The sequence below is a fragment of the Elephas maximus genome, chromosome 5, assembly GCF_024166365.1.
Source record: "Elephas maximus indicus isolate mEleMax1 chromosome 5, mEleMax1 primary haplotype, whole genome shotgun sequence".
Lineage (NCBI taxonomy): Eukaryota > Metazoa > Chordata > Mammalia > Proboscidea > Elephantidae > Elephas > Elephas maximus.
In genome coordinates, this window is record NC_064823.1 from 150672264 (window position 1) to 150744352 (window position 72089).

Here is a 72089-nt window from a genome sequence, read left to right on the forward strand (position 1 = left end):
TTTCCCTTTCTTTCTGTTCTCACTAAAACCCTGAGGATATCCCTAGCACACTGTTATGAATTGAATTGTGTCCCCCCAAGATATGTGTTGTAAATCCTACTATACCTGTGGTTATAATCCCATTCAGGAATAGGCTTTCCTTTGTTATGCTGATGAGACAGTATCCGTGTAGGATGTGTCCTGAGTCAATCTCTTTGAGGTATAGGGTAGATTAGGCACAGAGAAGAAGCAGAGATGGGGGAAGACATATGCCAAGCCACATGAAGATAGCCAAGGACCCAAGGAACAGAACAAGAACACTTCCCCAGAGCTGACACAGAGAGAAAGACTTCCCCTTGAGCCAGCACCCTGAATTTGAACTTCTAGCATCTTAAACTGTGAGAAAATGCATTTCTATTTGTTAACATCATTCACTTTGGTATTTCTGTTATAACAGCACTAGATAACTAAGACACACACCATGAAGCAAAAATTAAGACTCAAGGACATTACTAACCTAAATGGGAAGCAAAAAAAAAAAAAAAAAAAAAGCATACTTCCAGAGTCAATTTATTCACTTCCAGAATCTTGATATGAGTGGGGCTGGAATATGGGGGAGAGATGATAGAGGGGTGGCAGGGGCAGAAAGGGTGGAAGGACCAGAGTTCTTGAAGTGGGATAAGTAAGAAACTGCATGAAGGGCTTAGATACCTTGGAGTAGATGAGGGCATGAAAAGCAAGCCTAAAGCCAAGATGGAACCCCAGACATCCAGCTGAGAATTCCACTTATGTATATATAATAATAAATAATATGCCCCCCAAAAGTAGGTAATCAATATTAATTTTCTTCAACTTTATTAGTAGTAAAATAATATACAAATATTAACTGCTGTCATTTACATCCTACATCACACAACACAGCCGAGCAAACAAAAGGAAGAATCTTGTTTGCTTTGACAGAGTTTGTCCTATAGCACATAAAACCGGATCATGTTCTTTTAACCCTACAAAGCAATTTTGAATTTTGATTTTGGTCTGAAGAACCCAAAGAGATTTGTAAATACCCTTACCAAAATCCAAAAAGAAATGAAGGCAACAAATTCCTTCCACTGGAAATTACCTATTTTCATAGTCCAGCAAGGGGATCATCTCTCCTGCCTATGATGATTTTCTCATTAGACACTTTTTAGTGCTCCCCAAACTGGAGCCATCTAGATATTCTCTCTGGGCTCCCAAAAGAGGCATCTGGCTCTTATGCTTTTCCAGATATCTGAAGATCAAGGGGAGAGAGTGCTCAAGGGAGCAATAAAGATTATGGAAGTCCTTGGAAGGAAGGAGAAATGACCTTGAGACTGAAATGTTATGCTGTACTGTGTGTTCTGTGGGATGACCCATCCTTGTGAATATTTTGTGCCAAATGTCAACATAATCCCAATTAGCAAGTATTGAGCTCTACAAGGAGTTTTAAAGCTGCATTATCAGTTGATTATTCACTGGGTGGAGCAAATGGTTAACGTGGTCAGCTGCTAACCATAGGTTGAATTTCACTCAGAGGTGCCTTGGAGGAAAGCCCTGATCAACTTCCAAAAAATCATCCAATGAAAACCCTGTGTAGCACAGTCCTACTCTGACACACATGAGGTTGTTATGAGTTGGTGTCAACTCGATGGTAACTGGTGCTGATACCAGCTGATTACTTACTGTCTCAATCAGTGAGTCCCTTCATGACTTCCTGCCCCAGCGACTCACAGTGAAATTATGTCATCAGTAGGTCATCCCTCAATTTGCTTGCAGGGATTCTGTTCATCCTTTCGTATCTGTGCCCATGCCTGCAAGGGTATAGACAGGGTAGGGATCACAGGGAAAAGCCAACTGGGAAGTCTTCCCATTAGCAGCTTTATTTCCTATCAGGATGCCACGGTACTTGAAATTTTATCATCATCAAGTCATTCTTTTTATTTTAGAAATGTTTCTCTTTGGACTTTTTCTCCTGGAGTTAGAGCATGTAACATCCTCTAAATCTTGATATGCATAAGTTGTACTCACTTAATACCCCCTGTGTTGGCAAGAACACTGAGAGAGCTCAGCCAGTCCTAGGCACCTTGCTCTAGGAGTGAGATCGCTAGGCAAGAGACTTGAGGCTTTACGAACATGTCCTATGATGAAACGCTGTGATTGACTCTGAGAGGAGAAGACTGGGAACCAGATAGCTGACCTCAGATATCTGCAGGACCATCATGTGGAAAAGGAATTAGACTGATTCTGTGTATCAGAAACAAGACCAACGAAGGTAAAGAAAGCAATTTAATATTATTGACACTCTTGTGAGCTTAGCGGTACAATGGTTAAGTGCTGGGTTGCTAACCCAAATGTCAGCAGTTCTGCAGGATAAAAGACCTGTTCGCCTGCTCCCCTAAAGACACCAAAACCTGTTGCTGTCAAGTTGATTTTTACTCATAGAGACCCTATAGGACAGAATAGAACTGCCCCACAGGGTTTCCAAAGCTGTAATCTTTACGGAAACAGACTGCCACATCTTCCTCCCATGGAGAGGCTGGCAGGTTCAAGCTGCTGACCCTTCAGTTAGCAGTTGAGCACTTAGCTACTGAACGACCAGGGCTCCCCTCTAAAGGTTACAGCCTAGGGAATCCAATAGGAAGTTCTGCTCTGTCGTATAGTGTCGCTGAGTCTGAATGGACTTGACAACACACACCACCGCCATGAACCTAGTGCTTTACCTACATTAGTTCTTTTAATTCCCTAAATAGACTCAAAATTATAACTCTTACATCCTGCATCTGACTTGTGATCTTCTGATGACCTCCAGTTCTTGGGCTGTGAACAGCAGCCTGCCTTTTGACATGCCCATTTTGGGTTCATCAGCCCCTGCAACCATGTGAGTCAGGAAGAGCCTCCAGTCTGATATCTGACCCATGGATTTGGGGCTTGCCATCCTCCACAACTGCATGAACCATTTCCTTGAAGTAAATCTCTCTCTCTTTCAGTACATATATTTGTATAAGCGTCACTGATCTTACTCCTCTAGAGAACCCAGCATAAGACACCTCCCTAATCCCAAAACTCCTTTACTACTCAACACAACTATTACCAGTCTGCAAAAACTCAGATCAAATTCCCTTTCCACCAGAAAGCTCACCTTGATTCCCCTGGGTAAGATACAGTCTCTCTCTTATGTGAAATCTCTTCCTCTTTTGTCCCTCATGTAGTAAGCACCTTGTGTGCTTATTATAACATTTCTCACATTGCCTAGCATTTGACTTACTTATGGATGTGGTCATTCTCCCCAAAAGACAGAAAGCCCCTTAAGGACAGAGACCTTATCTTTCCTGTCTTTAGAACCCTCCCAGAACTTAAATCTGTGCCTGGCAAAAAGTAAGCATTATCACTATCAATCACCAGTTGTTGTTGACTCAATTCAAACTCATGGTGACCCTGTGTGTGTCAGAGTAGAACAGTGCTCCATAGTGTTTTCAATGGCTGACTTTTTAGAGTAGATTACCAGGTCTTTTTTGAGGCACAAGCTTGTATTTGGTCTTTATTAAGTGTATGAGCTTGAAGAAAGGTATTTTGAAAACAGATTGGACTTCCTTGTGTCCTCCTACTAGGTGACTGGGTCCGATTCCCATATCTGGACACCCCAGGAATTTCACCTTCTTTGAATATTCAAAGTGATTGGAACGTAAATATTATGCAATAAAAGCAGCAATAGAACAACAGCCCCACTACCTTAAAATTCTCCTGGAAAGAACTGTTGCATTGAAGATTGTCCTGGTTATTACCTAAGTCACATCTCTCTATAATTGTCCCTTCCAGTCTAAGTAATTCCCTATGGCTTTCATTTCTTTTGTTGGGAAACTGAAATTACCATCGGTCCTAAAGTATTCTATGAGAAAACTATGCCAGACAAAGTTGGCCCAACATCACAAAAACCACAATGATGAGCTCAAGGCTGGGTGGTCTATCCAGGGAAAGTCAATGCTAAGTCCATTGGGTTAGGCCTCTGACCACTCACCCGAAGTGGGTTTGGGGAGGCTGAGGCTGGCCTGATGAGAGGTCACTCTAGGGAAATGGGTCATTTAGCAGCAATTCTAGGTAATATTCAATCAGTCAGCAGTAGATACTAGGGCACCCAAGAGCAAGCAATGAGAGATAGACCCTGGTCCCAGAAAATTCTCACCAGAGAGTTCCCCAACAAGTGAGAGAATGACCCAAGCCCAAGCACCCAGGTGGGTGAAGTGTAGGACTTATGCTCTAGAAAGAAGCTGGGGGTACATCGCACTGAAGAGAGGGGAATCGCTGGGTCCCTTCAAGTCAGTTGTAATTAGTAGAAACTCCATTTGACAGAGTAGAGTTGCTCTATAGGATTTTCTGGGCTATAATCTTTATGGAAGCAGATCACCAGGTCTTTTCTCCTGAACAGCTGCTGGGCGAGTTGAAATCACCAATCTTTCGGTTCACAGCCTGGTGCTTAATCATTGTGTCACCAGAACTCCAGTGAAGAGAGGGGTAAGGCAGAGTAATGGAATCAGAGCTAGCTATTTTAGGCTGCATTCTGTAGAGAAGCAAAACCAGTAAAGCATGTAAATATATATAAAATATATACAGAGAGAGAGATTTATACCAAGGAAATGGCTCATGCAGTTGTACAGGCTGGAACCTACCAAATCCATTGGTCAGGATAGAGGCGGCTCCTGATTCATGTAGCTTCATGAGCTGGTGAAACCAAGATTGCCAGGCAAGAAGACCGCAGGTAAGCTGTTAGCTCAAGTCCTGAGAACCGGAGGTCAGATAACAGGAGCAAGCTGCAGGATCCAGAGCAAGTAAAAGCCCATGAGCCTTTCCAGAATGCCCACTTATGTTTGATGCAGGCCACATGCCCAAGGAAACTCCCTTTCAACTGATTGGTTACTCACAGCAGATCCCGTCATGGAGGTGATCACTTTATATCAAATCTCATCATCAAAGGGATCGTAACATCATACAACTGGCAAACCACTGAGAATCATGGCCCAGCCAAGTTAATGCACAATCTTAACCATCATACTAGCTCTAGAAGCCAACCAATCTGGATTTTGTTTATGCTAAAACAAACATGTTCCTTTGAACAAGTAACTCTTTCTGTCTTTCCTTCTTTTTCTTTCTATCCTTCTTTCTTCCTTTCTGCCTCTTTCTTTCCATTTTTCCTTCTTTTCCTCCCTCTCTCCTTCCTTCCTCCCTTCTTTTTCTCTTTCTCTCTTCCTCCCTTCCTTTTGATTCTATTTCCTCTTCTGTAAAGTGAAATTGCAAAAATCTAGTTACAAAGTTTCTGTGAAGAACAAAAGAATATCTATTTTTTGGCCCCTGGAAGGCATTTATTACATAGTAGCTACTCTAATGTGTGAGCAGAGGCTGGGTCCTCTGTCCTTGGCCCACACAATGGCTTAGAACTGAGCTTGGGCCTAATGTCAGTGTCCAGTGGCTGACCCAAAGGCCCAGGGTCCTATGATGGGCAATGAAGGAAAGTTAGGGAACATATCAGAGGTGAGCAATCGTGGCCTCCAGTCTGGGTGGTGACTATTCACTCACACTGCGTGGGGATCCTGAAACTAATACATCTTGCCTGCATTAGTAGGAATTGGTCCAGGAATAGGGGTATGGTTAATCCTATGGGTGAGTGTTTACAAATGATTCCAGTAAGGAACTCATGGCCATACAGCCCTGGACAATGAGGCAGAAGCTGGAAGAAATGCCTATAGTGTTCTGAGCTAAAGATCTCACTCTACAGTTCAGTTGTCTCTTGTCCTAATCAGTTAGATTTATTCTGTTATTATGGTTATGTAGTACTACTGTCTTAGCCATCTACTGCTGCTATAACAGAAATATCACAAGTGGATGGTTTTAACAAACAGAAATTTATTCTTTCACAGTCTAGTAGGTTAGAAGTCCAAATTTGGGTCAGCTTCTGGGAAAGTTTTCTCTCTCTGTTGGCTCTGGAGAAAGGTCCTTGTCATAAATCTTCCCATGGTCGATGAGCTACTTAGCACAGGGACCCTGGGTCCAAAGGACTCACTATGCTTCCAGTGCTTCCTTCTTGGTGTTGTGAGGCCCCCTGTCTCTCTGCTCACTTCTCTCTTTTATATCTCAAGAGAGATTGGCTTGAGATACAATCCAATCTTGTAGATCTCATCAACATAGCTGTCGTCAATTCATTTCATTAACATCATAGTGATAGGATTTACAGCACAGGAAAATAACGTCAATTGACAGAATGGTGGACAATCAGACGATAGTGGGAATCATGGCCTAGCCAAATTGATACATATTTTAGGGGGAAGAAATTCAATCCAGGACAAATACTAATAACTAGCCTTTCTCCCTCCTTACTATTTCTTCCCTCCCTTCCTCCTTTCATGTCTTTTTCTTCTCCATTCCTCTCTTTTCTCTTCTTTACTTCATGCCTTTCTGACTTCTTCTGTCCTTCACTACCTTATTCTCTCCCTTGCTTCCTTCTTAGATCTTTCCCTCTATTAATTGCTAGGAGTCTTATGTATGCAGGGTAGATGGTAGGCTCTGGGCTACAGAAATGAATAGGAACTCTATCAACATAAATGAACAGTAAGAGGGGACAGACAACAGAAAAAAACAACAAAAATCATAGCAAATGTCACATTCACAGGTACCAGGGGTTAGGACTTCAACATATCTTTTGTGGGGCACAATTCCATCCATAACAGTCTGCCTTCTACCCCGCCATTCATATCCTTCCTGTGTACAAAATACATTCACTTAATGTCAGCATACTCCAAAGCCTTAACCATTTTTTTTTTTTTTACTTTTTTCTTTTAATTTGTCTTCAATGAGCAACCTCTTCCACCCATCCCCACGTGGAAAGTGGGTCCCGGGTGGAGGAAGCACAGCACCCACTTGGAAGTTGGAGGCAGAGACGTGGGAGGCCTTCACCCCCAGCCCACACGAGGTTAGAACTGGCCCACCCAGTCCTACGAGGTGAGAGTAGGGCCCTTGGACCCCTGTCCTGGGGCAGTTAGAGGTGTGGGGGCACCCCCAGCCCCCGGGAGCAGTTAGAGATTAGAGGCTGATCCTTGGCCTTGTGAGCAGTTAGAGGTTGAAGCTGTTAGAGACTGACTGCTGGAGCCTGGCCCCTGGGGGATATAGGAGCTGTGCTGGGGTTGAGGGGCTGGGCGCCCAATTTGGGGAGGGGGTGGTTTAGAGCCTGAAGAGCTATTCTGAGTTCTCTCACAAAAGCTGCAAGTTAGAGAGGGGCAGGACTGGCTGGGGCTCAGCTGTCCCCAGAGGAGTTCTGCCAGGGAGATGTGGTGTCACTGGGGTTTCTTCCCCTCCATGGTTTTGGCCTCCTCCTTGGCGGGTGGCAGAGACTTCCTGGGGGAAGTAAAAATGCCAGGGTTGGGGTCCCCTGACACTGACTGGGTGTCTATGGCAGCATACTCCTTTGGACGAGATCCTTCAGTTCCTTCTTCCAACCGAGGAGGTCAGCAATGGCCAGGAAGCTCTGGTCACAATCACCAAGCCAGGCCGCATCCCTGTAGGCCTTCCTGGAGTGGAAGTCCATGCCTCCTCCAAGACCCATCATCATGCCCAGCAAGGGGTCTGTTTGGCCTGTCTTCTCCTCATTGATGAGTAGGCACAGGGTGGAGAGGGGTGTCTTGCTGATGAGGGATGCGAAGAGCTGCACCTGCAGGGATATGCCCATGATGATGAGGAGGTCCACCTTCAGGAAGTCTGACTGCACACAGGAGAAGAAATGTGCCGGGAGGCTCTCATTGAAGAACATGATGTCAGGCTACCACGCTCTGACATTTCTCACACTTGGGGGTCACCTCGGAGAAGATCTTCTTTCATCCAGCTTAGAGTGTACTCCGTTCAGCAGAGGGGGCTGAGGCAGTGCTACGTGTAGAAAGTGCCATGGGCCTCCACCAGGTTCTCAGGCTCCAGCCTCAACACGTGCTCCAAGGTGTCTATGTTCTGCGTGTAGCAGTGCAGGAGCAGCCCCTTCTCCTTCAGCAGGCAGACTTCTTCTAAATCATCTAAATCAAGTATGAGTGAGACTCTGGATATGGTTCATCCCGGGGCAAAATTCCTCTCCAACTATGGATTTGTGAGTTCTAGAATACTAATTCTTCAGCCTTCAAAATACAATAGTGGGGCAGGCATAGAATAGACATTCCCATTCCAAATGGGAGAAACTGGAGGGTAAAAAGGTTCATGAGTCCCAAGCAAGTCTGAAGCCCAGCAGAGAAAATTCCTTTAGATTTCAAGCCCTCATAATAATCCTGTTTGGATGGATACTCTGTCTTCTAGGCCCAACAGAGTGGCAGCTCCATCCTTTGGAAGCCGGGCAGAAACCCAACTCCTAGGCCCATTCTGCTGGAACTGAGAAGAAAGCACCCTCCTCTGAAATCAAGGAGGCGGTGGCCCCAACCTTAACCCACTCCTTCCTTTTCTTGTAGGACAACAGGTGTTTGCAGCCAAGCAGTTCTATGGGGTCTGTTTCCTGCCTATAGAATCCCAGTAGCCTGACAGCCTTACTTCATTTTCTTGTCTCTGTCCCCTTCAGTCTAAGCTGGCAGCATTTCTGCTGAGATGGTTGATTTGATCCATAAGCCTAATCACTTCAGAAAATGGTTGTCCAGGCATATACATCCTTCATGTCCTCTCTAAAGCATGATTTTTCAAATTTTGCAATATGAATAGACTAAGGATTTTTTTCCAAATGTTCAAATTCTTTTTGCACAGTTCATTCCTAGTCAGGAACTGCACTGTCCAATACCATAGCCACTAGCCACTTGTGGATATTGAGCCATTTAGCTGTGGCTAATCCAAATTAAGACATGCTGTAAGTTTTGAGGAAACCCTGGTGGTGTAGTGGTTCAGTGCTACAGCTGCTAACTCAAGGGCTGGCAGTTCAAATCCACCAGGCGCTCCTTGGGAACTCTACGGGGCAGTTCTACTCTGTCCTATAGGGTCGCTATAAGTCAGAATCAACTCGACGGCACTGGGTTTGGTTTGGTTTGGGTAAGTTTTGAAGACTTAGAACAAATAGAAAAATGTAAAATGTTGCTATTTTTATACCTATTACAAATTGATACTATAGTATTTTGGATATATTGGGTGAAATAAAATATATTATTAAAATTCAATTTACTTGTTTCTTTTTACTTTTTTAATATGTTTACTAGAAAATTTTAAATCACCTATGTGGTTCACATTTGTGGTCGCATTATATTTCTGTTGGACAGCTCTGATCCGGACCATAAAAAAAGAGATGAATGGAGAGAGTAGGCATGACAGAGTTATGGCCTATATATGTTGTTAGGTGCTGTTGAGTCAGTTTTGGCTCCTAGCCACCCTATGTACAACAGAACGAAACATTGTCCAGTGCTGCTCCATCCTCATGATCGTTGTTATGTGTGAGCCCATTGTTGGAGACACTGTGTCAATCCGTCTCGTTGAGGATCTTCCTCTTTTTCAATGACCCTCTACTTTACCAAACAAAATGTGCTTCTCCAGAGACTGATTCCTCTTAATAACATGTCCAAAGTATGTGATAGGAAGTCTCACTATCCTTGCTTCTAAGGAGCATTCCGGTTGTACTTCTTCCAGGATGGATTTGTTCGTTCTTTTGGAAGTCCATGGTATATTCAATATTCTTCACCAACAACATAGTTCAAAAAACAAAAACCGGTTGCTGTCAATTCAATTCCAACTCATAGTGACCCTATAATTCAAAAAAGGCATCCATAAAATTTATAATTCAAACTAAGACATTTTGGGTGAGAGTGGGAACTGTTGATAACGATGCCAGAAGAAGTGGCATGAATTAGGGCTGTCCTGAGCAATTGAAGATGTGAGGTCACCCTTCCAATAAACATATGAGTGTGAGAGTCCCAGGGAAAGGTCAAGTGAGGACTGCAAAAGAAGAGTTTGTTTTAGGGTATTTCTTATATTATAAACTTAAGTTTTATTCTGCCTGCTTTGTGTTCTTTCTATTCTTGAACCAAACTCTCAATTTTCTATTTCTAGAGGGAGAGCTTGAGACTAAAACCCAGGCTTCAAGAATTTCTTGGATAGCAAGAACTTATTATGAAACATTTGGGCATATTAAAACTAAGAACATCAGAAACATGCGAATTACATTTCCTTTAAAACACACACAGGCTTAAAACTTAATGGGAAAAATACTTGGCAGGGAGTTGGCTTTGGTTTTTCCAAATCCCAAGTGTTTTCACACACATACACTCACACACACTCTTAGAAGATGCGCCTCAAACTCAAAACTGGACTGCTTCTTCTGTCCAGAGACCCAGGCTGTCTCCTTAAGGTCCTTCCTGGGTTCCTCACTTAGGGACAGGGTCCTAAAGATCTCAAAGAAGTAAGTACTTCCTCTAATCTGAAATTTTGGGAGACAGCCAAAAGGAAGATGAAAGACTGTGAAATGTGAGAAATGTAGTCATTTGTAGCATCTCCCCTTAATAGAGATATGGAACCTGGGTATGTTGATCTCTCCAGGGAGATGGGAGAGGCAGAAAAAGTAAGTATTCTTAATAGCTAACCTCTGCCTTTATTTAGGGCAAAGAGGAAACTCAAAGGAACTCACTCAGAAATCTCTCTCTCCTCAGACCACTCTGCTGGTCCTGAATTTTCCTCTCATTATTTAACTCTACACTCCCAGAGACACTTAAGCGCTATGCCCACTTGACAAGTCAGCAGCCTGAATGACATATTGAGCAACTTTTGTTTTTTTCTCTGTTTTTTGACATGCTGATTTCTCTGCCTGAAATATCCTATGCTTACTTTTTTCCAGCTGGCTACTCTCCTTGTCTTTTGAGATTCAGCTCAGGTATTTTTCTCCCTTGGGAAGCCTTTCCTGATCCTTTCAGAAGGAATAAATTCCTCCCTTTTGTGATCTCATAAAACATTTATCAGAACACTTTATCGTAAAGAACTGTGGTTATTGATTTCCTCATCCATCTCCTCACTCCCCCTGAGCTCCTTCAGGGTAGGAAGGACCTGTGTCCCCCTCGTCTCAGTATCTCCAGTGTCTTGTACGTCATAGCTGCTTTCTATGCTCTCATATTCATATAGACCTATTATCCACTGGAAAATCACTTTAACATGTAAGAATTTATGTAACCTGACAAAAACCTGAAGAGGTTGGCTGACAAGTAGTAAATTCTTATTTTATTCATGAAGATGTTGTCATGCTGAAGGGATAAGTGACTTTTCCAACATTACACAGCTCTGGAGCCAAGAGAAGAGCTCAGTATTTGCTCCAAGGACTTAAGAATTTTTTTCTTCTTTTGTATGCAGCTTGCCTGTTTTGTTGAATTAAACACAGACACATCAGGCCACGGGCAAATGATAAACACGCTTTGAATTTTGGATCTGATCTTAGTTACAAAAAGGATTTTGGCTGCAGTGAGGCTTGCCTGCTGGGAGGAAGTATGTGAAAAATAGTAAGACTCTTAACAAAAAGGTCTCAATGAGAGTAGGTATCACATGTTTATAACATGTTTATGACATGTTGGTAGGTTCAAGGTTTGTGAGTTTTTGGCAAAATCTTGTGTCTGTGTATTTCTCTGGGGGAAGGATGTGAAGCTTCATCACATTCTCAAAGGGACCTATGACCCCAAGAATTTAGGGTGAGAGTACAGAGGCCTTGCTCTACGCCTTGGCTGAGGGAATGTTTTGTATTGCCTTGAGGATCTAGCTATTCCCTTGTAGTCTAATTTCCTCCTGGAGACCATTCTTGGAGGCCAGTGGATGCCCAGGCCTCCAAGGAGCAGCCTGTGCTGCCTCCTGTATCCTGTGTATTAACACTTCTGCATTGCAGGCAAGCTAATCTGTCCCTTAAGCTGCTTGGCTGAGCGTCTTTGCCAGATCTGATAGGAGGATTTAACCTTTCCTTTTTCCCTTTTGGCACACACTCAATGGAATCCAAATAAAGAATTAAAGAGACGTGAAAGGGACTTTCCATTACCAACATTTCAGTTTAAATTTCCGACCTTTCCTCTACCTTTTATTTTCCGTCTCCTCCTTTCTCTTTTCTCAAAATTTGGGATTCAAGGCTGGCAGAAAAGCCCCTGGGGCTATGTGGAGAGCTGGAGATCAGAAACGTGAGTGGAATTTTCCAAATTAAAGCAGCTTATTGGCCTTACTTGCCAAAAGAAAAGAGGAGGCTTGGATTCAGGGTAATGCCTGAGAGCGGGAGTACTTCCACATCTGGAAGGTTTTGGATTTTACGGCTGGAGAAACCCATATTCAGCTTCATAGAACTCTTTGCATTTTTCTCAATCCACTCTGCACTTTCCTAGGTCTGAGCAGTAGCTCTTGCTGCTCATAGAAAATAAACTCATGTTGTCTTAAAGGAACAACTACAGTGTCAGAAATTGTCCTGAGAACTCAGGATAACAGTGTTGTTAGGTGCCATTGAGTCAGTTCTGACTCATAGGCTCTCTATGTACAACAGAACAAAACACTGTCTGTTCCTGTGCCATCCTCACAATCATTGTTATGCTTAAGCCCATTGCTGCAGCCATTGTGTCAATCTATCTCTTTGAGGTATGGGTTGACACCTTTGAATTATGGTGTTGGCAAAGAATATCGAATATAGCATTGACTTAGGCTGGGTTCTCTAGAGAAGTAAAACCAGTAAAGCCTATAAATATATATAGAGAGATTTAAGATTCAAGGAAACAGCTCACATGATTGTAGAGTTTGGAATGTCCTAAGTCCTCAGATCAGGACAGAGGCCTTTCCCAATACTCAGAGCTGCAGAAGCTGGTGAACCTAAGATCAGTAGGTCGGTGAGCAGGGCTCCTGCTCACAGGCTATGAAGGCTGAGGAATCCCCAAGGTCAGCAGAAAAGACCACAAGGCTTCTCCTGATTCACATAGCTGCAGGAGCTGGCAAACCCAAGATTGGCAGGTCAGGGAGCAGGACTCTTGCTCGCAGGCTGTGAAGATCAATGAATCTCAAGATGGACAGGTAAGCTGCTAGCTCAAGTCCCAAGAACTGGAGGTCAGACAAGAGGCAGCTGCTGAATCCAGAACAAGCCAACAACTTTGGCAAGGTGAGCAGGAAGGGCATAGGTGCAGAAGGCAGAGAGATGAAGGCTGAGGGGACACCACCTCCGCCAGTACCACTCAGCAGATTCCATCCTAGGGGTGATCACATATCAGATTTCAACAGAGAAGTGATCACAAATTACACAACTGCCAAAACACTGAGAATCATGGCCAAGCCAAGTTGATACACAATCTTAACCATCTCAACCATGAACTGCCAAAAGAATGAACAAATCTGTCTTGGAAGAAATACAGCCATAATGCTCTTTAGTAGTGAGGATGGGGAGACTTCATCTCACATACTTTTGACATGTTATCAGGAGGAATCAGTCCCTGGAGAAGAACATCATGTTTGGTAAAGTAGAGCATCAATGAAAAAGAGGAAGACTCTCAATGAGATGGATTGATAAGTGATTGCAACAATGAACTCAAGCATAACAACTATCATGTGTCTGAAGCAGGAATGGGTATTGTTTTGTTCTGTTGTACATAGGGTCGCTATGAGTTGGAACTGGCTTGATAGCACCTAACTCCAACAACAACATGTTTATTCAAACAGAATCATACTGTACATGTTACTTTGAAACTTGCTTTTTCTCATTTGCTAACATATGTATGTATCATGAAAATATATAACATAGTAATTATCATCCAAGGCTTAATTGTTTGACCTTTTCTCTTCTCTAGTTGTCTTTCTTATCTTATCCTACTTCAAGACTTTAAAAATCTCTAGCATGCTAACCTCAAAACGTATACCTCCAGCTGGACTTTAACCTGAATTTCAGACTTATACATCCAACTGCTTAGCCTCCATCCCGCTTTGCACGTCTTTGACATTTCAAACTTGTCTGGCACTGAACTCCTAATCTTCATGCCAAAATTGGCTTCATCTGAGCTCTGCCCCATCTGTTGTCAGCTGTCATCAAGTTGACTCTTGACTCATGATGACTTCATGAACAATAGAATGAAACACTGCACCATGGTCCTCACCATCCCCATGATCAGTTGAGGATCAGACTGTTGTGATTTATAGGGTTTTAATAGGCTGATTTTCAGAGGTAGATTGCCAGGCCTTTCTTCCTAATCCATCTTAGTCTTAAAGCTTAAGACTAAAAAACCTGTTCAACATCATAGCAACATTCAAGCTTCCAGATGGTGACTGCACATGAAGTGCACTGGCCAGGAAATGAATCCGGGTCTCTAACATTGAAAGTGAGAATTCTACCACGGAACCATCAATGCCCTCATCTTCCTCATCTTATTTTATGGCCATTCTGTTATTCCATTGGCTCAGCTCCACTTGTAATTTCTCACATTTCTCCCGTGCCACATCAGATCCTTCAGCAAATCCTTTCAGAATATATTGAGTCCAACCACTTCTGCCCTTCTCCATCATCTCCATTCTGATTGAATCTTCCACCACCTCTCACCTATATCATTGCTACAGCTTCCTCACTGACCTCTCTGCTTCCACATTTCCTCACCTTCTTCAAATCTTTATTCAAATATCACTGTCTCAGGGAACATCTTTCCACCCACTCTATTTAAAATTGCAACAACCCCCGAGCCCATGGCACTCTGTATTCCTTTTCTAAGTAGTGAGTCCCTCTTTTACCCCTCCTCCCGCCCATCCCTGGCAACCACTATTAAACTTAGATCTGTATGCACTTGCCTATTCTAGATATTTCATATAAGTTGAATCACACAATATTTGTCCTTTTGTGACTTATTTCATTCAGCATGATTATTTCAAGGTTCATCCATGTTGTGTCATGTACCAAGACTTCGTTTCTCTTTATGGTTGAGTAATGTGGATATAAGACATTTTGTTTATCCATTTTTCTGTTGATGAGCATTTAGGCTATTACGGATAGCGCTGCAATGAACATTTGTGTACGGGTGTCTGTTTGTCTTACTGCTTTCAATTCTTTTGCGTATATACCTAGAAGTGGAGTTTCTAGATCATATAATAATTCTATGTTTAAGTTTTTGAGGAATAGCCAGATTTTTTTCCACAGCAGTTGTACCATTTTACAGTCCCATCAGCAAAGAATGAGGATTCTTGTCTCTCCACACCCATCGTTTTCCATTTTTTTAAATCATAAATAGCTATCTTAGTGGGGATGAAGATAGATGTTTCCAGATTGCTGTCCAAAATGGTTGTAATAAGTAACAATTCTACCAGGGATATATGAGAGCATGTTCTATCCCTCCTTGCCAGTTTGATGGATGTATAATGTAAGATATTATTGTTTCCTCTCTACCAGTCAACTTTAGCATCTTTTTAAATGTTTATTGTCCATTTGAAATTTTCCTTCTGTAATTTACATATTTATAAAATTTGTTGTTGTTAGATTCCCATGAATCTGTTCCAACTCATACCGACCCTATGTACAACAGAACAAAACACTGCCTGGTCCTGCACCATCCTCACAATTGTTGTGCTTCAGCCTATTGTTGCAGGCACTGTATCAATTTATCTTGTTGAGGCTATTTCTCTTTTTCATTAACCCTCTGTTTACCAAGGATGATGTCCTTCTCCAGGGACTGGTCCCTCCTGATAACATGTCAAAAGTGTATAAGACGATGTTTCACCATCCTCACTTCTAAGGAGCATCTGGCTGTACTTCTTCCAAGACAGTCCATGGTATAGTCAATATTCTTCACCAACAAGATAATTTAAAGACATCAATTCTTCTTCAGTCTTCCTTATTCATTGCCAAGCTTCCTCATGCATAGACGGTGATTAAAAACACTATGGCTTGGATCAGGTGCACTTTAGTCCTTAAAGTGACAATAAAAAAAAAGAGGAAAAATCAAAAGTATCAAAAAGAATATTGACCCTAAAAAATTAAATATACTTGTGTACTGAATGATACCCTAAAGTCAATAGATAAATGACAAGATTGGGACAAATAACAATACAAATGACAAATAAAGGACTAATAATGTTAATATGCAAAGTTATTATTGTCAATATATAATATATTGACAATGTATAATCGCTTTGCTATATACAATACTTGGCATATATAATATATTGACAATATGTAATAACTTTGCGATATGTAATATATTGACAACATATAATAACTTTTTGTGGATGGAATTGTGTCTCCAGTACTTGTGGATATAATACCATTTGGGAACAGGGTTTGCTTTTTCATGTAAATGAGGCCACGTCAGCATAGGGTGTGTCTTAAACAGAATCATTTTTGAGTTATAAGGAGCAAAAGAGATGCAGAAACAAGTAATCACCAATGGGGTAGGGTGGGATTAGATATCCTGTGAGGATCTCCAAGGAACTGAGGAATACTAGGACTACAGGAGCTGAAAGTGATAAGGATCTTCTCCCCAGAGCCAAAAGAGAGAAAGTCTTCACCTAGCCAGTGCCTTGAATTTGGAATCCTGGTCTCCTGAACTGTGAGAAAATAAACTTCTGTCCTTTAAAGCCACCCACCTGTGGTATTTGTGTTACAGCAGCACTAGGAAACTAAGACAACCCCCTTAATTATTCCTTTTTGAGAAAGAAGTATTCAGTTCTCTTGGAGAGAGCCAACATCCTTTGGGCCTCCACTTGTATGTGGGGTACTTAAGCAAAAGGTCACTGTTTGTCTTAATCTGCATCACTGTTCTCTTTTACTACAACATTTTCCCCATCATCATGTGTGGTCTATATACCAACACTGGTCTTCTTCCTGAGGAGGCAGACCAGCTATGGCCAAGTGCTAAGTTCTAGGTAGGATTGTTGTTGTTGTTAGGTGCCATCAAGTCAGATCCTACTCATAGCAACCCTATGTACAATGCAACATGTCTATTTAGCTTCCCAAAGAAGGGGAGGAGGGAGGGGCAAGGGTCTACGCTTTCAGTTTCTTATGGGTATTTTTATTTAGGGTCTTAGAATAAATTAATCCAGATCTTATTCACAGAATGTTTTAATGGATTCACCTATTTTTACACCCTGAGTATATGATTATTCTTAAAATACTATTTAATAGGTACAACCTGGTAGCATAGTAGTTAAGAGCTTTGGTTTCTAACCAAAAGGTCAGCAGTTCGAATCCACCAGGTGCTCCTTGGAAACCATATGGGGCAGTTCTACTCTGTCCTATAGGGTTGATATGAGTCAGAATCGACTTGACAGCAATGTTTTTTTTTTTGTTTTTGGTTTTGCTAGCTGCCCAAATTATTTCTTCATCAATGCTTAAGCAACACTAGTGATTAACTCCATCCAATTTTACAGATTGGGAATCAGAGTCACAGTGAGGGTATGAGTCTTATTCTAGGTAAGTGACCACCTTGCTCAGATTTAGGTGGTCCTCTCCTTGTTTCCCAGACTTAACGCCAGTGTCTCAGGCTTGATTTTTAGCCTCAGAGCATCTTTTCCTGTTTCTCCTAGGTCCATCAGGCTCTCAAGCAAAGAGGTTTGCTGCTGGCATACTCTGGCCAGCCAGAGAACTGTAGGTCAGCATAAGGGTTAGCTCTCACTCCTTCCTCAACCCAGTAGAACTTACTCCACTATACTGTCTTCATTTATTTATGCCCCTCTCCCCAACTGATCTATTAGGGGAGGATTCTGTCCACTTTATCCATGAAGCCTTGGTGCCCAGCTCAGGGTCTGGTATACTGGTAATTAATTAACTTGTCAGATAATTAAGAAGATGGAACATGGACATGTTCTTGACTCTAATCTAAGATGTAGATCTGATGCAAGACCCAGAGAAGTGTACCTGCATAGACCCAGGAGTATCGTGGAGGCAAAATAATCCCCCTCCTCATTCCTAAGCCTTCTGATCTGCTAGTAGAATCACCTTGCCTGTGAAGGAGTCAAACACAGAACAGAAATAATAATGGCTGTTATTTAGGTTGTGGTTTTTATAGGCCCAATATAATGGTAAACTAATGACACGAATCATTTCATTTACTTTTCATAGCACCTTATAAGTAGGCACTGTTTTTATTCACATTTCATAAATGAGGGCTCTAAAGCACAGAAAAGTTAAGTAAGTTGTCAGTGTTACACTCCAAATGGAAAAGCCAGGCTAAAACTCAAGGTCATAAGACCCCAGGACCTGTGTCTTTGGAAGAAAAAAAGAAGAGGGGTAGTAAAAGAATCCCTTCACGAAATTTCAGAAAATGCTATGATCACTGATGGAACCAAACAGGGTTTTGCCTGGTTTCTTCGTGTAGTATTGGAGATGACCCTGTAATGTTTCTGGAGTCCTGGCTTCTGGTATTTGACAACTCGCATAGGCTTCCGGGGCTACAATTCATTCATTTGTAGAATGATAGATTGAGCTAGCTGGTCATTACAATGATGTGGGTTTTGCAGTCAAAGTTTCAGCTTGGTTTTAACACATACTAACTGTACCCTCACACGTCTGTCAGTTTGTCATACTGTGGGGGCTTACATGTTGCTGAGATGCTGGAAAATATGCCATCAGTGTTCAAATACCGGCATGGTCACCCACGGTGGACAGGTTTCAGCTGAGCTTCCAGACTAAGACAGTCTGGGAAGAAGGACATGGTGGTCTACTTCTGAAAAAAAGTTAGCCAGTGAAAATCTTATGAATAGCAGCAGAACATTGTTTGATATAGTGCCAGAAGATGAGTCCCTCAGGTTGAAAGGCACTCAAAAGACAACTGGGGAAAAGCTACCTCCTCAAAGTAGAGTTGAACTTAATGATGTAGATGGAGTCAAGCTTTCAAGACCTTCATTTGCTGATGTGGTATGACTCAAAATGAAAAGAAAAAGCTGCAAACATCCATCAATAATAAGAACATTGAATGTATGAAGTATGAATCTGAGAAAATTGGAAATTGTCAAAAATGAAATAAAATGCATAAACATCGATATTCTAGGCATTAGTGAGATGAAATAGACTTGTATTGGCAATTTTGAATCAGACAATCATATGATCTTCTACTCTAGGAATAACAAATTGAAGAGGAATGGTGTATTCATCATCCAAAAGAATATTTCAAGATCTATTCTGAAGTACAATGCTGTCAGTGATAAGAAAACATTCATACACCTAAAAGGAAGACCAGTTAATACGGCTCTTACTCAAATTTACACAACAACCACTAAGGACAAAGATGAAGAAATTGAAGATTTTTACTAATGTCTCCAGTCTGAAACTGATCAAACATGTTTTCAGGATACTTTGATAATTACTGGAGATTGGAATGCAAAAGTTGGGAACAAAGAAGGATCGGTATTAGAAAATATAGTCTTGGTGATAAAAATGATGCAGGAGACTGCATGACAGAATTTTGCAAGACCAACGAGTTGTTCATTGCAAATACCTTTTTTCAACAATATAAATGGTGACTATACATGTAGACCTCTCCCAGTGAAATATGCAGGGATCAAGTCTATTACATCTATAGAAAGATATGGTGGAGAAGCTCAATATCATTAATCAGAACAAGACCAGGGGCCGACTTTGGAACAGATCATCAATTGCTCTTTTGCAAGTTCAAGTAGAAACTGAAGAAAATGAGAACAAGTTCATGAGAGCCAAAGTATGGCCTTGAGTATATTCCACCCGAATTTAGAGACCATCTCAAGAACAGATTTGATGAGATGAACACCAATGACCTAAGACCAGAGGATTTGTGGAATGATAACAAGGACAGCATATCTGAAGAAAGCAAGAGGTCATTAAAAAGACAGAAAAGAAAGAAAACACAAAAATGGATGTTAGAAGAGATTCTGAACATCAAGTAGGTAAAGTGAAAGGAAGAAACGAAATAAAAGAGCTGAACAGAAAATTTCAAAGGGTAGCTCAAAAAGACAAAATAAAGCATTGTAATGATATGTACTGGAGCCCTGGTGGCGCAGTGGTTAAGAGAGGTATCATTGATCCTGGCTGAAAGCAGAAAATACCAGAAAGATGTTTACCTGTCATTTATTGACTACCTAAGGCATTTGATTGTGTGTATCATAACAAATTATGGATAGCATTTTAAAGAATGAGAATCCTAGAACACTTAATTGTGCTCATGAGGAAACTGTACATAGATCAAGAGGCAGTTATTATAACAGAACAAGAGGATGCTTCATGGTTTAAAGTCAGGAAAGGTGTGTGTCAGGGTTGTATCCTTTCACCATACCTATTCAATCTGTATGCTGAGCAATAACCTGAGAAGCAGGAGTATATGAAGAAGAATGGGCACCAGGATTGGAGGAAAACTCATAAACAACCTGCATTATGCAGATGACACAACCTTCACTTTCAGCAGTGAAAAAGACTTGAAGCACTTACTGATGAAGATCAAAGGCCACAGCCTTCAGTATGGATTACACCTCAGCATAAAGAAAACAAAATCCTCGTAACTGGACCAATAGGCAACATCACAATAAACCAAGAAAAGATTGAAGTTGTCAAGGATTTCATTTTACTTGCATCCACAAGAAACATCCACGGAAGCAGGAGTCAAGAAATCAAATGACATAGTGCATTGGGCAAATCTGGGCGAAAGACCTCTTTAAAGTGTTGAAAAGCAAAGATGTCACCTTAAAGACTAAGGCACACCTGACCCAAGCCATAGTGTTTTCAATCACCTCATATACATCCAAAATGAATGATGAATAAGGAAAACCAAAAAATTGACACCTTTGAATTGTGATGTTGGCCAAGAATATTGAATATATTATAGACAGCCAAAAGAATAAACAAATCTGTCTTGGAAGAAGTACAACCAGAATGCTCCTCACAAGAAGGATAGCAGGATTACCTCTCACATACTTTGGACATATTATCAGGAGGGATCAGTCCCTGGAAGAGGATATCATGCTTGGTAAAGTGAAGTGTCAGTGAAAAAGGGGAATACCCTCAGTGAGGTGAGCTGACACAAAGGGTGCAACAATGGGCTCAAGAATAACAGCGATCATGAGGATGGCTCAGGAAGGGGTAGTGTTTTGTTCTGTTGTATGTAGTATCACTATGATTTGAACTGACTCAATGGTACCTAACAATAACAACAGCAACAATTAACTATCATCTAGGGTTGGTGACTTAACCATTCTAATCATCATTTTCACTGATGGAGTGGGCTTAACAAAACCCGTAATAATAAAAGCCGTTGGTGGTACAGGTAAATATGTTATATAAAGAGAAAAACTCAGGTGGGGGATTTGGCAGATGCCGAGACCAGCACTCCCAGGACAGTCTCAAGACCTCTTGCAGGTGCTCTCTGGAGCCTAATCTTGTTCCCAGAGCTTTTGCCTCTCAGCACTTTCCTTTTCATTGGCATCCTGATCCAAGGAACCTTTGTGATCTGTGCCTGTAGGATTTGTGGTTTGGAATTTTGTTGAGTATGCCTCCCTAGCAGCCACAGTAGATGCCAGGATTCTCCCCATGGCTCTTTGTTTTAACAGCTCACTGTTCTTGGCACAACCTTTGGCTGCCCTGGGTACAGGATTTCTGTGATCTCTAAATATCCTCTTTCCGAAGGTCTAGAAGGAGTGTGAGTAATCCTGCCATCATGTCCTTCTCCTCCCTTCTGGGATTTTTCACTAAAAAAGCTCTAAATCAACTGCTGAAAAGTCAATTTCACCTCCTAGTGACCCTATAGGACAGGCTAGAACTGCCCCATAGGGTTTCCAAGGTTGTGATCTTTACAGAAGCAGATTGCCACATCTTTTTCCCACAGAGTGGCTGGTGGGTTTGAACCTTGGACCTTTTGGTTAGCAGCTGAGTGCTTAACCACCACTTCACCAGGGCTCCCAAGAAAGCTCTACATACAAGGGAAAAAAAAAAAAAAAACCTTCTGCTGAAAGAAAAATGCTTTATTAAGAGTCAGGCAAGAATCTGATATCCAGTAATACACAGATCTCCGATAACCTTGAGTGGGAGGGGGATAAAATGGGAATGAAGTGGGGAATCTTTCTTCCCCGTAATTTAAATATTAGGACTCATAGTGTGCCCACAGTGGCCTACCACTGAGATTCCGGAGTATACTCACCCAACCAAACACATGGGGTAAAAGAGGGAAGCTAACAAGGAGGGCAGCCTGCTCTAGAGCTCAGGCCTTGCCCAGGTGAGTTTACTGCCCTGGGAGATAGGATGCAAAGATACAGGGCAAACTGAGTTCCTGCCTTTGAGACAAGATAGCTCTGCCCTCCAGTGAATTCCTGGGCTCTGAAGAATCAGAGAGAGGGGTTCAGAAAGGAGGAGAGAGAGGTAGGCCTGGCATGAGAGATAACTTTTCAGGGAAAGTTTCAGGTGTCCCATCTCTGACAACCTATTAATCACAAGGAGCTCTTCAATGTCTTCCCTTTTCAGACAAATGATTCACTTAAAAAATAAATTGTTGTTTAAATACCTATTTTATCACAGCTGGAAAGGATCAGGAGGACATCCATGTTTTGGATGAGTGAATGAATCTCCAGAAAGTATAAAATGATGTTATGATTTTTTTTCTTTGTTTTCCTCTTCTGTTTCTTCTTTCTTGTCCCTCCTCTTTTAATGTCTTCTTTCCTTTCAACACAAATTTATACCACATCTAAATCCAAAGAGGATTTATTCATATAGATGTTTTTGTTAGGTGCCGTCGAGTCAGTTCCAACTCATAGCGACCCTATGCGCAACAGAACGAAACGCTGCCTGGTCCTGCGCCATCCTTACAATCACTACGCTTGAGCTCATTGTTGCAGCCACGGTGTCAGTCCACCTCCTTGAGGGTCTTCCTCTTTTCCACTGACCCTGTGCTTTGACAAGCACGATGTCCTTCTCCAGACACTGATCCCTCCTGACAACATGTCCAAAGTATGTAAGGCGCAGTCTCGTCATCCTTACTTCTAACGTTGTACTTCTTCTAAGACAGGTTTGTTCGTTCTTTTGGCAGTCCATGATATATTCAATATTCTTCACCAACACCACAATTCAAAGGTGCTAATTCTTCTTCGGTCTTCCTTATTCATTGTCCAATTTTCACATGCATATGATGTGATTGAAAATACCATGGCTTGGGTCAGGTGCACCTTAGTCTTCAAGGTGACATCTTTGCTCTTCAATACGTTGAAGAGGTCCTTTGCAGCAGATTTACCCAATGCAGCGTGTCTTTTGATTTCTTGACTGCTGCTTCCATGGCTATTGATTGTGGATCGAAGTAAAATGAAATCCTTGACAACTTCAATCTTTTCTCCATTTATTATGATGCTGCTCATTGGTCCAGTTGTGAGGATTTTTGTTTTCTTTATGTTGAGGTGCAATCCATACTGAAGGCTGTGGTCTTTGATCTTCATTAGTAAGTGCTTCAAGTCCTTTTCACTTTCAGCAAGCAAGGTTGTGGTATCTGCATAACACAGGTTGTTAATGAGTCTTCCTCCAATCCTGATGCCCCATTCTTCTTCTTATAGTCCAGCGTCTCATATTATTTGCTCAGCATACAGATTGAATATGTATGGTGAAAGAATACAATGCTGACACACACCTTTCTTGATTTTAAACCCATCAGTATCCCCTGGTTCTGTCTGAACAACTGCCTCTTGATCTATGTAAATATTCCTCATGAGCACAATTAAGTGTTCTGGAATTCCCATTCTTCCCAAAGTTATCTATAATTTGTTACAATCCACACAGTTAAATGCCTTTTCATAGTCAATAAAACACAAGTAAACATCCTTCAGGTATTCTCTGCTTTCAGCCAGGATCCATCTGACATCAGCAATGATTTCCCTGATTCCACACCCTCTTCTGAAACTGGCCTGAATTTCTGGCAGTTACCTGTCTATATACTGCTGCAGCCGTTTTGAATGATCTTCAGCAAAATTTTGCTTGTGTGTGATATTAATGTTATTGTTCTATAATTTCCACATTTGGTTGGATCACCTTTCTTGGGAATAGGCATAAATATGGGTCTCTTGCAGTCAGTTGGCCAGGAAGCTGTCTTCCATATTTCTTGGCATAGATGAGTGAGCACCTCCAGTGCTGCTTTTGTTTCTTGAAACATCTCAATTGATGTTCCGTCAATTCCTGGAGACTTGTTTTTCACCAATGACTTCAGAGCAGCTTGGACTTCTTCCTTCAGTACCGTCGCTTCCTGATCATATGCCAACTCTTGAAATGGTTGAACATAGACTAATTCTTCCTGGTATAATGACTCTGTGTATTCCTTGCATCTTCTTTTGATGCTTCCTGAGTCATTTAATATTTTCCCCGTAGAATCCTTCAGTATTGTAACTTGAGGCTTGAATTTTTTCTTCAGTTCTTTCAGCTTGAGAAACGCTGAGCGTGTTCTTCCCTTTTGATTTTCCATCTCCAGCTCTTTGCACATGTCGTTATAATACTTTACTTTGTCTTCTCCAGCCGCCCTTTGAAATCTTCTGTTTGGTTCTTTTACGTCATCAATTCTTCCTTGTGCTTTAACTGCTTGACGTTTGAGTAGTTTCAGAGTCTCCTCTGACATCCATCTTGGTCTTTTCTTCCTTTCCTTTCTTTTCAATGACCTGTTGCTTTCTTCATGGATGATGTCCTTGATGTCGTTCCACAACTCATCTGGTCTAAAGGCTTGGGACCTCTGGAACACCAGTCCTTTCCATTCTCTAAGGTGAGGGATCTGCGTTGTTTTGCTCACTGAGTAGATAGATGAGTGCCCAACACACAGGAGATATTCATTAAATACTTATTGAATGAAGAGAATCTTTTATGGATTCCTTGCGGCTCCATGGACTGCAGTGTTGAAATCATTGGATCAATAGGTCTCAAGCTCCCCTGTGGTTCTAAGAGGCCACATTCCTGAGAAACAAAATATTCTCATAAGAAGTAGCTCATACCAAAAGCAGAGATTTCTCTGAATGTCTTTTCATACACAGGGTCCTCAGGTGTTTCCAGGTAAAGGCATTTTCACAAGTACTGAATTCTGTAGTGCAATTTGTCACACTATCCTGTATCATATGCTTAAGGATTAGACATTTTGTCCTAAGTTGTCTCTCAAGAAACTACTAGCATAAAATAAATAAATGAAACCTACAAACGAATTATCAAAATATTGTATTTACTTAGTGACTTTTTTTTTCCTTGCTGTGAACAAGCAAATCCCTCTCCCAACTCTTCTGAAACCTTTCTGAATTCTCAGGAAATTTGTTTTTCTTTGTATGCTGTTTAAATATCTAAGCACACCACAGTCAAGACTTTAATTTCTTTCTTTTTTTTTTTTTTTTTACTTTTTATTATGGGAATTTCAAAGGTACATAAAAGTGGAAAGAATAGTATAATGAACTCTCATATACACACAGATTAAACAGTTGCCAAGTGTATTATTTCGCTAGGGCTGCTGTGATATAATAGCACAAAATGGGTGGCTTTAAACAAGAGAAATTAATTGTCTCACAGTTTTGGAGGTTGGGAGTCTGAGATCAGGGTGTCAGCTGTGTTGATTCCTTCTGAAGCTTTGAGGGAGAACCTATCCCGTACTTCTTTTCAGGCAGCTCTAGATGTTCCTTGGCTTGCAGCTGCAGTGTCACATGGCATCCTTCCCCTGTCTCCCTTTTATAAAAAAAATTATAGGACACCACTTATACTGGAGTAGGACCCACCACACTTTAGTATGATCTCATTTTAACTTTACTGATAGAATCTTCAAAGACCCTACTTCCAAACAAGGTCATATTCACAGGTACCTGATGTTAGGACTTTAACATGAATTTTTCTGGGGGGACCCAATTCAATCCATAGCACCAAGAATTTGCCACTGTTACTTTATATATCCCCATTTTTCCTTTTTCTCCTCCTTTGCTATGTATCTCAAAGAGAATTCAGATGCCATTCCATTTCACCCCTATATCAGCATACTGTCAAATTTTTGTTTTCCTTTTTTTGAGGGCAGGAAGAAAAACTTCTCATGAACTTTGAGTAGGGAAGTGAATATAAATCACTTAGAGTTATATTTTTAAATGGGCTCAGTTATTTAATCAGAAGAAATTGAAAACTGGTTGCTTACGTTTATCAAAAGCTTCCTACATGCCCAGTGCTGTACAAAGAAAGCTGCATTTTCTTATTTCATCCCTGTAACTGTCTCCTAACATAGGACTACTGTTCTCCCTAATTTACAAATGAAAGAACCGAGCCAAAAAAAATGACAGGACACACATTGGCACACAGACTCGGTTCCAGAGCTCATGCTCTACGTGTTCTGCAATATTGCTGCCTGGAATTTAGTCTATGCTTAGCAAATACAACTGTCTTTTCTTCTCTTTTAGAATTGGAGCATGTGCTATAAAGACCTTAGCAATTATCTGAGGCACTAATGCTCACTCCTGGCTCTCTGTTTGAATTACACTATGCCGGAGAACTTTCTCAGAGCAATTATACCAGAATCTTTGGAGAAAGTTCCCTGGAATTTTTAGAAGCTCCTCAGGTAATAGACAAGGTTGAGAACCACTGATCTTTTCTAAGCAAACTCTTCATATTAAGATGAGGAGATTAAACCCTATTGATGTAAACAGATTAGTCAATGTCTTGTAGCTCATTCCCGGTAGACCTAGTCTAGAACAAGGTATTAGAAAGTGAGGCGTTCTATTTTGCTTCCTTACCCCCCCCCCTTTTTTTTTTCCTTTTACTGCATAGACAGGGGGCACGGAGAATATTTTCCAGGTTGTTTTTGAGAACACATCCTTTTATCTACTTTCAGAGACTTAACTCAGTCTAGTATGACCCCTAAATCCTTGTCAGTAAAGCTATTTATTTTGCTTCCTGCCACATTTACAGCCTTCACCTGGCCCTCTGTGCAGAGGATGACGGTAGTTAAGGAACATCATTTTGCTTTAGAATTTTGTCATGTAATGCTTGACCACGTGGGGTTATCTTATTTTTCGTTAGGGATGCAGTGGAAATCTTTGGGATGTGATAGGAATCTTTGGTTTAGTTCCTTTATCTACAGTTTAAAAGGAACACAGTTAAGATAAAGTTGATCTAGATGAGTTTTTTAAAAAATTGTTGACTGTTACTTATGAACATGTCATGAAATCAATTTGTGAGCCATGACCAGCATCAAAATAAATAGAGTAGAATAGAAAACCTGAGATTTTATAGCAGATAATAAGTGATACGTGGATGCGGTATATATACAGTAAAACCTGCAAAAGTTGAAACCTATGTAAGGCGGAAACCTGTCAGAGAAGGAAAACTCAAATACTTTCCACTAAAATGAGCAATAGAAAAGTCATAAGACTGCACCGTGTCAGAGACAGAAAACTTGTGATACCTGGAAAAACAAGGAAGTCCTGTCAGATTTTGGCTCTCACAGGTTCCACTGTATATATATAAATAAATAAATTACACACACACATATATGGAGTCCCTGGGTGGCGCAAATGGTTAAGCACTCAACTACTAATTGAAAAGTTGGCAGTTTGAACCCTCCCAGAAAAAAAAAAAAAAAATTTTTTTTTTTTTTCCCTCAAAATGCAACCTGGCAATCTATTTCTAAAAGGTCATACCCTTGAAAATCCTATGGAGCAGTTCTACTCTGTGCACATGGAGTTGCTGAATCGACTTGATAGCAGCTAACAACAACATCTATATCTGTGTCTATATCTGTATCTATCTATCTGTCTGTCTATCTATCATCTACCTATCATCTATCTGTCCATCATCTATCTCTCTATCAATCAATCTATCATCTATCTATCTAATCTATCTACCTATCATCTGTCATCTATCATCCATCTATCTATCTATCTAATCTATCTACCTATCATCTATCTATCTATGATCCATCTATCTATGATCCATCTATCTATCTATCTATCTATCTATCTATCTATCTATCTATCTATCTATCTATCTATCTATCTATCTATCTATCTATCTATCATCTATCTATCTATCTATCATCTATCTATCTATCATCTATCTATCTATCTAATCTACCTATCTACCTATCATCTATCTGTCCATCATCTATCTATCTATCATCTATCTATCTATCTATCTATCTATCTATCTATCATCTAGCTATCTATCTAATCTACCTATCTACCTATCTACCTATCTATCTATCTATCTATCTATCTATCTATCTATCTATCTATCTATCTATCTATCTATCTATCTGTCTATCTGTCTATCTGTCTATCTGTCTATCTGTCTATCTGTCTATCTGTCTATCTGTCTATCTGTCTATCTGTCTATCTGTCTATCTGTCTATCTGTCTATCTGTCTATCTGTCTATCTGTCTATCTGTCTATCTGTCTATCTGTCTATCTGTCTATCTGTCTATCTGTCTATCTGTCTATCTGTCTATCTGTCTATCTATCTATCTATCTATCATCTATCTATCTATCTATCATCTATCTATCTATCTATCATCTATCTATCTATCATCTATCTATCTATCTAATCTACCTATCTACCTATCATCTATCTGTCTATCATCTATCTATCTATCATCTATCTATCTATCTATCATCTAGCTATCTATCTAATCTACCTATCTACCTATCATCTATCTATCTATCTATCATCTATCTGTCTGTCTGTCTATCTATCTATCTATCTATCTATCTATCTATCTATCTATCTATCTATCTATCTATCTATCTATCTATCTATCATCTATCTATCTATCATCTATCTCTATCATCTATCATTGTACAGGAGCCCTGGTGGCACAATGGGTTAACAGCTCAGCTGATAACCAAAAGGTTGGCAGTTAAAATCTACCAGCCAAAGTTAAAAACCTCTGGGGCAGATCTACTCTGTCTTATAGGATCGCTCTGAGTTGAAATTGACTTGACAGCAATGGGTTTGGTTTGGCTTGGTTTTATAGATGTCCCTAAATATAAACATACATGTAAATACATATGACGGTTGATTTTTACTGTTTGGTAATACAACATCATCTACAAAAGAATTAATTTTTTTCTAAGTAACTCCAGAATGTAGAAGTGGGAGAATTAGGAGACTAGGAAAAATGGATTGAAACCACAGGATACAAGATTTTGTTGTATCTAGTACAACCAGAATGCTCCTTAGAAGCAAGGATGGTGAGACTAAGTCTTACATATTTTGGACTTGTTATCAGGAAGGATCAGTCCCTGGAGAAGGACATCTTGCTTGGTAAAGTAGAGGGTTAGCAAAAAAGAGGAAGACCCTTGATGAGATGGATAGACACAGTGGCTGCAACAATGGGCTCAAGCATAGCAACAATTGTGAGCATGGTGCGGGACCGGGCAGTGTTTCATTCTGTAGTACATAGTGTCACTATGAGTTGGAACTGACTCGACAGCTCCTACAAACAACAACAACAATACAACTTTCTCAGAGAACTGGCTTACTTTACATAGCAGTGGGCTCCTTGTCTCAGTTTGCGTTATGCAAACATATCTTTAGGTGATCATTTGCCAATGTTGTTATGCTGGACTGAAGATATGAGGCTACAGCTAAGATACCTTGCAATCCTCTGGAGTCTATAGGCAAATATCATTTGTAAAGAACCAGAGGTAGGAGTGTTGCGTATCCGTTCAGTATGTTTAGAACATAAGATTGTGAGACGTAATTAAGTAGGAGTGTGTTCATGGAAGGCCTTCTAAAACCAACATAAAAATGTCTGGATTCTATCATGAGGGCAGTGGTACACTATTTAAGGTTTTAAAATCTAGGCAATGGTCTGATCAGATTTGTGTTTGCAAAGTCTAGTTATAAGGAGGTGTATTGGGTGGTGTTTGCTGTGGTCCACGTGAGAGTTGGGTAATGGTTTGAGTAAGGGATAAAACATGAACAGATTCAAGGGATATTCAGGAGATAGATTCAGGAGGACTTACGGTTCAGTTGGACAGGGAGAGCAGTGAAGAGAAGCCTGGGTTCTAGAGTCAGACTGAGAAAATTCTGCATCTTTCCTCATACCACTTGCAAGTTGTGTGATTTTAGGCAAGTAAAGCTCCAAATCTTTCACCTATAAAATGGAAATAACATCACTTACTTCATAGAGGTGATATATGATTTTAATAGAAAAATGCATATATGTGCTCAAGGGCTATTTTAATAATATAGAATGGGAATTGCATACAATTTTCTTTCCAGTTTGTGGGATCAGCCATTCTCAGAAAAACCTTCCACTATTTTTTAAATAATCTTTTCAGTTAAAGATATGGACATGGAGAGAAAGGTGAGCCACAGTGCCTGGGAAGTACAAAACTATGTGAGCAGATTCCTTTAAGAAGTCTGTCTTAACAAAGGTGGACTTTGTCTAGGTGTGCTAAACGTAATGTAAAAATCAAATACTGAAATTAGTTAGGCTCTCAACCCTTCAAATTTCCATTCTTTTGACTTTATTTGTTTCTTGCTGTCTCATAGAGGTTTAAATCCCAAATGTTAAGACAGACTAATTTTAAACTTCTAAAAATAAAGAATTGAAGCTCTGTTTAGCTTGAAGCCACAACAAAATCTGCCTATTCCAAATCCTTCATTTAGAGACAGGATTTTCTCCCCTATTCTCTGTACTTAAGGACTTCAGCTGGCACTCTTTAGCATCAACAAGTGAAACAAAATACAAATTACTCTAAACACTATTTGGTAAAAATTTTAAGTAAAATCTTCATAGACAGCGACCTCAAGACACCAAAGAAATGGATGGATTTATTATCTATTTAAGCAATTTTTGTTGGTAGAAAATTAGTGTATTCTTTCAATATTCATCATTTTTATGTCAGGAAATGGTCTGGTGAGAAATCTCCATGAGTCCACATCTGAGTGATCACTGAGTAGAGAAAAAAGGATGGTAGGAGCTGTTTCAATTCTGGCCTCCTTTTTTCATCTCCACTGTCATGGCCATAGTCATCTGTTTCAGAACTATTGCCACAGCCTTCTAACTGATGATGCTGCCAGATCTTGGCTTCTGCAATCCATCTTCTAAATTCATGAATGCACCTACTAGAATGAAAGTCGTCTTAAATCACTATCCAGGTTAAAGCCCTTCTTGACAGCCTGGTATACCTATGAGAATGCCCATATTATATTACGTAGCACAACACATCAAACCCTTCCCAAACATTGTGTTCTACCCACCCATGCTATGGGCTATTCTGAGTCTGCTGCAAATGGGCTTCTCCTCTGGAATATCCTTGTCTCCCCTTCTTGACTGGAAAACTCTTATTTTTAAGACCTCGCTTTGATGTCTTATTTCCTGAATTTAGATCAGCTGCACTCATATCGTCTTCACTGGTAAAATATTCTGTAAACAAAAGCTATGGTGAGCATATTAATGATTTTAACACATGGATATTTTATCAATTGTAACATTAGGCACTTGATTATGAAAATTTATTCAAATGCTGAGCAAATAATATGAGAAGCTGGACTATATGAAGAACAGGGCATCAGGATTGGGGGAAGACTCATTAACAACCTGCGTTATGCAGATACCACAACATTGCTTGCTGAAAGTGAAAAGAACTTGAAGCACTTACTGATGAAGATCAAAGACCACAGCCTACAGTATGGATTGCACCTCAACATAAAGAGAACAAAAATCCTCACAACTGGACCAATGAGCAACATCATGGTAAATGGAGAAAAGATTGAAGTTGTCAAGGATTTCATTTTACTTGGATCCACAATCAATAGTCATGGAAGCAGCAGTCAAGAAATCAAAAGACACATTGCATTGGGTAAATCTGCTGCAAAGGACCTCTTCAACATGTTGAAGAGCAAAGATGTCACCTTGAAGACTAAGGTGTGCCTGACCCAAGCCATGGTATTTTCAGTCACATCATATGCATATGAAAGGTGGGCAATGAATAAGGAAGATCGAAGAATTGATGCCTTTGAATTGTGGTGTTGGTGAAGAATATTGAATATACCATGGATTGCCAAAAGAATGAACAAATCTGTCTTAGAAGAGGTACAGCCAGAATGCTCCTTACAGGCAAGGGTGGCGAGACTGTGTTTTACATACTTTAGACATGTTGTCAGGAGAGATCAGTCCCTGGAGAAGGACAGCATGCTTGGCAGAGTATAGGGTCAGCAGAAAAGAGGAAGACCCTGAATGAGGTGGATTGACACATTGGCTGCAACAATGAGCTCAAGCATAACAATGATTGTAAGGATGGTGCAGGACCCAGGCAGTGTTTCGTTCAGTTGTGCATAGGGTCTCTGTGAGTCAAAACCGACTTGATGGCACCTAACAACAACAACAACATGAAAATTTATAGGTGAGACCTCTGTTAATTAGATTCTGGGTGTGCATTTATGGCGGGTTGGATCCCTTATAGTGACTCTAAGGACACCCTTTATCTCTACTTTTTTTTCAGGTTGAGAACTCCTGAATCAGAAGGGTGATGCTCAAACCTACTAGGCAAAGAATGAGTATAGAACATCCTCAACTTACTGCTTGTTTTCTACAGCCAGTCTTAGCTCACTGCATTGATGTGCTGCGGCTGGTTTGCATGTGCTCATGAGGAGGGCTGATTGTATATATCTCTATCTCTTTCCAACTCCACCTCCTCCAAAGTGGTATCATGTTGGTACCTTAAAATCAGGTGAGATTGGAGTATTTACACCATAAAAAAAAAAAAAAAAACAGTGCCGTCGAGTTGATTGCGACTCATAACGACGCTATAGGACACCAAAGAAATGGAAAAAAAGAATTACACATTGAAACTTTTCCACTAGAGAGCTGGTTGCTAAAACTTTGCCAACATGCCACTGCTTATTGATCACTTCCTGCTCTCTCAAATTTGTCAAATCACCCTATTATGTAGTATCATAATTCCATGCTTCTTTCTTTCATAGCACTTATCTTAGGTGTAATTTGATGTTTATTTCCAGAAGGAGGACTGAGATAAAGTGTTGTAATTACAGGTCCTGGCATAAGATATTCAATCCATTTAAATAATCATTTATAATTATATGATTATAATAGTAATAACAAACAATTTGATTGAAGTTTTCCCTTCCATGGGACCATAAGTTCTATGAAGACAGGACCATATTTGTCATCTATCCTCAGGGCCTATCATACTGCATGACCCAAGATGAGCGAGCAACTACATAGTGATAAAAAATTAATGAACTCACCCTTTCCTGTTGCTGATAACAGATCCCAGATCCACCCCAAGTATGTATGCTCCTCAGAGTAAAGAAGTGTGGATTTTGCATATCATCTGTGGAGGAGGTAGAGGTGTGTGTCCTATTTTGGCTACCTATGATTCTGTCTACACCTCAAGATAAAGAAAACAAAAATCCTTGCAACTGGAGCAATAGGAAGCATCATAATAAATGGAGAAAATATTGAAGTTGTTAAGGATTTCAATTTACTTATATCAAAAATCAATGCTCATGGAAGCAGCAGTCAGAAATCAAATGGTACATTCCATTGGACAAAACTGCTGCAAAAGACATCTTCAAAGTGTTAAAAAGCAAAGATGTCACTTTGATAACTAAGGTAAGCCTGGCCCAAGCTACGGTCTTTTCAGTTGCCTCATATGCATGTCAAAATTGGACAATGAAAAAGGAAGGCTGAAAAAGAATTGACACATTTGAATTTATGGTGTTGGTGAAGAATATTGAATATACCATGAACTGCCAGAAGAATGAACGAATCAGTCTTGGAGGAAGCACAGCTAAATGGTCTTTAGAAGCAAGGATGGTGAGACTTCATCTCACATACTTTGTACAAGTTATTAGGAGGGACTAGTCCCTGGAGAAGGACACCATTCTTGGTAAAGTAGAGGGTCAGTGCAAAAGAGGAAGACCCTCAGTGAGGTGAATGGACACAGTGGCTGCAACAATGGGCTCAAACATAATAACTATTGTGAGGATAGTGCAGGACTGAGCAACGTTTCGTTCTGTTATACATATAGTCTCTGTGACTTGGCAATGACTAGATGGCACCTAATAATAACATGATTCTGTCACATCAGTGGTCATAAGCGTTTGTGCCTGTCCTTTTCATTTAGTGAATTATTAACATGATGGCAGGTTTCCTGAGAGACCAAGTAACCTTTTAAAAAATATTTAGTGAGTAGGAACAATAATCATTTCGGGAAATCACATGTAGAAAATAGACTTAATTAAGTACTTATCCATTCACTATTATCTTTTCCCCACTATGAAATAGTCTGTCTTTGACTGAGTTACTGTGGTTGGCCCCAAAATGTCATCTTAAGAAAATGCATCTTTTTCCCCCTCTTCTCAGTTCTGAGGATGTTACTGAAAGATAGTTAGGAAGTATTTTTAGCCTTCATTTTCTCAGTTGATTCATTAGTGGAATTGTAGCTTAACTGTGGCTTCACTAGGTCCTTTTATTGATGGGAGTACCTTCCCATGAAACTCACCCTCCCTGCGCTGACCTTCATCCATGGCAGACATCCAGGGCACCCTGCTAGCACGCTGGGTCTTGATCTTTAATAAGTACATCGGGGTGCTTAGCAGTCAGGCTGCACTGTGTAGGCAGTGTGCGTGGATTTAAAGGTCAGTCCAGGAAAATGAAATTGTTTTGTTTTTCAGTACTTTGTTTTTCCATCAGATGATTTGAAGCACCTCGGATCTTACAGCACCTGGAGTCCAGTGTGCAAGTTTTAAAAATCCTGGCAGCCACCCATGACATTATATTCTTAATATAAATGTATTGTTAACACTGGAGGCCCCCTGGGATTCTGGAAAGGGCATTTGGTTAGAAGTCAGGAGACCTGGCCCCATTCTGTCCCTGCTATTAATAATAATGTTAATAAAAAATAGTTCACACTCTTTGAGTTCTTACTTTGTGGCAGACGCTGTGTTAATTGATTTGTAAATATGGAGAGATTGCAGGGATTCAAACACTACTCAAAATGTAACTCAGATATGCAGAGAAAATGCATTTAAAAAAAATTTGTTCTATGTTTGCCTTAGTCTTCCTGTTAAGACTCCCTCCCTTACTGGTGTCTAGGGAAAAACAAAACAAACACATTTAGTCCAGTCAAAGTTTAGCCAATCCAATACTTTTAACTGTACTGTGCCACTAGCCACATGTTCTTAATTGAGCACTTGAATTTGGCTAGTCCAAATTGACATGAAATGTAAGTTTAAAATACACATCAGATTTCAAAGAATTCTTATGAAAAAAAGAATGTAAAATATCTATAAAAATGTTTATATATTTATTGTATGATAAAATGATAATGATTTGGAATTTTGGTTTAAATATATTGTTTGAATTAATTTCATTGCTTCTTTTTCCTTTTCTTTAAATGTGGATACTAGAAACTTTCAAACTACAGGTTGCCAATCTTATATTTCTATTGAACAACATGGCTTTAAACAATTCCTTAGGCAGTCTTTCTAGATGAAAAGCTCTGGGTCTTTTGATGACCTCTATCTGCTCTTCCACATTTCCCAAGATGGTATTCAGGTATATTGGGACACAGACTTGATATATATTCATGATGGGAGATAGTATTGGCTCTTTAGGTATCTGTTTTTGCTTCTTTGGATATCTCTTTTCTACCTGTTTGTGTTTGCCTTGCTGACATTTGAAGCTGACGATAGAAACCTTTTGGTCAACTCTTGGTACATGTTTCCCTCTTCTCTACTTTTGACTTCTACCTCTGCAGGTGGAGAAGTCACCAGGTTGGGTGATGGTGGCCATGTGTCCCATTTCTTGATTAGGTACATCTATTTTTTATAAGAGTCAGCGTCTCAAATCTCCTTTAAGTAAGTTGTTTTAAATCTAGACTAACATTTTGGTTTCTCACACTGAACTGTGCCTCCAACTTAGCTTTACCAGTAAAGTAATAGAGACTAAGTCTATTTTTCATTGCTGACTCTTTTGTCTTATATATTAATTGGTTCAAAACTCAGGGAATACAGATGCAATTTAATGGACTCTGTAAAGATTTTGAAGCCTTTGATTTATAACTCCTGATCTAGTCTCTGTTTCTGCTAAGCCACAATCCCGAAGGAGCTTCTGACATACTCGATCTCACTTTAGCACCTACTGGCTGCAAACCCTGACTTCCTGCAGCATCTTCAATGAGATTACTTATACTGAAGGTTTCAGGCAGAAGAGATATGATGTGATGTGTATTTTATATTACCTCTTTAAACCCCAGTTTCTCCATCTGTGAAATAGGTATAATAACATTAATGATCAAATGATCAAATAAGATAATGCATGGACAATCGCTCCAACAGCTGTCAAGTACTAGAATGATAATAAGTTAATCTTGTCACTATGGCTACTGCTCAAAAATCACTGATGATTCCCTGACATCAGTGGCATAAGGTCTTTTATGGATATGTTTTAAAGCCTTCAATCTGTTGGCACTATCTCCTGACCAATTCAATAATTTATTTCCTACTTTACCCCAATATATTAACTCTGGTCTTCTTCCCACTGTGCCACCTGTTCCCACACCTGGCCTTTGGTCATGCTGTACAGTGCTTCATTTGGAATGCCTTTATTGTTTCATCTTCTCCCATCTTTATCCAAATCATGTTCATGCTTTTATTATCCAAGGCTCTTTTGCTTGCAAGGGATAGGAACACCTTAAACTGGCTTGAGCCACAAAATAAATTTGTGAATGATTTGAGTGAAAAGTCCAGGGGATATCTAGTTCCTTCAGGCATGGATGGATCTGAAAGCTCATGAGATTCAATCAGAAATGTGTATCTCTATCACTGAGTTCCTCCCATGAGTTGTCAAGATGATCATCCATAGTTCTAGACTTATCTTTCCAGGTTAGTTCCTCCAGTAGAAAGTTTTCTCTTTCTTAAACGTTCTGACAAAAGTCCCATGTTTTGCTCTCTTGATCTAAATTTTTTATACACCTTTAACAAAACTTTGTGATTCCTATTAGCCAAGCTCCAGACCAGCACACAGTGCTGAATTGATTAACACATAATCCAAGAAGGTGGACTATATAAAGAAGAACACAGCATTAGGGTTGGACGAAGACTCATTAAGAACCTACGATAAGTAGATGAAACAACTGTGCTTGCTGAAAATGAAGATGACTTGAAGTATTTACCCACTGAAAATCAAAGACCACAGCCTTCAGTTTGGATAATGCCTGAATGTGAAGAAAACGAAAATTCAGGTAACTGGGTCCATAAACAACATCATGATAAGTGAAGAAGAAATTGAAGTTGTAAAGGATTTCATTTCACTTGAATCAACAATTAATGTCCAAGGAAGCAGTGGTCAAGAAATCAAATGATGCATTGCATTGAGCAAATCTGTTACAAAAATTGTCTTCAAAGTTCTAAACAGCAAGGGTATCACTTTGATGACTGCCTGAAGAATGAACAAATCAGTCTCAGAATAAGTACAACCTTAATGCACCTTAGAAGATAGAATGGTGAGATTTCAACTTACTTACTCGGCCACATCATAAGGAAAGACGAGTCACTAGAAAAGGACATCATGTTTGATAGAAGATCCGCAAAAATGAAGGAAACTCATAATAGGGTAGATTGACACAGTAGCTGAAACAATGGACTCAAACATATCAACAATCATGAAGATGGTACAGGACTGGGCAATGTTTTGTTGTGTTATACATAAGGCCTGGAAGTGAACACTGGACAGGCAGAAATAAAACAAAGCACAAACCATATACAGGTATTCACCACACCAAAATGATACAGCTCATGTCCCATGTCCTTCATGAGGCCTGACTCTATGACTTCAGGCAATCATTATTATTATTATTTTCCTTCCTGACTTTTCTTCATACTTGGTCTCTAGAGCTGACATTTTTTTGGCTCTTCATAGTCCATTCCTTGTAACAACCATAAAATTTTTATTGCTTGATTAGATCTTAGTGGTTGATATAGTCCTAGAGATGTAAAAGCCCAGAAGTATCAAAAAAAAAAAAAAAAAGATTATTTTGGAAATATTTCTTAAGGACTATTTGATTACTGCTAGAAAAAGGGACACAAAACACCTCTAAAAAAAAAAATCTTTGAAATTCTCTCCAGAAATTTTCCATTATTTCTCTCATCCTTAAAAATTCTACATTTGTCAATCATGACAGTCTTATGAGCGAACTAAGTAACTCATGATATAATTTTAAATTTCCAGGTCAACAGTGTGTCTTTTGATCTGTAAAGAATTCATCTATTTCCTCTCCCAGAATATATCTATATATAAAATCTTTAATAGCTTAATTGAGATATAACTCACAAACCATAAAATTCACCAATTTAAGCTGTATAATTCCCTTTATTTTGCCCTTGCCTTAATCTTTTCCAAACTTTTGCTTCAACTGGTGGGAAAAGAATTAAAAAAAAAAAAAAAGCCTTTTGGATTGGACACACCTGGGTATTAATACCTGCTCAAACATTGAATAATTTAGAGTGTTCCACCAGCAATATTTACCTTCTAGGCCTTGGTGTTCTCATTTGTGAAGTAGAGATAAGACCTCTTCCACAGGGTGATTATGACAAATAAGGTACTACATATAAAGAATTAAGCAATTCCTGGCATATAGATATTTATTTATTTACTCATATTTATTTTACTAAATGTAGTTTTATTTTTTTTTTTATTATTCACTAAATGTATCCTAGGGAGATCTTACTGTGGAACTGGGTGTTATTATTCTAGGCACTGGGTATACACAGATGAATAGTACAAAGACCCTTACCCTCATGAAGCTAACTTTCTAGTGAAAAACTGAACAACAAATGTTAATTCACAACTCCTAGAATGCTTTTTTTCAACATCATATGGTTAATTAGTAGGACTCTTAGGAGTTGAATCAACTGTGGGACCCAGGTGTCTTAAATCGAAGCCAAGTGCTTGAGTAATTGCATTTCCCAATGTTATAGTGACAAATACAACTGGTTTTACGTGTCTCCTAATTAAGTTTCTTAAGGGAGCCATAATATTTTTTGGGGGGTGGAGGATCAGAGTTATAAAGAAAAGCTAATCCAATGGGAAAGGCTGTACTAGGATTTCGAACACATGCACTCTAATCCTATCTCTTCTGCTCCCAGCTAACTGTGGAAGCCTTTTTCGATTAGGCTCAGCCATTCTAGATCTCCATTTTTCTCAACTTTAAGCGAGTTATTTACTATAGATACATGCAGATCTAATGTTTATGTTTTTAATTACAAAAATTCTTTTTCAATACTCCTAAGTTAATTAATACATCCTTTAAAAAAAAATTACTAGCTATTGAAATGCCTTCTCTATGCAGGGCACCTCGGTAAGTGTCTTGGTTATCTATCGCTTCTATAACAGAAATACCACAAGTGGATGGCTTTAACCAGGGAAATGTATTTTCTCACAGTAAAGTAGGCTAAAAGTCCAAGTTTGGTGTGTCAGCTCCAGGGGAAGGATTTCTCTTTTGTTGGCCTTCTCATCAGTCTCCACCCAGGCAAGGAGCATCTCTGCGCAGGGACCCCAGGTCCAAAGGATGTGCTCTACTCCTGGCACTGCTTTCTTGGTGGTATGAGGTCCGCCCTCTCTGCCAGCTTCCCTTTCCTTTTATCTCTTGAGAGAGAAAAGGTGGTATAGGGCACACCCCAGGGAAACTCCCTTTACACTGGATCCTAATTCTGTTTAACAGAAAATTACAGTCACAAAATGGAGGACAACCACAGAACACTGGGAATCATGGCCTAACCAAGTTGATACATTTTTGGGGGGACATAATTCAATCCATGACAGTAACCATTAGAAATACTAAAGAGAATAAAATACTTGACTTGTCTTTGACCTTTATGGAGTTCACATTTTTATTAAGGAGAGGGACAGGCATGCAATGAATGATAGCACATTGTGAAAAGTGCTTTGGAATAGCTATGAAGAAAGAACTATTGTACAAAATTAGAGACGGGGCTTACTTTCATTTGAAGAGGTGGTGGGGTAATCCTTAACAGAAGAGATGGCATTTAATTGTGGCCATTGATGGGCATTGATGGGTAGAAGTTTGATAGTTAAGGAACTGGAGAAAGTGAGTCCAGACAAAGACAGCCATGAAGGCCCATGCCATCTTAAGATAATGGCTAATAATTTGATTCAGGCAGGTAATATTGCACTTTGAGAGGAATGGCAAGGATCAAGTTTGAGTCATAACTCTAGAATATCAGATTTAGGAATCTAAACTTTATCTAGTAGGGAATGGCTAAGTAATGGAGGATTTTTAAATAGAGAAGTAGCATGAAAAACTCTATTTTGAAGAAATAGAATTTTTGTGGTAATGTTGTGGATGAATTGGTGGACAGTTATATGAAAGTCCAGCGAGTAAGCAATGATGGTTTCAAGTAGGGCAATGAGGACTGAAATTGACAAGCCTTAGTAAATGTATAAGGAGCCCTGGTGGTGCAGTGGTTAAAGTGCTCAACTGCTAACCAAAAGGTAAGCAGTTCAAACCCACCAACCGTTCCATGGGAGAAAGATGCGGCAGCCTGCTTCCATAAAAATTTATAGCCTCGGAAATTCTACTAGTGCAATTCTACTCTGTCCTATGAGTAGGAGTCAACTCGACGACAATGGACTTGGCTTGGCTACTCTGTCCTATAGGGTCACTATGAGTTGGAATCAACTCCACAGCAGTGGATTAGTAACTGTATTAGTTTCCTAAGACTGATGTAACAAAATACCACAAAGTAGGAGGCTTAAAACAGTAGAAGGGTATTGCCTCATAGTTCTGCAGGCTAAAAGTCCAAAATCAAGGTGCTGGCAGGGTTGGTTCCTTCTGGAATCGCTGAGGGAGAATCTGTTCCATGCTTCTCTTTTAACTATTGACAGTTGCTGACAGTCCTTGGCATTCTTTGGCTTGTAGATGTATCACTCCAATCTCTGCCTCATCACATGACATTCTCTTCCTGTTTGTCTCTAAAATTCCCTCATTTTATAAGGACAGGAATCATTGGATTAGGGCCTTCCCTAGTCTAGTAAGACCTCATCTTAACATGATTACATCTACAAATACGTTGTTTCCAAATAAGGCCAAAGTCATAGGTACCAGGGCTTAGGACTCAAACATAGCATTTTGGCGAATACAATTAAACCCATAACAGCAACTGATTGGGTACATGGACAATAGATTAGGAGAATCTAGAGATGAATATATTAATTCTAGCTCAGGCAGCTAGGTACCACTAATTACATAGGAGAGAGATGAATTTTTGGAAGAAGAAGTGTTCTGCTTTGAAATTGTTGAATTTGAGATGCCTTAGTGTGCCATCTAGTTGGATGAATCTGACAAATGTTTTGACACAGGTGTCTGGAACTAAGAAGAGGGGCCTTTAAGGAAGACACAGATTTGAGAATCACTAGTACATAAAAGACGGTTGAAATCATGAAATATGTTGAGAGCATAGCTTGATAAGTTAAAAGGTCCCAGGATGCAATCAATGGAAGAAGAAAGAGTCTTGAAGAAGAGTCTTTACTATTGCTTCCCAGATCAGCTTTCATACTTCTCTGAAGAGAAGTAAGCATTAGAAATACTATTAGAAGAGGGAAAATGACATCTGTACAGAGCAATATATCCATCCCTAGAGATGAATTATGATTACAAGTGAGCAATTGGAGAGTATTTAGCACAAAAGAATTATAGTTGCTACCTTCCAACTATGTGTTTGAGTACTCTGAAGCCTCTGATATATTTGACTTGTTAAAAGTACATAATTTGCAACCCCTTTAGAAAAAAAAAGTTTTTTTTGTTTTTTTTTTTAGCTTGGAATGCAATGAGGTATCATCATGTTGCTAGAGAAAGTAAGACAAGTTAATGTCCCCAGAATATGGTATTGACCCTTTGATTTATATCAGGAATGACTGGTGTGGTATCCTACACATAGCAGATGCTCAACAAGTTTTGGCAAATGCCATATGAATTGTCATATGAACTGGGCAGAGGCCTGGTTACCGGGTTCTTTCCTGGCTTTAGGCTTCGTCTCTGTGTAACCTCAGGCAAGTACAGGAAAGCTTCTCACAGAGCCTAAGTTTCCTTGTCTGTTAAGATTGTGGGGGTCTTCTAAAAAAAAAAAAATTTTTTTTTTTTTCTGAGTTGGAATCGACTTGACTGCAGTGGTTTTTGTTGTTTTTCTGCTTCTGAGGTCCCTTCGTATTCTCCAGTGCAGAAGTTAAATGCCAGCTAATGGAATGGACAGTCTACTGGTTTCCTATTTGTTTGACTCACTCACTATTTTTTTTTTTTTAATTTTAATAGAGGAGAGGGAATTTAGCCCCCTACCTCCCACTTCAAACACCTTAATTTTGAAGTGGATAACATTATGGTAGTCAGGATTCCTGAGCTGAAGACCTCTTCTTCATGAGAAAGAAGAAGCAATTGTAAAAATCACAAAAACAACTCTAGCTTTTGTTTTTTTAATTTATTTTTCATTCCTAGATAGGTCCCTGAATCTCCACTTCCCACCTCGCTCATTACCTTCTTTCTATCAGGAAGAAATACGTTCATTCTTCATCATCTTCTTCACTACTGACCTCTGGCAATAGTAACACATTTATTGATGTCATCTAGTTCTGTCTTTCGTGAGGTTGGGGGACCTATGTATCCAACCTGCCCAGTTCTCATTGGGCAGAAAGAGAAATTATTGGCATTTCTTACCCCAGTCATGTAGTATAGAATCAGAGTCCCCATACTGACATTATACTCAAGAAAATTTGTTAAGTGCCATCCTAGAGAAGCAAATCCAAATGAATTGCCATGCCTTGGGGATCTGGGGAAGTATCGAACTCTGTGGACAAAAATCAAGGGGGTTAAATTGGGAAGAAGATATGTAGGGAGGAAGAACAAAGAATAGCCGTAAGGAAAGGCTTGGTAAAGCAAAGTTTGGACAAATACTCCAAGACATGGGTCAACTGCTAAGGCTAGGTCATTCTGAATTCCTAGTGGAATGTTTTGGTGGAAAGGTTGATTTCACTTAAAAGGTCCAGGGTGTGACAGAGGATTTAACAGTCTTTGTTCTTCATGCTCCACTACCCATCTGTCAGTTTGTGATGCTGTTGTGGCTTGCATGTTGCTGTGATAAAGAAAGGTATGCTACCAGTATTTCAAATACCAGCAGCAGCATCACCCATGGTAGACAGGCTTCAGTAGAGCTTCTAGACTAAGGCAGTCTAGAAAGAAAAAACTGGTGATCTACTTTCAAAATTTAGTTAATAAAAACCCTATGAATCACAAAATATTGTCCAATATAGTGCTGAAAGGTGTGAACCTAAGTTGAAAGACGCTCAAAAGACACAGTGGCCACAACAATGGACTCAAGCATACCAACAATGATGAAGATGGCCCAAGACTGGGCAGCGTTTTGTTCTGTAATACACGGGTTGCCATAAGTCAGACTTATCTGCAGCTAACAACAACACTTTATGCCATAAAAGACAAAAACACCCCGTCATGGATTGAATTATGTCCCCCCAAAATATCTGTCAACTTGGTTGGACCATGATTCCCAGTATTGTGTGATTGTCCACCATTTTGTCATCTCATGTCATTTTCCTATGCGTTGTAAATCCTGTCTCTATGATGTTGATGAGTGGAATTAAAGGCAGTTATGTTAATGAGGCAGGATTCAATCTACAAGATTGGGTTGTGTCTTGAGCCAAAGCCTTCTGAGGTACAAAAAAGAGACGGAAGGCCTCATACCACCAAGAAAGCAGCACTGGGAGCACAGGGTGTCCTTTGGACCTGAGGTTCCTGCTAGGAGAAGCTCATAGACCAAGGGAAGATTGATGACAAGGACCTTCCTCCATAGCTAACAGAGAGAGAAAGCTTTCCCCTGGAACCGGCACCCTGAATATGGATTTTTATCTTCCTTTTTTTTTTTTTTAGGCTGTGAGAGAATAAATTTCTCTTTGTTAAAACCATCCACTACTGGTATTTCTGTTATAGCAGCACTAAATAACCAAGATATACTCAAATTGGCAAAACTAAAAATCTGGGGGATGAAAGCCGAAAAGTGCAGAGATATTGCTTGATCTAGATGCTCAAATGATATCCTCAGTGCTTCTTGTAACATGCCTGCTGCCTTCTTTTATATTGGCTTCATCATCAGCCTGGCACCCTTAATGATGGCAAGATGACTCTATGCCCTGTATCTTTTCACCACCAGGACCAAAAAAAAAGAAGGGAGCTTCTTTCTTGCAGAAGCCACAACCCGTCAGAGACTATAAACTGGTTATTAATTTACCTCTGAACCAATCACTGTGTCCAGAAGCATGGGTTATGCTGATTGGACCAGGCCAGTGGGGTCTCAGTTATGGAATTAAGCTTAATTCAACTTAATTAAACATATTGGCTAAAGTTGGGTGGGGGTCAATTCTTGAAAGAAAAAGCAGAGGGGAAAGGACATGGGGCAGATGGCTGAGAAAAAACCCACTCTGATTCAGTGATCTGATTCTTTCTTATTTTGCAGAAATTCTGATCATAGGCAGGAGTCAGTTGTCTTTCCTTTTTTTCCTAGTTGGAGCTGAATGTAAACATGTATAGCTGCAGGAGAGACAAATCAAAATTTATAGGTAAAATTTAGATTTAAAACACCAGGTACATATTATACCACCATTACCTGAAGAAGCTGGTAATTTATAATGCTAGAGGCAGAAGTTATTCTGACTTTTTTTTGGCTACCTGAAGCTCTGTGTCCACTTTTGGCCTGTATCCAATATCATATACCATTGTTGCAGATTTATTTTAGCTTCCAGGAGAGAATTATTCTCCTAGACCCTTCATCTTCTAACCAACTTCAGTAGCAATGATGTTTGGCATAATTTTGCTTCTCAGCTGTGTTTGGAACCTTCAGCCTTCCAGCAACACTGTCTATGACAGTTTTTGCCCTCTAACTTTTTATGAAGGTTCTCCTCTCTGGAGTTGCTATTCAAAATAGCAAGTGTGCAAATACAACCTCGGGCAATTCTGTAGGTCCCATTATAATCCGACTTCCTGTTTTGATAACTCTCAGTTCATACAAAGAGGAACAGGTAGCATCTCGAAGTGAATTCACAGCAACCATCTGGAATGAAATTTTCCAGGTGCAGCAACTGAAAATGCTAACCTCATGGAGATGACGACAGCATTTGGACCATGTAGAGTCTTCCCATAAATCTACTGTCCTGCTTTTGTTATACAGGTTTTAATTTAGGCTTGATTTATTACAACATTTCTGCGCTACTATGAAATTAAGCCTAGTGTGAAATGTCTCCCATCAGAGAATTAAAGTCAGGATCATCAATGATGCAACATAATAAGAGAAAAAAAAATTATGTCTCAAAGATAATGAAAAAAATTACCTTATTCAAAATGAAGGGAATTGAGTTCTAGTTCATGGGTTGTTCCTGAGCAGCTGGGTGACCTTGGGCAATTTCCTTGTAAAGTCTCATTTTCTTCACTTTTAAAGTGAACGGTAGACTTGGAGAAACTCAGTGCTAATAATCTACTCTGTTTCTGCTTCTGCTGCCAACAAGCTAAAAGGAAAAGGAGATAGAAAGAAACGATTAAAAACAAACCAGTCCAAAATCTATTCAGACACTCATCACAGATAAAACATACAAAAAAGTGGCAAGAAAAAGAAAAAATATATATTTTATTTTAACTCAGTAGCTCAATTTCACTTAGGAACCTCTAATTATGTTCTCTTAGGCCTCATTAGCCAAATTAAGGGTTAAATTCTATTTCAGAGGATCTCAATGTTTTCATTCATTCTACATCAACAGAACTGTGTGGTAGAGCACACTAAACTTCTTTCAATCTGGAAGGGTCATACTTCTCAGAATATGTCAGAATCTCAGAGAGCTGGACCAAAATGGATGTCAGAGGAGACTCTGATACTTGCTCTTGAACATCGGGTAGCTAAAGCGAAAGAAGAAATGATGAAGTAAAAGAGCCGAGGAGAAGATTTCAAAGGGCTGCTCCAGAAGACAAAGTATTATAATGACATGTGCAAAGACCTGCAGATAGAAAACCAAAAGGGAGGAACACACTCGACATTTCTCAAGCCAAAAGAACTGAAGGAAAAATTCAAGCCTCTACTTGAAATCTTGATGGACTCTACAGGGAAAATATTAAATGACACAGGAAGCATCAAAAGAAGATGGAAAGAACTGTACCAAAGTGAATTGGTCAATGTCCAACCATTTCAGGAGGTACCATATGCACAGGAATCGATGGTAGTGAAGGAAGAAGTCCAAGCTGCACCAAAGGCATTAGTGAAAAACAAGGCTTCAGGAATTGACAGAATACCAAATGAGATGTTGCAACAGATGGATGCAGCACTGGAAGTGCTCACTCCTCTATGCCAAGAAATTTGGAAGAGAACTACCTGGCCAAATGACTGGAAGAGATCCATATTTCTGCCTATTCCCAAGAAAGGTGATCCAATTGAACATGGAAATTATTGAACATATCATTAACATCACACACAAGTAAAATTTTCCTGAAAATTTTTCAAAAGTGGCTGCAGCAGTACATTGACAGGGAACTCTTAGAAATTCAAACCAGATTCAGAAGTGGATGTGGAACCAGGGATGTGATTGCTGATGTCAGATGGATCCTGGCTGAAAGCAGAGGATACCAAAAAGAGCTTTACCTGTGTTTTATTGACTATGCTAAGGCATTCGACTGTGTGGATTATAATATACTATGGATAACATTGCATAAAATGGGAATTCCAGAACACTTAATCGCGCTCATGAGGAAGCTGTGCATAGATAAAGAGGCAGTTATTCAAACCGAACAAGGGGATACTGCGTGGTTTGAAGTCTGGAAAGGTGTGCACCAGGGTTGTATCCTTTCTTAATACCTATCCAATCTGTCTGCTGAGCAAATAATCCGAGAAGCTGGACTATATGAAGAAGAACAGGGCATCAGGATTAGAGCAAGACTCATTAACAACTTGTGGTATGCAGATGACACAACCTTCCTTGCTGAAAGTGAAAAGGACTTGAAGCACTTACTGATGAAGATCAAAGACCTCAGCCTTCAGTATGGATTACACCTTAACATAAAGAAAACAAAAATCCTCACAACTGGGCCAATAAGCAGCACCACGATAAAAGGAGAAAAGATTGAAATTGTCGAGGATTTCATTTTACTGGGATCCACCATCAACACCCATGGAAGTAGCAGCAGTCAAGAAAACAAAAAACACATTGCATTGAGCAAATCTGCTGCAAAAGACCTCTTTAAAGTGTTGAAAAGTAACGAAGTCGCCTTGAAAACTAAGGTGAACCTGACCCAAGCCATGGTGTTTTCGATTGCCTCATATGCATGTGAAAGCTGGATGATGAATAAGGAAGACCAAAGAAGAATTGATGCCTTTGAATGGTGGTGTTGGCGAAGAATATTGAATATACCAGGGACTGTCAAAAGAAGGAAAAAATTTATCTTGGAAGAAGTACAACTAAAAGCTCCTTAGAAGCAGGAATGGCAAGATTACGTCTCACATACTTTGGACATGTTATCAGGAGGGATCAGTTCCTGGAGAAGGAGATCATGCTTGGTAAAGTGGAGGGCCCGTGGAAAATAAGAAGATCCTCAGCAAGTTGAGTTGACACAGTGGCTGCAGCAATGGGCTCAAGCATAATGATTATGAAGATGGCGCAGGACTGGGCAGTGTTTTGTTCTGTTGTACATAGGGTCCCTATGAGTCGGAACTGACTCAATGGCACCTAAACAACAACATGCTAGAGAGAGATGTGCCACCTAGGACATGCTATAAAATTTATGGGTTGTTTTTGTTCTTCTTAGATGCCATGGAATATGTTCTTACTTGTAGTGATACTATGTACAATAGAACAAAAAACTTCCTGGCCCTGAGCCATCCTCACAATCTTTGCTGTGTTTGAGCCCAGGTTGTGTCATCTGTATATTATAGACTGTTAATCAATCTTCCTCCAATCTTAATGTCATGTTGTACCCTGTATAGTCCAGATTCTCGAATTATTTTTTCAGCATACAGATTGAATAAGTGTGGTAAAAGGATACAACACTGACACACACCTTTCCTGACTTTAAACCATGCAGCATCCCCCTGTTCTGTTCAAATGATTGCCTTTTGGTCTATATACAGGTTCTGCATGAGCACAATTAAGTGTTATGGAATTCATATTCTTCACAATGTTATCCATAATTTTTTGTGACCCACACAGTTGGATGCTGTTGCGTAGTCAGTAAAACACAGGTAAACATCTTTTGCATTGTGCAAATCTGCTGCAAAAGACCTCTTTAAAGTGTTAAAAAGCAAAGATGTCACATTTGGGCTAAGGTGCACCTGACACAAGACATGTATTTTCAATTCTTTCGTATTCATGTGAAAGCTGGACAATGAGTAAGGAAGACCAAATAAGAATTGATGCCTTTGAATTATGGTGTTAGCGAAGAATATTGAGTATACAATGGACTGCCAGAAGAACGAATAAATTTATTTTGGCAAAAGTACAGCCAGAATGGTCCTTGGAAGGCAAGGATAGTGCAACTTCATATCATGCACTTTGGACATGTTATCAGGAAGAATGAGTCCCTGGTGAAGGACATTATGCTTGGTAAAGGAGAGGGTCAGTGAAAAAAGAAGACTCTCAATGAGATGGATTGATGCAGTGGCTGCAAGGATGAGCTCAAACATAGTAATAATTGTGAGGATGGTTCAGGACCAGGCAATGTTTTGTTCTCTTGTACACAGGATTGCTCTGAGTCAGAACCAACTGATGTCACCTAACAAGAACAAATATCTTTCTGGTATTCTCTGCTTTCAGCCAGGATTCATCTGATATCAATGATATCCCTCTTTCCACTTCCTTTTCTGAATCTGGCTTGAATTTCTGGCAGTTCCATGTTGGTGTACTGCTGCAACCATTTTTGAAATATGGTTTTATTTCCATGTGACATTAATGAAATTGTTCAGTAATTTTCACATTCCATTGGATCACCTTTCTTTGAAATGTGCACAAATACAGATCTAATCTAGACAGATGGCCAGGTAGCTTTCTTCCAAATTTCTTGGCATAGACAGGTGTGTGCTTCCAGCATTGCATCCCTTTGATAAAACATATCAATTGTCATTTCATCAATTCCTGGAACCTTGTTTATTTCCAATGCTTTCAGTGCAGCTTGAACTTCTTCCTTCATTATCATCGTTCCTTGATCAGATGCTACTTCCAGAAAGCATTGATCATCTTCCAATTATTTTTGGTACAGTGACTGTATATTCCTTCCATCTTCTTTTTATGCTTCCTGCTTTGTTCAATATTTTGCCCCTAGAATCATTCAATATTGCAGCTCAAGGACTGAATTTCTTTTGGTGGTTCTTTCAGATTGAGAAATGCCGAGCTTGTTCTTCTCTTTTGGTTTTCTAACTCCAGGTGTTTGCATATTTCATTATAATACTTTATTCTGTCTTCTTGAGCTACCTTTGAAATCTGTTCAGTTCTTTCACTTCATTGTTTCTTTCACTGACTTTAGCTACTTGACTTTCAAGAGCAAGTTTCAGAGTTTCTTCTGACATCCATTTTGATCTTTTTTTCCTTTCTTGTCTTTTTAATGGTCTTTTCCTTTCTTCATGTGTGATGTCCTTGCACAACTTTTCTGGTTTTTGTTCATTAGTGTTTAATGTTTCAAATTGTTCTTGAGATGGTCACTAAATTCAGGTGGGATATACTCAAGGTTGTACTTTGGCTCTCTTGGACTTAATTTAATTTTCTTCATCTCCAACTTGAACTGGCATATGAGCAATTGATTGTCAGTTCCACAGTCTGCTCCTGGCCTTGTTCTGACTGTTGATATTGAGCTTCTCCTTCATCTCTTTGACAGATTTAGTCGATTTCATTCCTGTGTATTTCATCTGGAGAGGTCCGTGTGTGGTCACCATTTTTTTTGTTGAAAGACAGTATTTGCAGTGAAGAAGTCGTTTCTTGCAAAATTCTATCATGTGATCTCTGGCATCATTTCTGTCTCTAAGCCTTATTTTCCAACTACAGATCCTTCTTCTATGTTTCCAAATTTTGCATTCCAATTATCAGTAATTATTAATGCATTTCGATTGCATGTTTGATCAATTTCAGGCTGCAGAGATTAGTAAAAATCTTCAATTTCTTTATCTTTGGCATTGGTGGTTGGTGCGTAAATTTGAATAATAGCTATATTACCTCATCTTCCTTGTAGGCCTATGGATATTATCCTATTATTGACTGTATTGTACTTCAGTACAGATTTTGAAATGTTCTTTTTGATGATGAGCGTGATGCCATTCTTCTTCAATCTGTCATTCCCAATATAGTAGGCCATATGATTATCCGATTCAATTGGCCAGTACCAGTCCATTTCAGCTCATTAATGCCTAGAATATCCATCTTCATGTTTTTCCATTTCATTTTTAACTTCTAATTTTCCTAGATTCATACTTAGTACATTCTCCTTTCTGATTATTAATGGATGTTTGCAGCTGTCTCATGTTGAGTCATGCCACAACAGCAAATGAAATTCCTGAAAGCTTAACTACAACCAAGTCATTAAGGTTGACCCTACTTTGAGGAGGAATTGTGTTTTGAGTGCCTTCTGACATGAGGGACTCATCTTCCAGTAGTATATCAAACAATGTTCCGCTGTTATTCATAAGGTTTTCACTGCCCTTTTTTTTTTTTTGGAAGTAGGTTACCAGGCCCTTCTTCCTAGTTGGTCTTAGTCTGGAAACTCTGCTGAAGCCTGTGAATCATGGGTAACACTGTTGCTATTTGAAATATTGGTAACATAGCTTCCAGCATCAGAGCATGACAAGGAGCCATAGTGTGATAAACTGGCAATTTAATTTGTGGAACCCAGTGTGGACAACATTTAAACCATTAATAATTTGAAGACAACAACAGAAGAGCCTTAAACCACACTCAAACCTCTTCTTAGTTTGGGCCATGTGTGAGACTCTACAGGTCACACATCCATGAAGTTGATCCCAGTGCCATACAGATTTCCCTTGAAGGAAGGACTTGTTCCCCGCTATGCAGAGTGATGTCAGTGTACAGCCTTCAGCTTTCAGTCCCTACAAATATCACCTCATCTCTACAGAGTCCCTGTTCTCAAGGTCACACCCCTTCCCAGGGTGGTCTATCTTCCTCTTATTGGTTGGAGTAAAAAGACTGACTATTTTAGCTGTGGAAACCCTGGTGGTGGAGTGGCTAAGAGCTATGGCTACTAACCAAAATGTCTTCAGTTTGAATCCCCCAAGTGCTACTTGGAAACCCTATGGGGCAGTTATACTATGTATTATAGGGTTGTTATGTGTTGGAATCAACTTGACAGCAATGTTTTTTGTTTTTTTTTTTTTGGATTTTAACTGCTTGTGGGACAACTTTGATGGGCCATTTCAGCTCCAAACATTCTTGTAGGGTTTTCTCAGGTTCACAGTTCTGCATCATACTTCCTGCTCACTCCACCTTGTTCTAAGTTCCTGACCCCCTCCAGAGATGTCAGTTACAAATAAATACCCTGCACACTAAAATCCCACCACCCATCTGTCATTTCGTAGTGCTGTGGTGGCTTGTGTGTTGTTGCTGTGCTGAAAGCTATGCCACTGGTATTTCAAATACCAGCAGGGTCACCCATGGGAAACAGGTTTCAGAGGAACTTTAGACTAAGACAGATTGGAAGAAGGATATGGTAGTCTTCTTATGAAAAAATTAGCCACAGAATACCTTACGAATAGCAGCGGAACATTGTCTTACCTAGTGTGGGCAGATGAGCCCCTCAAGTGGGGAAGGCACTCAAAATGTGGCTGGGGAAGAACTACCTTCTCAAAGTACCAAACCAAAAAAACATCCATTGCTGTCGAGTTGATTCCAAATCATAGTGACCCTATAGGATGGAGTAGAACTGCACCATAGGGTTTCCAAGGAGTGCCTGGTGGATTCCAACTGCTGACCTTTTGGTTAGCAGTTGAACTCTTAACTGCTATGCCCCCAGGATTTTCCCTCAAAGTACAGTCAATCTTAATGACATGGATGGAGTCAAGCTTTTGGGATCTTTGTTGGCTGCTATGGCATGACTCAAAATGACAAGAAACATCTGTAAACAACCATTAATAATCAGAACGTGGAATATATGAAATATGAATCTATAAAAATTAGAAGTCATCAAAAATGAAATAGAATAAATAAAGATGGCTGTCTTAGGCATTAGTGAGCTGAAATGACAGGTATTGGCCATTTTGAATCAAACAATCATATGGTCTACTATGCTGGCAGTGACAAACTGAAGAGGAATGGCGTCACACTCAGCATCAAAAAGAACATTCCAAGTTCTTTCCTGCAGTGCAATGCTGCCAGTAACAGGATAATATCCATGTACCTATAAAGAAGACCAGTTAATACAACTATTATTCAAATTTAAACACCAACCACTGAGGCCAAAGATGAAGAAATTGAAGATTTTACCAACTTTTGCAGTTTTAAATTGATCAGACATGCAATCAAGATACCTTGATAATTACTAGTGATTGGAATGTGAACTTAGAAGCAAAGAAGAAGGATTGTGTCATGGACTGAATTATGTCCCTCAAAAAATGTGTGTATCAACTTCGTTAGGTCATGATTCCCAGTATTCTGTGGTGGTCCTCCGTTTTGTTATTGTAATTTTATTTTGAAAGGATTAGGGTAGGATCGTAACACCGCTCTTACTCAGGTGACCTCCCTGATCCAAGGTAAAGAAAGTTTCCCTGGGGTGTAGCCTGCACCACCTTATATCTCTCTAGAAATAAAAGGAAAGGGAAGCAAGCAGAGAGTTGGGGACCTCATACCATGAAGAAAGCAGTGCCAGGAGCAGAGCATGTCCTTGGGACATGGGGTCCCTGAGCCTGAAAAGCTCCTCCACCAGGGAAAATTGAGAACAAGGACCTTCTTTCAGAGCCAACAGAGAGAGAAAGACTTCCCTGGAGCCGATGCCCTGAATTTGGAGTTGTAACCTACTAAAAAAAAAAAAAATTCTCTTTGTTAAAGCCATCCACTTGTGGTATTTCTGCTATAGCAACACTGGATGACTAAGACAGATTGGTAGCTGGAAAATATGGCTTTGGCGATAGAAATGATGCTGGTGATTGATAGAACTTTGCAAGACCAACAACTTACTCATTGAAACAACAAAAATTGTGACTATACACAAGGACCTCGTTGGATCGAAACCACAGGAACAGATCCGTGCAAAGAGACAATGGAGAATGTCAATATCATCAGCCAGAACAAGGCCAGGAGCCAACTACACAACAGACTATCAATTATTCATATTCAAGTTCATATTGAAGTTGAATAAAATTAAAACAATTCCAAGAGAACCAAAATACTACCTTGAGTACATCCCACCTGAATTTGGAGACTGTCTCAAAAATAGATTAAGATTTTATACATTGAATACTGATGACTGAAGACCAGATGAATTATGGATGACATCAAGGACATCATACATGAAGGAAGAAAAGGTCGTTAAAAAGATAGAAAGAAAGACCAAAATGGATGACAGAAGAGACTCTGAAACTTTCTGTTGAATGTCAAGTAGCTAAAGCGAACCAAAGAAATGATGAAGTGAAAGCTGAACAGAAGATTTCAGAAGGCAGTTTGAGAAGAAAAAGTTTATAAGGAAATGTGCAAAGACTTGAAGTTGGAAAATCAAAAGGGAAGAACAAGCTTGGCATTTCTTAAGCTGACAGAACAGAAGAAAAATTTAAGCCTCGAAAAAGGCTTGAACGATTCTCTGTGCAAAAAACTGAATGACTCAGGAAGCGTCAAAATAAGATGGAATAAGTACAGAGTCACTGTAACAAAAATAATTGGTCAATGTTCAACCATTTCAGGAGGTAGCATATGATCAAGAACCAAAGGTACTGAAGGAAGGAGTCCAAGCTGCAGTGAAGGCATTGGTGAAAACCAAGGCTCCAGGAATTGAGGATTACCAATTGAGATGTTTCAACAAAAGGATTCAGTGCTGGAGATGCACACTTGTTTATGCCAAGAAATTTGGAAGACAGATGACTGGAAGAGATCCACATCTGTGCCCATTCCAAAGAAAGGTGATCCAACAGATTGGGGACATAATCGAACAATATCATTAAGATCATACACAAGTAAAGTTTTGCTTAAGATTATTAAAAAACGGTTGCAGCTGTGCATCAACAAGAAAATGCCAGAAATTCAAGCCAGATTCAGAAGGGATGTGGAATGAGGCATATCACTGCTAACGTCAGGTAGACCTTGACTGAAAGCAGAGAACATCAGAAAGATGTTTACCTGTGTTTCACAGGCTATACAAAGACATTTAACAGTTTGGATCATAGCAAATTATGTATGATATTGAGAAGAATGGGAATTTCACACCACTTAATTGTGCTCACGTGAAACTTGTACATAAACCAAGAGGCTGTGGTTCAAACAGAAGAACAAGGGGATAATGTGTGGTTTAAAGTCAGGAAAGGTTGTGTCAGGGTTGTATCCTTTCCCCATTCTTATTCAATCTGTATGCTATGCAAGTAATGTGAGAAGCTGGGCTACCTGAAGAAGAATGAGACGTCAGAATTGGAGAAAGACTCATTAACGACCTGCAATATGCAGATGACACAATCTTGCTTAAGGACAGTGAAGAGGGCTTGAAGCACTTACTGATGAAGGTCATAACTACAACCTTCAGTTTGTACTACACCTCAACATAAAGGAAACATAAATCCTCAAAACTGGACCAATAAGCATCATAATGGTAAATGGAGCAAAGTTTGAAGTTGTCAAGGATTTATTTTTACTTGGATCCACAATCAATGAATGCCTATGGGAACAGCAGTCAAGAAATCAAATGATGTAGTGCTGCAAAAAACCTCTTTAAAGTGTTGGAAATCAGAGATATCATGCTGAGGACTAAGGCGCACCTGACCCTAGCCACAATATTTTCAATCACTTCGTATGCATGGGAAAGCTGGAAAATGTATAAGGAAGATCGAAGAAGAATTGATGCCTTTGAATTATGGTGTTGGCAAAGAATATTGAGTAAGTCACAGACTACCAGAAGTACAAACAAACCTGCCTTGGAAGAAGTACAGCCAGAGTGCTCCTTGGAAGCAAGGATGGCAAGGCTTTGTCTTGTGCACTTTGGACAGGTTATCAGGAGAAACCAGTTTCTGGAGAAGGACATTGTCTTAGCGATCTAGTGCTGCTATCACAGAAATACCACAAGTGGTTGGCTTTAACAAAGAGAAGTTTATTTTCTCACCGTCCAGTAGGATAGAAGTCCAAATTGGGCACCACCTCCAGGGGACGGCTTTCTCTTTCTCAGCTCTTGAGGAAGGTCCTTGTCATCAGTCTTCCCTTGGTCTGGGAGCACCTCAGTGCAGGAACCTCAGGTCCAAAGGGCACACTCTGCTCCCGGCACTACTTTCTTGGTGGTATGATTTTCCTACTCTCTGCCAGCTTCCCTTTTGCTTTATCTCTTAAGAGATAAAAGATGGTGCAGGCTATACCCCAGGGAAACTCTCTTTACATTGCATCAAGGATGCAACCTGGTAAGGGTATTACAGTCCCACCTGAATCCCCTTTAACATAAAATTACAATCACAAAATGGAGGAAAATCACAGAATACTAGGAATCATAGCTTAAGTTGATACACACATTTTTGGAAGGACAGAATTCAATGCATGACAGATATCATGCTTGATGAGGTAGAGGGTCAGAGAAAGATGGGAAGACCCTGAATGAGATGGATTGACACATTGGGTGCAACAATGGCCTTAAACATAGCAATGATTATGAGGATGGGGCAAGTGTGGGAAGTGTTTCCTTCTGTTGTTCATTGGGTCACTATGAGTCATAATCGGCTCAGCGGCATCTAACAACAACTACACACTAAAGATTGTCTCAGAGTCTGCTCCTGTAGAGCCAACGTTGTGACAGAAATCTTCAGATTAAGAAATTTTTTAAAGAATAAGAATTTTAAAAGCAATGCATTTTTAATGGAAAAAATTCATGCAACAAGAAAATGTACAAAGTAAAAAGAATAAAATCACCCAGCTGTTCACACCCAGTGATGGTCAACATTTGTACTAACTGAACCTTATCTCAGACTTCTCTCTGGCCTTGGGTATGAATAGAATGAGTGCCTGACGGCTTGATAGGGAGTTAGACACTGTTAGAGATACACAGAAATCAGGTTAAAAGATGTTACATATAAAAAATAGGTTAATACAATGCCAGGTACACAGTAAGTGATAACTTCTTAATGTCCCTTCTTGTCCCACTTTTCATATACTTACATTTCAATTTCAATTCTACCGTGCCCCTCTTCCCCCATTTTGAATGTTATTTGATAGTCACACATAAATGGAATACCTGAGAGGTAGCCACAACAGTGAAACAGTCAAAGAGCAAGGGGAATAATAGGTGCTAAATTCTCAGGGTGGATACAGTTTTAATGGTAACTCCATTATTATAAGATACAGCATTAACTGCTCATATGTGTAATTTGTAAATTAAAAAAAAAAATGTTGAGGAAGAATTCCAAAATGTCTATCACTGAAAATCAAAATGAGAGTCACTGCAAATGGCCACAATACTCCCTTTTAGTAAACTGAAAAACCTGAATCACCAGCAAAACCATAACAGAAATATATAATTCAGAATTGTTTTCCTCCTAGAAGTTCATTTCATTGAGCTGAATCATAAGAGCATGGTGAAAATTTTTATCAGGTCATATATTTTGTTTAAGCAATTGAGGCCATTCCAACAACCAGGTTTCTTTGAGAACCTAAAAACTATAAGAAATATTGGGAATCTTGGTCCCTATTGAAGTGAATCATCCTCTAAATTTGAGGGCTTCACTGGAATGAGCATTGCAGATCAAGATTCATATAGTTTTGGAAGTCTTTGCTGACATTTTGTGATCATCACAAAACCCCAGGCATGCCAAACAATACCAAACGTCAAGTGTGAATTAGAAAACAGATTAAACTAGTCAAAGGGAATGTGTGTTCATCTGGAATAAGGACACCACTTTTAAACAAGGCAAACATCTCCTTCTGCCCAGATGATGTCTTGGGAGAATGACTTGCCAGATTTATGTCTAAAGTTGGGAGTGGTACTCCTGGAGTCCCAAACTAAGAATGTTCTTTGTAAAAGGACAAAGGTAGGGTAGCAACCATCTGCAAACAAATGTGACAGCTCCTGAGAAAGCACTTGCAAAGTCCAAGATCACCAGGATTTCCAGTCATAGTGAGTCATAAGCAGTCAGTCTATTTTGCTGATTGGAGCCATGGGAAACTGGGTACGAATCCTGGCTCTGCCACACGTTCCATTTGTGAAAAAATGGTGAAGTCACTTAACCTCTCTACACCTGAATTCCTTATCTCTACTTGCTGATGAAAACAACCACACTCAGTATTATAGTGAAGATTGTTTGAGATATAGTAGAGATTGTTGAGGTTGTTTGAGATAATATATAAAAGGCAGTGGTGCAGACCTAGCATACAACATGTGGCTGCTATTAGCCTTCATGATTTCATATTCCAGATTTCTGTCATGCATGGGAAAGAGGGAGAAAAAAAAGGAAATAGGGAGCTTAAGAAACTTGTCGTAAATGTTATAAGGATCCAAAGATCAATAGGAAATACAAAGTGACTCAGGGAAAAAGGAGACACATAGATCTGGATGCTTGAAGGCAGAAGATGCCCTGCAACGTAGCATGTCAGCAAAGTCAGTAATGTCAACAATGTCAACAGCAACAACAACAGCTTAGACATTAATGAGACCTTACGATGCATCAGATGTTGTGCTAAGTACTTGCCATGGAGATCTCACTTTATAAGAACATTTTGATCAAGATCTTATTATTAATATGGTTATTATTATTCTTATTTTACAGGTTTAGAAACCAAGGGACAGAAAGGTTCAGCAACATGTGCAAAGTCTCACACCTCGAAAATTGTGGAGCCAAGATTCCAATTCAAGCAGCATTACTCAGAGCCCCAACTGTCCAACTCTTAGATATCACAGCCTGCCACAGATTGCAGAAATGCCTGAACTTTGCAGTTATCAGACATCTGCCTTCAGAACCTGGCACTGATACATGTTAGCTCTGTTCCTGTTGGCAAATTACTCAATCTCTCTAAGCTGTTGTTTATTTACTAAATAGGGAAAATAATGGTTTGATACATTATGGTTTGACACAGTGGCTGTAACAATGGGCTCAAGCATAACAACAATTGTGAGGATGGCCAAAGACCGGGAAGTATTTCGTTCTGTTACACGTAGGGTGGCTATGAGTTGGAAGTGACTCAACGGCACCTAACACCTAAGAACACAGTGCTGTAAACCATAGCTATTATTACTAGTGTTTTTATTAATGTAGGAAAAAATGTTGATTTTCTCATTAAAAAAAAAATTATAACTTTTTTTTCAGGCTAAAAGAGTCCTTCTGGTCAAGTGTTTCTCATCTTCTTCCAAGAACTTTAGATTTGTATATTATCATTTACTTTTTATTTTCCTTTAACTTGACTAACTTCAATGATTTAAATACCTGCTCTGGTACCATCACAAGCAATATCTGTAAAATCTCAAAGCAGGTAAAATGCTTTATTTTTAATCTGGCCCATATTAAATTAAATAAATATCTGTCAATATTTAAAACTTTCGTCTCTATACCACATAAGATCAGCCTTTGTGCCATCAGTGGTATGGGCATCAGCCTTTGGAAAATACTGTTCAATCCAACCTTCAGATAAAAAAAGCACTGAAACCCAGAGGTGTGATATACTCCTGATCACATGGGTAACTCATGGCAGAGCTTGGGACTCACACCTCCTGATGATTCACCAGATAACTGAGATGGAAACCACAGTCTCTAAATACCACATGGCAAACCCACTGGGGGAGACTTCAGTTCATACGATATGAGAGGTGAGTCCTCTGTGTTGTGAAATGTGTCCTGAAACCTCTACGCACAAGTCCTACATTTTCCTCCCTGTTAAAAACCATGGCAGAGTTTCCTTAAACCAGGCTTTGAATAGTTGGCAGTTTCTGATTTGGCCAAGTTCAGTTTGTGTAATCTTTGGCACTGTCCAGAAGAAAGTGTCCTGGATAATGTTTTTTCCTAACAGAGGGAGATTTTCAACACTATCACTGGAATGGTACTGAATTGGAATTATTTTCTGTTCATTGTTTACAGCAAGAAAGATGGCGCTTTTTGATGTAGAAATAGTAGAAGAAATAGTAATGGTAAAAAAAAAAAAATATGTGTTAAGAATTATGCTCATTCTTATAAAATGCTTGAGTGTGATGCTAGTTTTCAGATTTGGTTAACATTCACAGAACTGTCTTTTTTCTCCACACAGACCAGTATCAAGTGTTGAGAAAAGAGCTTTGAGCTTGGAACAGGAAAACCAACTCTGACATTTACTAACCCCATGACCATGAGCAGTGTATTTAGGTCATCTGATCTTCGCTTGCTTCTTTTGGAAAACAAAGATAATACTAATCCCTGTTCAGTGTAAGTCACCCAGATGTGATGAAGAAGAAATAAATAAACACGTAGAAAAATCATTCCTAAAAGGCACAACACCACACAAATATTAGTAAGGACTTTGAGTTTTATTATGCAGTTAGTATGCTTTTAAATATGCATTTGAAGTGTGGTAAATGTTAATTAAAAAAAGGTATGTGTATTTATGATCTAAGTCATTTTTGTTCTAGAAACCATGGTGTTGGCTCCCCTAACAATTTTCTTTTCTTTTTTTCTTTTTTTAAAGGATTTACTGAGCTTGTCATGAGTCAGAGATAAAGAGGGAGTCCTGGAGAATTCTTTTATTTCAAATTTCAGAAAAATAGCAAAGTATCAAAATTATTAAACTGCATTTTAGGGTAGTGAGTAAAATTAGCACCAGAGTTTAACTGTTGTAGTTGTTGTTATTAGGTGTCATCAAGCTAATGCATAGTGAACTATGTACAAGAAAATGAAACACTGTCCAGTCTTGCACTATTCTCATAATTATTGCCATGTTTGAGCCCATTGTTGCACCCACTGTGTCAATCCGTCTTGTTGAATGTCTTCCTCATTGTAGCTCATTCTCTACTTTACTAAGCATAATGTCCTTCTCCAGGAATTAGCCCCACCAGGAACATGTGCAAAGTCCTTGACAGTAAGTCTCACCATCTTCACGCCCTAGGAGCATTGTGGCTGTACTCCTTCCAAAACAGATCTGTTCATTCTTCTGGCAGTCCATAGTACATTCAATATTGATCATCAACATCAGAATTCAAATGCATCAGTTCTTCAGTCTTCTTTATTAATTGTCCAGGTTTCACATGCATAGGAGGCAATTGTAATACCATAGCTTGGGTCAAAGGCATCATAGTCCTCAAAGCGACATCTTTGCTTTTTAACACTTCAAAACAGATTTGCCCAATGCAATGCATTTTTTTTTTTTTATTTCTTGACTGCTGCTTCCATGGCTGTTGATTGTGGATCCAAGTAAAATGAAATCCTTGAAATCTTCAATCTTTTCTCCATTTATCATGATGTTGCTTATTGGTCCAGTTGTAAAGATTTTGGTTTTCTTTATGTTGAGGTGTAATCCATACTGAAGGCTGTGATCTTTGATCTTCATTAGTAAGTGCTTCAGGTCCTCTTCACTTTCAGCAGGCAAGGTTATTTCATCTGTCTATTGCCGGTTGTTTATGAGTCTTCCTCCAATCATGATACCCCATTCTTCTTCATATAGTCCAGCTTCTCTGATTATTTGCTCAGCATATAGATTGAATAAATATGCCTCTTGATCTATGTACAGGTTCCACTTCAGCACAATTAAGAGTTCTGGAATTCCCATTCTTCTCAATGTTATCCATAATTTGTTATGATCCACACAGCTGAATGCCTTTGCATAGTCAATAAAACACAGGTGAACATCTTTCTGGTATTCTCTGCTCTCAGCCAAGATACATCTGACACCAGCAATGATATCCCTGGTTCCATGTCCTTTCCTGAATCTGGTTTGAATTTCTGGTGATTCCTTGTCAGGTACTGCTGCAATCATTTTTGAATTATATTTAACAAAATTCTACTTACCTGTGATATTAATATTAGTCAATAATTTCTGCATTTTCTTGGATCTCATTTCTTTGGGATGCACACAAATATGGATCTCTTCCAGTTGGTTGGGCAGGTAACTGTCTTCCAAATTTCTTGGCATTGAAGATTGAGCGCCTCCAGCACTGTATCTGTTTACTGAAATATCTCAATTGGTATTTCGTCAATTCCTGAAGCCTTATTGTTTGCCAATGCCTTCAGTGCAGCTTGGACTTCTTTCTTCAATACCATAGGTTGTTGATCATATGCTGCCTCCTGAAATGTTTGCAAGTCCTCCAATTCTTTTTGGTACAGTGACTCTGTGCATTCCTTCCATCTTCTTTGGGTGTTCCCTGCATTGTTCAATATTTTGCCAATAGAATCCTTCGGTATTGCAACTTAAGGCTTGAATTTTTTTTCTTCAGTTCTTTCAGCGTGAGAAATGCCAAGCGTATTCTTCCTTTTGGTTTTCTAACTCCAGGTGTTTGCACATTTCATTATAATACTTTGTCTTTTCAAGCTTCCCATTGAAATCTTATGTTTAGCTCTTTTACCTCATTTCTTCTATTTGCTTTAGGTAGTCTATGTTCGAGAGCAAGTTTCAGAGTCTCTTTTGACATCCATTTTGGTCTTTTCTTTCTTATCTGTCTTTTTGATGACTTTTTGCTTTCTTCATGTATGATGTCTTTAATGTCATCCATGTTTGATGTTTTTGATGTCACCCATAGTTTCGTCTAGTCTTTGGTCATTGGTGTTCAGTGTGTCAAATCTGTTCTTGATATGGTCTGTAAATTCAGATGGGATACATTCAAGATTGTACTTTGGCTCTCAGGGACTTGTTTTAATTTTCTTCAGCTTCACCTTGAACTTGCATATGAGCAGTTGATGGTCTGTTCTGCAGTCAGCCCCTGGCCTTGTTCTGACTGATGATAATGAATTTCTCCATAGACTCTTTTCACAGATGTAGTCAATTTGATTCCAATGTATTCAGTCTGGCGAGACACACATGTATAGTCACTGTTTATGTCGTTGAAAAGAGGTATTTGCAATGAATTAGTGATTGATCTTGCAAAATTCTATCATGTGATGTCCGGTGTCATTTCAATCACTGATGCCATATTTTCTCTTTGTTTCCAACTTTTGCATTCCAATCTTCAGTTATTATTTATGCACCTTGATTGCATGTTTAGTTAACTTTAGACTGCAGAAGTTGGTAAAAATCTTCAATTTCTTCATCTTTGACATTGGTGGTTGGTGCATAAATTTGAATAATAGTCATATTAACTGGTCTTCCTTGTAGACAAATGAATATTATCCTGTCACTGACAGCTTCAGGATAGATCTTGAAATGTTGTTTTGGACCATGAAGAGGACACCATTCTTGTTCAATTTGTCATTCTCGGCATAGTAGACCATATGATTGTACAATTTTAAATCTCTAATACCAGTCTATTTCAGCTCACTAATGCCTAGAATTATTCTTATATTGACTAGCAAAGGCATTTGACTGTGTGGATCATAACAAATCACAGATAACATTACAAAGAGTGGAATTCCAGAATACTTAATTGTGGTCATGAGGAACCTGCACATAGATCAAGAGGGAGTTGTTTGAAGAGAACAAAGGGACCCTGCCTTGTTTAAAGTCAGGTAAGTTGTGTGTCAGGGTAGTATCCTTTCACTATACTTATTCAGTCTGTATACTGAGCAAATAATCTGAGAAGCTGTACTTATATGAAGAAGAACATGGCATCCAGATTAGAGGAAGACTCATTAACAAACTGCTATATGCTAATGATACAACCTTGCTTGCTAAAAGAGGACTTGAAGCACTTACTGGTGAAGATCAAAGACTACAGCCTTCAGTATGAATTACACCTCAACATAAAGAAACAAAAATACTCTCAACTGGAAAAATAAACAACATCTTGATAAACAGAGAAGATTGAAGTTGTCAAGGATTTCATTTTACTTGCATCCACAATCAACACCCATGGAAGCAGCAGTCAAGAAATCAAAAGACACATTGCATTGGGCAAATCTGCTGCAGAAGACCTCTTTAAAGGCTTGAAAAGCAAAGATGTCACCTTGAAGGCTAAGGTGCACCTGACTCAAGCCATGATGTTTTCAATCACATCATATGCATGTGAAAGCTGGACAATGAATAAGGAAGACCAAAAAAGAATTGATGTCTTGAACTATGGTGTTGGTGAAGAATATTGAATATAGCATAGACTACCAGAAAAATGGACAAATCCAAATTGGAAGAAGTATGGCCAGAATGCTCCTTAGAAGCAAGTATGGTGAGACTTTGTCTCATATACTTTGCACATGTTATCAGGAAGGATCAGTTCCTGGAGAAGGACGTGGTCAGTGAAAAAGAGGAAGATCCTCAACTTGATGAATTGACAAAGTGGCTGCAACAATGGGCTCAAGCATAACAATTATGAGTATAATGCAGAGCCCAGCAGTGTTTTGTTCTGTTGCATATAGGGTCACTATGAATTGGAGCCAACTCGAGGGCACTGACAACAATAATGCCTAGGATATCAATCCGTGTTCCATTTCTTTTTTTTACTACTTTTGATTTTCCTAGATTCATACATTCAATGGTCTGATTATTAATGGGTATGTGCAGCTGTGTCTTCTCATCTTTAGTCATGCCACATCAGCAAATGAAGGTCACAAAAGCTTGATTCTATCCATGTCATTAAAGTTGACTCTACTTTGACGAGGCAGCTCTTCCCTGGTCATATTTTGAGTGTCTTCCAACCAGAGGAGCTCCTTTTCCAGCGCTATATCACACAATGTTCTGCTGTTATTTGTAAGATTTTCAGTGATCAATTTTTTCAGAAGTAGACTGCCAGGTTCTTCTTCTAGTCTGTCTTAGCCTGCAAGCTCCACTGAAACCAGTGTACTATGGGTGACCCTGCTGGTATTTGAAATTCCTGTGGTATAGCTTCCAGCACGACAGCAACATGCAAGTCACTGCAGTATGACAAACTGACAGACGAGTGGTGAAATTTTGAAGTAAATGGAAGTAAATTACTCTTTTAAAATTTATTTTTATTAATTCACACACATAGTGAAAAATTAAATACTATTAAAAAAGCATTAGTTAAATACAGAAGGAGCTTTGTTCTTCTCTCCCTGCCCATGAGCTCTTACCCCAGAAGTAACCACTTTCGTCTCTTAAAACCATAATTTCTGGTATTTATCTCCAAAACTCTAAATGTAAAGTTTGCACTTCTCTTTATCAACTGTAAATATTATTTATTGACTGTATTATGATAGTTGGGTATTTTACTCTCTTACTTCCAGACCGTTATTCTCTCCCCATATTCTTTTAAATAATTGTGGGGAGTTAAAAGGCAGCCACAAACTCGATGACACACCTTCCATTGCGAGGTGGAATCTGTGTCTCCTCCCTGAGTCTGGGCTGGCCTGCGACTGCGTTTGTCATTGGAATGTGGCAAAAATGATGCTATTTCAGTTCTGGACCTAGCCTTTAAGAGGACTGTTAGTGTCTGTTTTAGTCCTGACCCACCATTTAAGAAGTCCAGCTCCTCTTTAGTGAGTCTTTATTGCAATATCTCAAGATTACATGGAGAGAGAGGAAAAGAGGGCCCCAGCTATTTTCAGCCTTCCAGTTACATGAGTGACACCATCTAGAACCCTCTAGATCTGCCCTGCCACTAGCTGAATACCACCAAGGAACACTGCAGCAGAAGAATCTCCCAGCCTATTCTTTCTAGAATCCCTAACCCACAAAATCATGAGATATTACAAAACATTTGTTTTAAGGTACTAAACTTTGGAGAAGTATATTACATAGCAGTAGATAACTGAATCATTAATTGTATCAAAAACCTAAATTATTGAGACCTTTCTAGCCAGCCCAAGGTATTCCTAGTAAGAAAAAGCCTCAGAGTAAAGATCAAATCCATGGCAGTAATACATAGATACAAGATGAAGATGTAGGATATGGGTGTAAGATCCTTTGTTCATATATCTGAAAGATTTGAGTGCTTGCCTTGGAGACTCCTTCTGCTTGGCAAGAGGAATTGGAAGAATTTTAAAGGTGTTACCCCACAGCCACCTCATAACCAAACCAAAATAGAGGACTTTTATCAAAAATATATATTGGTGTGAATTTTGTCTTATGTAGCAAACACCAATAAAGATTCAACGGGAACTCTTGAAGTTTTGAGAGAATAATTGCATTGGAGTATATGCCACCAACATTGACTGAAAGGGACAGAGAGGGATCAGAATAAGAAGAGCTCTCAGGGTCTCCAAGAAATTGAGCCAGAGATATATGCTTGATAGGCTATTTCTTAAGGGAAAAGAAAGATGACTCATGGCGGAACCAAAATCAATCCCAGAGGGCAGAGTCAACAGCTATGGAGAATTATTACTATAAAATAGGACTGAGCCCAAATAAAGGAACTGGCAACATGTGTCTGGTTGAATTTCAAAATTACACTAGACTAGAGTGATGGCACATTGGTTAAGAGCTCTGGCTGTTAACCAAAAGTCAGCAGTTCAAATTCACCAGCTGTTCCTTGGAAACCCTATGGGGCAGTTCTATCCTGTCCTATAGGATCACTATGAGTCAAAATTGACTCTAAGACAACGGGTAGCAACTTCAATGTGCCGCTTCTTTCCCCCTTTTTGAACAAAAGGGTCTAAGACAGTTACCCTGAAGAGATAGATTGGGTGTGCAGGAGACAGATAACTTGTGTCTTTAGTTCTCAGGCCTTTATACAAAGACGAACTCTACTATTTTTCTAGAGAGAGTAACTTTGATAAAGGAACCATACCTGAAGTGCCACACCCACTGCTGATTAGGATTTATATGACAAGATCTTGGACTTTGAGGCAATGCTGTAATGGGATGCTAGTCAGCTGAGTCCTGGGAGGGAAGTGAGTGTATTTTGGATGTGGGAAGAATATAAGTAACTTGTGGCCAGACTGGAGACTATGGATGATTAAATATGGTAATAGAGTCTGTGACACTCCTCCCTTTGAGAGGTGGAGTCTATTTCCCTCCCCTTGCAGCAGGGCTGGCGTGTGGCTGCTTTACCAATGGAACAAGGAGGAAGCGATGCCGTGCCAGTTCTGGGCCTAGCCTTAAAGAGAACTGTAAGGTTTTGTCTTAGTCTCTTGCAGTACTGAATCTACCTTGTTAGCTAGACCACATGGAAAGGCTTTAAGACTTCATGGAGAGAGAGATAAGGCTCTAGCTAAGTTCAGCCTTCAAGCTAATCTTGGGAAGATACCAGGCATGTGGGTGAAGCCATCTCAGACCCACTGCTGTCATCAGGACATAAAGCAGTGTACTTGGGATTGCCTTATTCACTATGAAGACTTTCGTTTAATCTGTATTTTAAGTGTCTCTTGCAACTTCCAATAGGAATAGTGACACTGCTTCTACAACCTCTCTGGTTTTTATTTGTTCTAAGAATAAATTCTGATCTCCTTCAGGAACAAGGGAAAAGTAGCTGCCTTTTTATGGGGTTGGGGAAGAAATATAGGAGTTAAATCCACTAAGATTTCAGGCCCAAATCTTATCCAAGTTTTCCGAAGTACATAGTACTACCAATTTTTAAGTTTTCTGGAGTTCTTTGAGTTTAACTGACTTGCTTCCCAAAATAACCCCTCTTCCAGGTATTCAAATTTCAACTCCCTCTGCCATGATCCCATCTTCCAAAAATTTGTCAAAATCTCTCATTTACTGCCATTTGTTTTCCTCTTCTCTTTTATGCTTTTGTGTTTCTATGCTTTGATTTTAGTAGTGATTGAGGAAAGGCATATTTAAATGCACTTATTGGCTTCCATGTTTAATTGGTGGGTACTACCATTTTTTTTAAAAGTAATTGCTCCTATATGTCATGCCCTTTGCATACATCACTTTATTTGGTTTTCCCTGTGATGTTGCATTGAAATTTTTTCTGTTCAATTTTATAGTTGAGAAAACTGAATGATGAAAAGGTTAAGTAACTTGCATAAGATCAGAGAACAAGTGGTGGTACTAAATTCGAACCCAGGTATCTTGTATTGCTCACGCCCATCTATCAGATTGTTTTACTATTATGGCTCGTGTGTTGCTATGTTACTGGAAGCTATTCCACTGGTATTTTGAATACTGTCAGGGTCACCATGATAGGCAGGTTTGAATCATGGATCTGCCTCTTACTATCTGTATAGTCTTGGACAAGTAATTAATTTTTCTAAACCTCCCTTTCTTTGCCAGTAAAATTGGGACTATAAGTTTAGATTATGCTGTTATTATGAGTATTAAACAACATACTGAATGTATGGTATTTGTTGAGACAAAGACTCATATTAAGAATTCAGTAAATTGGCTCTGCTTGCACTTTTCTACTCATCTCTGTGATAAATGGTTTAGCTACAGTGTAGAGCACAGATTTTGAAACTGCACTGTCTAGGTTCAAATCCTTGTTTTCCTATTTTATAGTCATGAGACCTTGAGCAAGTTGTCTCTCCTCTCTTTGCCTCAGTGTCCTCATCTATAAAAATGAGACCAATTAAACTACCTCATAGGGTTTTTGAGAGGACTGTACATAGTAACTTACGTAAGTTAAGTTGCCAAGCCTCTTAGAGTTTCCAAGGAGCAGCTGGTGGATTTGAACTGCCGACCTCTTGGTTAGCAGCCATAGCATGTAACCACTATGCCACCAGGGTTTCCAAATAAATATTAGCTACTCTTATGAATAACATCTCTAAGGTCCTCTCCAATGATTCTCAAATAAAGTATCTCAATTAATGCCATTTATTTGATCAAAATGAAGCATTGAACATAATGGTAGAGCTACTGTTTATTCATCTCCTTGACAACACATTTATTATCTCTGTGGGTTGTCTGGATGGCTGGTTTGTGAGGCTTTAGCTTCTGGAAGTACACTTCTCTCTCTCTGAGAGTCTACTGTGTATAGAAGAACTATGGGCTAGATGCATTCTCAGTATTATTTTTATTTCACCTGGATATATAGTTTCCTCCCAGAGATTTGATAAGACATTTTCACATTGTTCGGGTACCATGGGATTTATAAATCACGTGCTATTTGTAATGGAATTAAACCTGATCGTGGCCTCCTTTAGGTGGAACAAAGTACACTACAAAACACAGAAAGAATGTTGACTTTTAAAAGTCCTTGCAACTCGACTACCTTAAAAACAAAAAATCACTTATCCAAACTTAAAAAGAGGACTATGGATTGGCCTCACTTGGTGAAATGGATGTCCTACTGAAAAATTTAAAAAGACAGTAATATTGTCAAATTGACTGTGTTATTACTTTGGTAATCTTCAGTGGGCAATGGGTACTCACTGAAGATTGAGGAAAAACAAATTCAGTATTTATCAACTCCAATGTCAAGCATGTTTCTGGTTACTGTGTAAATGAGATGAGTAATATGTGGCCTCTGCCACCAAGGGGCCCACAGTCAAGGAAAAGGGAAGAAAAATAAATAATACTCAACATACTTAAAGAATTAAAACAAGTCGAGGAGAGACAAAGTACAAACTTGAGTATATCCCACCTGAATTTAGAGACCATCTCAAGAATAGATTTGAGCACTGAACATAGATGACCATAGACCAGACAAGTTATGGATGACATCAAGGACGTCATGCATGAAGAAAGCAAAACGTCATTAAAAAGACAGGAAAGAAAAAAAAAAAAAGACAAAATGGAAATCAGAAGAGGTGAAACAAGCACTTGAACACAGAGTATCTAAAGCTAATAGAAGAAATGATGAACCAAAAGAGTTGGACAGAAGGTTGGATAGAGAAGACAAAGTAAATTATTATAATGAAACATGCAAAGACCTGGAGTTAGAAGACCAAAAAGAAAGAACAAACTCAGCATTGCTCATGCCGAAAGAGCTGGAAAAAAAAAATTGAAGCCTTCACTTGCAGTATTGAAGGATTCTGTGGGCAAACTCAGAGATTCAAGCTGGATTCAGAAGAGGATGTGGAGCCAGGGATATCATAGCTGACGTCAGATGGGTCCTAGCTGAAAGCAGAGATACCAGGAAGATGTTTATTTGTGTTTTATTGACAATGAAAAGGCATTCAACTGTGTGGGTCATAACAAATTATGGATAACATTCTGAAGAATGGGAATTCCAGAACACTTAATAAGAACAATGAATAAGGAAGACCTTAAAAGGTGTCATGTTCAAGTCTATGCTTTGACCAAACTATACAGACAACATTGTAAAGAGTGGATTGGTGAGGGTGAGTCCGGACACAGTCAGACCAGTAAGAAACTATGAGTACAGCAGGCGGGAGATGGTGAATGATGTTTTTTCCTATTAAATTTAAATCACAGGTACAGCAGGAAGAAGGCTTCTATTGTCGGGCAGATGGCTTTTTCATAGCCCTAAAGAAAAACAAATTAAGAAATTTATATGTTATATTTTAGGCTGGGGTCTCTAGAGGAGCAAAACCTTGCTCCTTAGATGCAAGGAAGGCAAGGCTATGTCTTACATACTTTGGACAGGTTATTAGGAGGGATCGGTCCATGGAGAAGGACATCATCCTTGGTAAAGTACAGGGTCAGCAAAAGAGAAAGGCTGTCAATGAGATGGATTGACACAGTAGCTGCAACAAGGGGCTTAAGCATAACAATTGTGAACATGGTGCAGAACCGGGCAGTGTCTTGTTCTGTAGCACACAGGTTTGCTGTGAGTCAGAGCTGAATCAATGGCACCTAACAACAACAACAACAAACATCCCAGAGGAAATTCCCCATACAACTGATTGGCTGATTACATCAGATGACATCATGGAGGTGACTGCATTATGTTACTTATGGAAGATCACAAAATGGAGGACAATTACATCAGATCACAAAATAGAGAATAATTACATTATTACGTAACTTCCAAACTATATCATAACTGTCAAACCACTGAGAATCATGGTCCAGCTAAGTTGACACTTATATATTGAATTATATATTGAAAAGCACTTTATTTAAGCAAGCGCATTTACAGAATTATGTAACTGAATAATTTCTTTGGGTGCCTGGTGATGCAGTGGTTAAAGGCTATGGACAATTTCTTTATTTGTTCTGTGCCTCAGTTTTCTCGTCGGCAAAATGAAGATAATAACCGTCAACATTTTATTCTGTTATATACAAGGGTGCCATGAGCTGGAGCTGACTTGAAGGCAGCTAACAATAACAATATTCCTTCGTTACAGAGTTGTTATGAAGAGTAAATGAGGCAAAATTTACAAAACACTTAGAACAACCCTTTGCACATAGCAGTAGCTCAATATCTATTATTTGTCATTGTCATTGTCATCAACAACGTTATCATGAAAATTTCTCCTTTGATATTCATAAAAACAAGTGGAAGAAAACTGATGCTCAGAAGGTAGCAACTTTCTCAACATCCGAGAGTGAGTGCAAGAGTCAGGGTACATGATCCCTTGAAGCTTTTTTAGCCGGTGTTTAGAGAGGTGGGTGGTGATGATGATCATAATCAGAGGTTCACCTGGAAGAGACTTATCCACCTTCATTACGAAAAATGGATTGGTGAGGATGGTGTGACTTGAGAAAGAAAGTCAGGAAGGAAGATGATAACACATAGATGAGCTACAACAGCACACACCACAGGAAACTGAAATGAGGCAGTGGCAGTGGGTGATGATGGGGTTGAGTAGAATTAGAAATACATCAAAGGTTAGGGGAGATAGAAAAAACTGATGAAATGGGTGTTCAATGAAAGGGGAGGGTTGAAGGTGGCTGAGGTTTCCGGCTTAGGGAAAACTAATGATGTGATGGCGTCCACAGCCAGTAAGAGCAGGCATTTACTGAGTGCTGACCTGAGCTTGGCACTGTGCCTAGTGCATTATAATGCACTAGGATGAGAGAATTCATTACTGATTGCTATGATGCCTGGCAGCAAACTTTTTCATAGGGTGATGTCTTAGTTACCGAGTGGTGCCATAACGAAATATACCTTAAGTGGATGGCTTTAAAGAATAGAAATGTATTTCTTCACAATTCTGGAGGCTAGAAGCCAGGATTCAGGGAATTCACTTCACTGGAAGGTTTGTCTAAGTCTCTTCCAGCATATAACGGCTGCTGGTAGTCACTGGGGTTTCTGGGCTTGTAGATTCATCTGCCTCTGTCTTTACAGGGCATCTCTTTCTGTGTGTGGGTCTATCTCTGAGTCTGCTTTCTCTTTTTATAAGGTATCACTCAGAACAGTTTAGGTTTAGGACCCACTTTACTTCCATATAAGCTCAGTAACACAACAAAAGAAAAAAACCTTTGTTTCCAAACAAGGACACATTCACAGGTACAGAGGTTAGGATTTCAACATATATTTCAAGATACATCAACATGTAATTGAACACACACACAGCTTGTCTGATAGTAGTTGTCTTAGTTTCCTAGTGCTGCTGTAACAGAAATACCACGAGTGTTGTTCAAGGTGTACCTCTAAAGGAAGATCCAGCTTTGTCTATTTCAGCTTCTTGCGGTGGTTGTGTGTCATTAATTCCAACACGTAGAGACACTATTTGGCAGAACAGAACTATTCCGTAGGGTTTCCCAGGCCCCTTAACCTCTTTAAGTGTAGAAGAATTTCCTGATATGCCACTCAGGTGCAGAAAGAGAGCCCCTAAGGGATATGTTGGAGAAGACACTTACAACTTAGAAAACAACCCCATCTAAGAAATGAGCAGGGGGTTCAGGGAAGAGAGTAGAGTGAAATTGAATCCAAAAATACCCTGTTTCCAACACTGAACATGATAAACAGAAAACAGTTAAATACACTCATACACACACACACAAAGCTTGTCTTAAAAAAAAGAAAAAAAAAAAACAAACCCATTACCATCAAGTTGACTCCGACTCATGGCAACCTTATAGGACAGAGTAGAGCTGCCCCATAGCATTTCCAAGGGGCACCTGGCAGATTTGAACTGCCAACCCTGTGGTTAGCAGCCGTAGCACTTAGCCACTACGCCACCAGAGTTTCCAAAGCTTGTTTAA

At 39.4% G+C, this 72089-nt stretch overlaps 1 pseudogene; it reads right to left on the bottom strand.

Moving 5' to 3' along the window:
• Positions 1 to 7316: 7316 nt before the first annotated feature.
• On the bottom strand, positions 7317 to 34450 carry LOC126076762 (NAD-dependent protein deacetylase sirtuin-2-like; annotated as a pseudogene).
• Positions 34451 to 72089: the final 37639 nt, after the last annotated feature.